At 38.5% G+C, this 72,089-nt stretch overlaps 2 protein-coding genes and 3 long non-coding RNA genes across 6 annotated transcripts; 3 read left to right on the forward strand and 2 right to left on the reverse strand.

The window, feature by feature from the left end:
* The first annotated feature begins 12,628 nt into the window (after nucleotides 1-12,628).
* LOC114824143 (uncharacterized) lies at nucleotides 12,629-14,781 on the forward strand. Its single transcript, XR_011573982.1, has 4 exons — nucleotides 12,629-12,851; nucleotides 12,955-13,020; nucleotides 13,751-13,814; nucleotides 14,579-14,781. It is a non-coding gene; the product is annotated as an uncharacterized lncRNA (long non-coding RNA).
* A 1,868-nt stretch (nucleotides 14,782-16,649) lies between these two features.
* LOC139190012 (uncharacterized) lies at nucleotides 16,650-19,066 on the forward strand. The gene is made up of 5 exons (XM_070809597.1): nucleotides 16,650-16,779; nucleotides 17,105-17,522; nucleotides 17,731-17,941; nucleotides 18,219-18,711; nucleotides 18,975-19,066. The coding sequence occupies exons 1-5, from the start codon at nucleotides 16,652-16,654 to the stop codon at nucleotides 19,045-19,047; spliced, it is 1,323 nt and encodes a 440-aa protein (XP_070665698.1). The 5' UTR covers nucleotides 16,650-16,651; the 3' UTR covers nucleotides 19,048-19,066.
* Nucleotides 19,067-24,340: 5,274 nt separating this feature from the next.
* Nucleotides 24,341-33,847, reverse strand: LOC139190008 (disease resistance protein RUN1-like). 2 transcript variants are annotated; one of them, XM_070809589.1, is made up of 5 exons: nucleotides 33,163-33,847; nucleotides 26,276-27,380; nucleotides 25,703-26,014; nucleotides 24,690-25,603; nucleotides 24,341-24,611 (listed from the first exon to the last, which is right to left on the reverse strand). In XM_070809589.1, the coding sequence occupies exons 1-5, from the start codon at nucleotides 33,642-33,644 to the stop codon at nucleotides 24,605-24,607; spliced, it is 2,820 nt and encodes a 939-aa protein (XP_070665690.1). In that variant the 5' UTR covers nucleotides 33,645-33,847; the 3' UTR covers nucleotides 24,341-24,604. The 2 variants fall into 2 exon arrangements, with proteins under 2 accessions (XP_070665690.1, XP_070665688.1); XM_070809587.1 differs by having other exon boundaries at nucleotides 24,519-25,603.
* On the forward strand, nucleotides 27,667-33,704 carry LOC139190019 (uncharacterized). The gene is made up of 2 exons (XR_011573985.1): nucleotides 27,667-27,849; nucleotides 33,048-33,704. It is a non-coding gene; the product is annotated as an uncharacterized lncRNA (long non-coding RNA).
* Nucleotides 33,848-68,805: 34,958 nt separating the features above from the next.
* Nucleotides 68,806-71,167, reverse strand: LOC139193938 (uncharacterized). Its single transcript, XR_011578496.1, has 5 exons — nucleotides 70,936-71,167; nucleotides 70,693-70,852; nucleotides 70,519-70,587; nucleotides 69,743-69,801; nucleotides 68,806-68,871 (listed from the first exon to the last, which is right to left on the reverse strand). It is a non-coding gene; the product is annotated as an uncharacterized lncRNA (long non-coding RNA).
* Nucleotides 71,168-72,089: the final 922 nt, after the last annotated feature.

The raw sequence follows: 72,089 nt of genomic DNA on the forward strand, positions 1-72,089 counted from the left end.
TTGCTTCCAAATGTCGCTGCCTCGTCTCTTCCAAACGTCGACCTCGCTGCCTCATCTCTTTCCGCTGCCTCATCTCTTCCAAATGTCGCTGCCTCATCTCTTCCTGCTGCCTCATCTCTTCCAAATGTCGCTGCCTCATCTCTTCCACATAGCTTGACTCCTCAGGAACAGTCAAAATTTCAGCATCAACGAAGGTGTTGATTGAATTCTGAACTAGAGCTTTGTAGAGATGGCCGATGAAGGTCCTGCTAGTGTCTTCGCCTCAAAAATTCAAGAAGACATCATATTTCCAATCAGGAACAGATGAAGAAGAAGAAGCCATCAACAAGCACAAGATCGACAGCGTAATGTGAGTCTCGTGTAGCCCCTTAACAAACTCAAGACTGCAGGTCAACGACCCCCTTCATTGGTTCTCACTAGAAAAATGGGATGCATCTTCAATGGGGGAGCTTTGAAGTTGCCGGAAAGAATGGTCGTTTGGCTAAAGTCCAATAACAAATACAAATGAAAGAAAGTAACATTCATATTTTATTAAGCCTTTTTATTTAAAATAGTCTGATTGTCATAACTCTTCACTTTGGTTCATGAGATTTAAAATCGACAAAAGTGGTCTTTGAGATTGTCCACCGTCAATTATTTTTATCATTATGTGAAAAAACTTGGTTAAAATTAAGGGCATTTTTGTCAAATGAACCCCTCCCTTAACTGATGGTTTCTTCAATTTGATGGAGATTTTTCACAAATTATGATGCATATTGGGGTAGTCCAAAGCTCCTTTATGTGTGTAGCTTCTGCTTATGTCATGATCTTTCCACTTCTACCAATTATCGTTTCAAATGATTTTGTTTTTACTATTTATTTTATTGTCACGCCCCGATCTCGATCTACATCCAGGATTGCCACTGACGTCACCAAGTAACCATATACTCAACAGATCCCGCCCCCGGGATAAGTACGAAGCATAACTCAAGAATCGAATCGCATAATAATTTTTCGTATACTTTATGGCTGCATCTAACCTCCTCGTTAGACTGCCTACGTACCCTCAATAGGGATCAAGCCATTCGTAGTTCACCATTCGTCAAACTCTAATCTTTTTGTAAAATACTTCTAGCAGAAATCATAAAGTACCACACGACACATCAGCCACACTGTCACGCCCCAGACTTGGGGTCAGTGAAAAAAATAACCCCGCACCCGTTGCGCGAGTAAAAGTAAAATAAATAAATAAAAGAAAATTGACACGGGTTGGAAAAATAAACTCCTCTTATTAAAATAACTCCAAAATCCTTACAAGATGTACAAAAATAATAAATTAAAATCCTTAAACTTCTCAATCACAACCTCAGCTCTTCTAACACATGTCTTGCCAAATGACATCTGTAAAATAATAAGTGAGGGGTGAGCAACAACCACAGTCGCTCAGTGAGTAGAATAAGTAATATGTCAGTCAAGCAATGCCTTTTTACACACACACACTAGAAAATAGGATAATAATATCAAAGCTTTAACCACGTAATTTCATATCACATCATCCCTTTACGTGTTCATTACATCCTTCATAAATTGTAACTCACCACGTGATCCCTACTGGCCTTTCCGCCCTAATGTCCTCATGTGCAGTTTACATTTATCCCTCGGATTAAGGCAACACTAAAGTTCTCATGCTCCATGAACATATCCAAACAATCCACATATTACCATATTAATGATTCCAAAGGTATTTCAACAAATCCAACATGCTTGACTTAAAATAGATAGAGATTATAAATAGATAAAACTCATGATAGTTCATGGTTTTCATTTATCAGAAAATAAGAATATTTTGAAACACATTACATAAACCACTCATCTCGAAAATCCAAGATTTGGCAAAACAACCCAACTAACATCTCCGCACACCTCAAACTAGCTTTCCCTTTTTCTTTTCTTTCTAAGCTCTCACTCTAACGTATATATGAATATATACGCACAACACACACACACACACACACATATATATATATACACACACACTTAATGCATGCTCTACATGTTTCCTTCTTTTTATGCTCCAAAAACAATGGAGCAAAGCTCCTATTTATAGTGAAATAGAACGGCTCCAAGACTTGAGGTCCAAGGAATATATACAATAAAATATATGAAGTCCCTATTTATAGTACCGAACGGCTCCAAAACTTTGTGACTCATAAAGGCACGTGTCAATTGGCATGGAATCATAACATGAGGAGATGACACCTAACTAGGTGATTAAGCTAATGATTAAATGGTGGCAATAAGATGTGTCAACTGGATGCAAGACTTGAATTGTGGAGCTACACGTCCAACCCAGCATGGTGCTCACAAGCACCTTAAAAAGGATAGGAGATAAGGCCGCATGGTAAGCTTCACACGTCCACCTTATAAACTTATGACTAAGCATAAGCATGGTTCTAGGGCTTAACTAAGAAAAATATTCCAAAACTTAACTTCAAGTCTAATAAAATAAATAATAACTTAAACATAGGGCTTTCACCAATATAAAATATGGGTTCTCACACATACACCGAACAATAATTATCACCTTTTCATGCACGCAGGTATGCCAATCCCACGCATATGCTTTCCAATTCATCCATCATATAAATCACTATGATTCACATAATACCGCAATTCATAGTATGCTACATCTCGAAGAACAGTCAATGAAGCACAATGTTATTCTATAGTCACATAAATCAACGAGTCTATCATAATAATAACAATCATATCCAATGTTGTTCCACAACCACTCCAATTAATCCATCCCATGAATCACAGATGCACAATATTAACATTTAACTATGTTAATCAATCATCAAGATCACATATCAATTCACAAAATTTAATAAAGGATTTCAACATAATTCCTTGCATGGATTCCAAGTAATACAAGGTAAATCCAATTTATAAACACAATGTCTATTGTGAGCAATTTCCTACTCACTCGAATCTAGGGTCGAACTAACCTTATGGAAATGAGCAAGAGTAGGGATTTCGGACCACTCAACGGAATCCAGCCCAAAATATAATTGCCAATCGGAATGTACCAAGTATAATCCTCCTCACTTCTAGAATGCATATGGTCTCCCAACGCGGATATACCAAGCAGGACCATCCATGTACCACTGCTACATGGTGCAGTTAGATCAACATACAAACCACTTACCCTTATCTCATACGCTATGATTTACATCGTAATCACCTGCATTATCAACTTCTCATGACCACTAACTATCTTATCATACAAGCATAAAAGTTCTACATAATACTTCTCATAAGATTCTGAGTTCATATCATCATAACATTTATCATACTTATCATTCACATTATTAAGAAGATAAATAAGCACATATATATCACAATATGACGTTCCATACACGTAAACCGATGTATATATTATCTGGGATAACTCACTAACCAATATAGGCCCACTAAGCCCTACATAGACTCTAGTAATACTGAATTTAATAGTTTAGATCAATTCATAGCATATTGACCAAAAGTAAGCAGTAATTAGATTAATACATATAAGGTTTCCCAAAACCCCTACCTGGAATTCGATTAATTTTGTTCCTTTGAAGAACCTAATAGGAACATAAAATTACCATCAAAAGTATAAATACGAGTAACACACCTTAATAACCAAACTAAGTGTTTAAACACAAAATTAATATTATCTAAAGAAAGTACACTGATTCTGGAATCTACCACTCAAATAGTAGTAAAGAAGATTAGAAAGGAATCTGGAAAAGAAAAGAGGTGTGGCAAAAACAGTTACTCTGCTTCTCCACAAAATCTGCAGAAAACAGCACAATTGGACCAAGTTTAGACTCCCTTTGGAACATTCAAAACTAAACCAAATCGTGTAATATTATATGGGTTTTGAAGCTTGTGTTTTGTACTTTAAAAGCATACAAAGTTTGTAGAAAACGGAACTCTAAATTGGAAGTTATGCCAAAAAGAAAAATGAAGTCTTGAAACTGGAAACCCAATTTTCTACTACTGTTTGGCAGCTTGCGACCCAAGTTTAAATGAGGTTTTGATCAACCAAAACTCAATGGAACTGAGTGAAAACAATTGGGTTACGATCATGAACAAATGTACTTTCAACACACTAAAATATTTCTTCAAAGGAGCACATAAAGACCTAGAAATTAAAAGTCGAAGAAGACTACTTGAAACTTGAGTTTTCTTTGCCAAGAAATCAATTTTCTGCAACTTACGTAACAGCCTATCTCCAATTCATATAACAAATCCCAAAATAATTCCAGGTAGTCCAGAAGTCTTGTATACAACATCCAAAACTAACATGACTCAAAATTAACAAGAAATTGACCTTTTGAACCAAACCCTTGATCAAGAAATTTGATCTACACACCCAATCCGAATTACCCAACTCTAATTTACTCTTCAAATCTCTGAATTCTTCCTTCACAATCACGTTCTCCAACTCCTCTCTCTTTGATTTTTGTCTGAAGAAAGAAGGATTCTTCCAAAAGCTATGGAAGAGCCACCTCCTCCCCGTTTCTTTTTCTTCCCTCGCAAAGCTAGGAAGAACGTGAAAGAACGTTCTCCCCCCCCCTTTTTTTCTCTTCCGCCCCTCTCTTTTCCTTCCTTTCCCTGCTGCCCTCTAGTCCCTTCCCTTTTGTCTGATTGGTCCACACTAAATCTTACATGATTGGGCCTCTTTCCCACAAAGTGGGAATTTATTTAATTAAAAACTATAGTTTAGTAAATGATTTCAAATGTCCATAACTATACCGTTATAATCCGGACCCGCAAACAATTTTCGCCTATGCGTTCGTGATCTCGGAATCTATTCAACAATATAAATTGTGACCTCGAAAGGTCCACGTGTCACATTCCGTCCCGAAATTTTATTTATCGTTGATGTGAAATGACAAAATTGTCCCTAAAGATTTCTAAGGTGTGTGTGACTTATACATTCGATTGATATTGTCCTTCCTAAGTTTGTGGAAAATTTAATTTGGAACTTAGGTTATGTTTTCAATTGTGTGGTCAGGGTTTAATGTGGACCACTCACACAACCTTTCCTCTCTCTCTCTCTCTCTTCCCTCTCAGTTCTCTCTCTCTTTCGAATGGTACGGACAAAGGACCAAGTCCCTCAATTTTTCACAGATCGAAGGTTCTAAGGTAAAAATCGAACTCATCTTGGGCCCCTGAGTTTAAATATACTATTTTTGGAACTGGAAACCTTCGAAATCACGTAGAAACCCTAACCCCGAAAATGTGCACTGTTCATGCACACGTAAAATTAGGGGTGGTTCGGTATGGGATCCCATACCGAAACCCTTGTCCCGATTCCCAAACCAAAAATTTCGGGAATCCCAATTTCAATACCGATCCCAAACCAAATTTTCGGGAATCCCGAAATAGTTTCGGGATTTCGGGACAAATCGGGAATCCCGAAATGATTTTGGGCTTTTGGGCTTTTGGACTAAAATATTATGTTTTTGGGCTAAAATTGAACCTTTTAACACTTTTGGGTTGCAATATGCTAAGAAGCCCGTTGCAATATGTGCCAATTGCAAGTTATGTCAATTTAAATGTAGATGCTACAATTGCAAGACTTTGCCAATCTGGATTCAAATGTAGATGCTACAATTGCAAGACTCTGTCGATTTAAATCATTCATACAGAAATATGTGCAACTATTGAAGCCTTCATTTTCTATGGACTCTATTGATCTAAATATATATTTAAAAATTAAATAATATATATTTTTTTTTCGGTTCGGTTTGGGAATACCGAAATCCCAAAAACTTGAGACCGATTCCCGTACCGAAATTTCAGGATCGGTTCGGTATTGGGTACCGAAATTTTCGGGAATTTCGGTTTGGTTTCGGGAATTTTTCGGTTTGGTTTGGGATTTTTGGGATTTTTTTCCAGCCCTACGTAAAATATTGCATTTCAGGGAATTTCAAGCTCATAGTGAGCTTAAGGAGGTTCTCACAAGCTTGGGGGTACTTCGTTGGTGGAAATTGGACGTTAGAGGACTGAGAACGAAGCTTTTCAAATTTGGCCGGATTATCGAGTTTCCTCAGGTAAAATCTAGGGGATTTTAGACCTTGAAACTTGTGTATCATGATTCTACATGTTTAGGGCTTCATTTTGGTATAAATTGCGTGAAAATTGGTTGAGAAACGAAGGAGAACAAGAAGTTTAAAATTTTGCCCAGTTTTCGGCACCGGTGATGATCGCCGGAGTTGGAGGAAGGAGACGAGAGAATATTCCGTCAAGTCTGACAGAATATTCTCACGCCGTTAGTCAGTTTTAATGGAATCCGTTAGGATTTAACGGAATATTCCGAAGAATATTCCTAATGGCGTCACAGTCTCAGCCCTGTGTGCCAGGCACGTGCCGCGCGTGGGTGGCACGTCTGGCCGTGCCTTGGCCGGCACGTGAGGGCGCGTGGGAAGTCCAAAATTAATTCTAAAAATATGGGGATGTTCGTGGAGTTGTGTAGATCACTGTGGTATATTCAGATACCCAAATTAAACATCGTATGAGAAGTTATTTCGAATTGTTGGTTATGTGCTTTAAAATAACGTTTTTATAGTTGTTTCGCATATAGGTGAGACCTATCCCGAGGACGAGCGCATTCAAGGGCGTCACGGGGGTTACGACCCGTCGACATATCAGTGAGTGGGCAGTTATTTTCTGTATTTACCTATATACTATTGATTTTCCCAGAAATTGAATATAAATGAAAGTATGTTTTAAATGCCATGCATGCATATTATGAAATATTTGAGTTAGTAATTGATGCATATATATATGTGAAATTGTGTTGTGGACGCACATGTGAGTTTTATGTTATTCATGTGAATTATTGATGATGTGAATTGTCTTGAGAGCTCATAACATGCACCCCTGGTGTTAGTGCTTATATTATTCACCCCGCACCACACGCTCACCTTGGATCCAAGTAGGTGCATGTCGTACAGATCACAGTGGTGATTCCGACATGTCGTACAGACCATTAGAGGTGGTTCCGACCTGTAGGTGACTTTAGATTGTTATACAGCTGTTGATGAGAGAAGCACTAGAGCGTATTCTTACACCATTCTTGTCGTACAAACTACTTCAGGTAGTTTCGACTTATGTGCAGAGTAGTACCGTACAGGTCACAATTAGTGATTTCGGCTGGATTGGATATTGAGCTATCGAATTAACCGTACAGGACAAACTGCAGGGTCTCCGATTGATTCCTTATTTCACCTGTTATATTGTTGCATCTTTATGTTGTTGTGAAGCATAGCATGGCATATACATAGTGGCATGTTGATAGCATAACTTGAGATATGTTTTAAAATGAATATATATGTTTATATATGCTATTTTTCTGGGAATGTATACAGGTTTTACAGCGAGGGGTTAGAAATGTTATTAAATGAAATGTTTTCGAAAAACTTTGTTTTACTGACCCACTCAATCTTGTTTTGCGCCCCTCCAGGTTCTAGTTAGCAGCGTTGGTGGTTCACAAGGATTCCCACGACATTCTGACAGACTACTCAAATGTAGGACTCATCTGCGGGTGTTGTAATTTAGTAATGGTCCTACTTGACTGCACCTAGTACTTATGTTCTGAATATGCGTGTTTCACACTTAAACTCACTCTAGCATGTTAGTTGGATTATTATGGCTAGTACTTGGTTTTTATTCCTTCGTATATCTTTTATCCTTTATGCTTCTGCGTCGCACTTATGGTTACGTCACACTCACGTGACGGCCAGCACGCCCTGATTCTAGGTTCGGGGTGTGTCAGTTTGGTATCAGAGCCTAGGTTGCAGTCCTGTATAAATTGTGAATGCTCTAATGATCTTTTGATGTTTTCTGTCAGAACTATGCTGCCTCGTAGGGAACCACGTCGTGCTTCTGAGCCTAATTTCCCTGACATAACTCAATTAGGAGAAGCGATGGCCTATGCCTTTCAGAATGCAATTCGTCTTCCTCAGAGAACGCCCTGGAGACTATGTATAATATGAAGTTAGACCGATTCATGGGTAATGGGTCATGAAGGGGCAGAAAAGTGGTTAGACCATATATTGAGAAGACTTTTCAGGTGATGCAGAGTCAAGGAAATCTTTCTTCTAATAGATGGGTCAAGACCACTACTTGGTTTTTAGGACGAGAGCCTGTAGCTTGGTGGGTAAATCAAACTCAGTTTATATCACCTGAAGCGGCAACAGATTGGGAAGTATTCAAAGAGAATTTTAAGAAAATATTTGTTCCCCCAGAGTACATTGATCGTAAGAAGCAGGAGTTCACTTAATTGAAGCAAAAGAATATGTCGGCGCATGAGTATTATCGGAAGTTTACGGACTTATCCCGCTATGATCCTGATACAGCTGGTAACCAGGTAGAGATGCTTCGCCGTTTTAAGCTGGGAACTAAGAAGAAATGGCGGACTTTTGCTAGTGCAATTGCTTGCACCAATTACCATGAGTTTTCTGAGATTCTGATTCGGATGGAGGATTCCGAAAACCTTCCTAGTAACAGTGATGAAGATGAAGATAAGAAGGATAAGCAGAAGACAGATGACAGAGGTAAAGGTATCTCCACTCAGGGACCCCGTAAGACTCAGAGTTTCAAGAAAAGTGGAGTGAGCTCGAGTTCTTCCAGTGGAGGATTTAGTGTCACAGACCCGAGGAGGGGTGGAAGATTTACTGGTGGACCCAGGTTTCAGAGACAGAGAGACTTTGGTGGTACCAGTGGTTCAGGTGCTCCGTTGTGCCGCCGTTGTAATTTCAGACATCATGGAGAGTGTAGGAGAAGTGGCGGTGGTTGCTTCACTTGTGGATAGTTTGGACATAGAGCTTCACAGTGTCCCTAGAGTCAGCAGAGGCCTCAGCAGTCTACTATGCCACCTCCAGCGCCGATTCAGCAGAACTTTGGACCAGGTAGTTATGGTCAGACGGGTCGTGGTGGTGCTTACCATTATCAGGGTGATGCTGCTCCCTATGCTTCTAGGCAGTATCAGTATTCCCAGGATTCTTATTCTCAGATTGGGTAATCCCAAGATCCTGGAGGTTATACTTCATATCCTACTATTCCCAAGATCCTTATTCTCAGACTGGGTATTTCCAAAATGATGGGGGGGGTGCCTATTTGTGACCAAAACTAGACCCGGCAGTTTTTGACACGACACGAAAATAATGGGTTTCAGGTCAACATGATAACTTATCGGGTGACGGGTTCTTAACGGGTATACGTGCAGGTAACACGTCGGTAACCCGTTTCGACCCGTTAAGAAAAAAATTATTTTGATAATTTTAAAGTTTAATTACTAAAAGATTTATTATAAAATACAATAGCCATATTAATAAATACAATATATTCTAAGGAAAACTAATGAAAAGAACTTGAAAACTTTGAGTTTTAAAGATAAGGACAAAATAAAAGGTAAAATGAATAGTACCAGAATTGACTTTTTAGTGTAAAAATGTGATTTTTCGTTAAAATAAACAGTACTGGGAGCTTTTTCATTCGCAATACGAGAGCAAACTACATGTTAGGAATAATACAGTCAGCCCCGCATAGGGAGGGTTTTGCCATACAAATATTGAAACCCGGTACAACAGACAAAACTCATTAGAGCCGACAGCAAATTAGCAATAGGATCTGCTTCACATTAAACACTAGTGTCGCAGCAACACTCAACAAAGATGCACCTCAAAAGGGAAATGGCAATTCCGCTCAATTTTCCCCCACCGCCCCGTTGGAGGGCCAAAGTACTTGCTCGTCATCAAGGACGCCATGAATTTGCTGATCCACTAGTGAAATATCGGCCACTCCTCTTTATATATCGATACAAACTCAGAACTTTATTTCTCCACCAGCTAAAGGAAAGATCCACACACCAGATCCAAAATAGATCTTCTGCCTTCGCCCAAAGCAAAAAAGAACGCTTGCATTGGATGTCTTGGAAGAAAGATCCAGCTATAAAACTGGAGAGCAGTCCTGAACAAGCCAGGGGATGATCAAAACCCTGCAAAAACGCAAGGACAAACAATTCTCCACATGGATCGAAGGGGCAAGGCCGAGTTTATTTTTCCAAATTGATTCTAGAGGAAACATGGAGAAAACCCCCTGAAATCAGAATAGGAAGGTGGCTGTTTGGTGTTCTACGGTGGTTGGTTTTTATCCTAAATAGTTTAGAGTTATCTTTCTAACGTCTCTCCGAAAAACTGAGAGTTAAGTGGATAAAACTCCAAACTAGCGGGTTGGTCTTAGAAGAGCCTACACACAGACACAGAGTCATGGAATACTTACAAATTCACTGCGACACTGAATGTCAATCTGTAAATGCTTACGCAGCAAAAAAACATGATCGGATTCGGATTCATCATATTGGAGAGATAATTATGGGAGTCAACAAAATATTGGGAGACAGCTTCTACATTCTAGGGGTTGCAAACAAACTTCAGTTGCAGGGTTTTTTGTGCCAAGCAGCCTGCCCTGAATTATTGGTTTAACTTAATGTAAATGTTGGAGCAGAACTTGAGTCAATATCTACAATTTTAGATGAAAGAATTGCTTAAATCAACCAAATTTCTCACATCTGCAACACGGTAAAGCAAATGCATTTCTGCTATCTATAATCCTAGTTCAGATCTTATTGGGCAATACTATTTTCATTGACATCATCAAGATTCAAACTAAGAAGTTACATCAATATGAAGAGATATTTGATCTTGCAATAACAAAAATCACGCGTCCGCATAAACAAAAAGGGTCAGAACTAAACCTGCAAGAAAGCATGAGGTAAACCTCAGACATTCTTTAACTTCTTCATCTTTGATGGAGGACATCTGCCTTTCTTTCTCAGTTTTCGCTTGCAAACAAGTCGCTTCCTGCGAAGCCTTATTTTCTTCGCCAGTTGCATCTTCTTCTTCTGCTCTAGCCGCTCTTGCAGCTTTGACTCCAAAGGAAGCTTGTCAACAGGTACCACCGCCTTTTCCTTGCTATCTGGAAGGGGCTCACTGCCCTTATTTGCAGCAGCAGTTTCATCAATGTCAGAGGAGGCCTTAACAACTACTGAAGCTGACCTTTTCACAACGGGCATATGAAGTCGAACTCCGCTGAAAGATTTCGGATGCAGATTATTGGGTTTCATGTGCATCCATGAAACTGAAAGCCAGAGACACAAAATAAAATTATCATACGAATATGAGCCGAAAAATATACGAAATAAAGCTGATATACAAACCAAATTAACTATAAAAACTAAAATAGTTGCTCTACAAGTTTTCAGTTTTCAAAAAAGCAAAAACAAAACCTGGAAGACTGAAAACGAAATGGAATAACTCGAGAATTAATTTACTGCAGCCGAATGTAGTACTTATTGCATCACTTTGTGTAAACTAGCATATCAGATTGTATACTTAGTAGCAGTAGGATTCTGCAATTGGCCTACACATCAATCAAACTTTAGTCACCATGTACTTTGACCTGGTCCTGGTAACTTATATGTACAAGGATGCTTTATCGTGACCAGTAAACCTGGAATTAACCACCAGATTCTGAACACAGCATTCAAGATAGATGTGTAAACAAAATGGAATCAGATTCCTGTAAGAATAACTTTGCAAGGATAAAGATTCAATCAATTGAATCACAATTCTCAAAAGACCAAGATAAGAAAACTGTAAATTTATAAGCATGAAACTGACCTGCAGAGCTTGCTCCAGATGATGATGCCATTGCAGCAATATGAACTCGAAACCTTCTACCCTTTAACAAGACTCAATAGCTCTCTCAATCAATAGGACTTGAAATCTCAATGAACCGTCTTCTTGTAAGGGCAGTGGCTCAAGACTTATATAGTACTCCCTTTACCATTCCGTATCAGAATAGGTTTAGGATTCAGACTTAACCACTAATACCGAAACACCAGTCCCAAACTAATTCTGGTACTGAGTTCCAATCCCACAAGGTTTATGCAGAACCTCAATGTACTTTTCCTGCATAAATACCAATAAATAATAGCTTACAGATTAGGACTTGTCTATATCAATCTTAAACACCATAGTTAGTTCCATATTCATACTCATAATCTTACAATCCCCCGATCCCGACCCTAAGAAAGTGTGTCAAAATGTGTCTCCCGATCTTGACCCAAAAAAATAGATGCAGACCTGGTTAGGAAGCAAAAATAACCATCTTTCTTGTTCTTTAATTTCCGAACTGTCCAGCCATGTCTGATGCATGTGCAACCAAGTTAAAGCAGCTGGCACCTCAGCCTGGTAAAGCCATAACAAATCATGAGTAATATAACTACCAGATTAAAATCTCTCCCAAGTTATTACATTCTAGGCCAACAGGGGACATGAACTTAAAGGGTTATACCTTCGACCTCATCAAAACTGTAGTCAGACAGCATTGCCGCCCGTTCTCTACACCAATAAATCCAACAATCTGTCATCGATAACAATCCATTTCTATCAGAAATGTTACAACCACACCCACTTTCTACTTATTAAAATGATTTCTTTAGTCTTTAATTAGTGAGTCGTGGGACCCGCCTTATTTTTATACTTCTATCATGGTTCCGGTCTCTCTTTCCCCTCTAATATCTGAATCAACTATCTCTCTCTAACTCTCAGGAACTCACACTCTCTCTAAGCTCCGAGAGCTTCTCTCTAGCTTTCACCTCACTTCCCTCACAAATCAAACCCCAAAAATCATATATTTGGAGTCCTTGAGACCTAGCGAACTCAATGGTACCCTTGCATGCGCCATCTGAGCACTGTGGGTTTTTCTGCCATTGAAGCCGAGAGCTTCAAAGCTCTAAAACTCGAACCCAGGTGAGGATTGTGTTCCTTCTTCAAATTTCTGGGTTATGCATGTTGGTTTTATGACAAAACTCAAGGGTTTTGATCTCAGTTTTTCTCTGTGTCAATAATCTAGCTCCGACGACGAACTCCGACGAGTTCGAGGTCCATCTCTTCCCAAAACCTGCTGCAGTGCGTCCAGGTGAGTTCTTAGGTATATTTGTGAAGTTTTAGAACCCCTTATTCAAGCCCTAACTCTTACCATCCCTTGTGCATGCATGTCCGGTTCCGACGACGAACTCCGGCGAGTTCGTGAGTGTCTGTTTGTGCAGTGTGTACGTTGTGCAAGTGTGTGTGCGTGAACCGTGTGTGTGTGTGTGTGTGTGTGTGTAAGTATGCTTGCTGTGCGTGCGTGTGTGTTTATATATGTATATATATATATATATATGATGCTGCTGTGCATGTGTGTGATTATATATATATATATATATATGCATGATGCTGTGCATGTGTGTGATTATATATATATATATATATATATATATATGCATGATGCTGTGTGTGTGTGATTATATATATATATATATATATGCATGATGCTGTGCGTGTGTGATTATATATATATATATATATATATATATGCATATGTGTGTGTGTGTGTCCGTGCATATGTACATGTGTGTATGGATATGTTGTGCAAGTGTGTGTATGTGTGCATGCGTGGGAGTGTGTGTGTGTTTATATATGTGTGTATATATATATATATGTGTGTGTGAATGTGTGGTGTGTGTACCGTGTGTGTATAAGTTTGGGTTTAGGCTTAAGCCCAAAACTCCCTCTTGTTCCTAACCTACCCAAACCCAAAACCCATTTCCATTTCCTAAAATTCTATCTTTTGGGTAGTTTATTAAATTGTACATTTTCGTGCTTAGGTGAAGTTGCTAGTGGAGACTTCCTTAATCTTTTTCCACACAATTCTGCTGCTTCGGAGTATCTGTGAGTGGACCACCTTCGAAAATTTGCATGTTTTATTGATAGAATTGCATAAGTCAATAGCATACATTGCAGAATTATTGATTTGAGAAATACCTTACAGAAGCATGATGATTTAATTATGATTGATATATAAATATTTTAAACTATTTTCACTATATCATATTTTCTATATAACCCTCATTCTGGTAGACTATTTGATCGATGACGATAGGATGCTAAGAATGTGTTTCAAATGACTTTCGAACACCTCTTTGTAGTATAGAGGATCGATGAATTTATGCTACGAAGTTGTATTTTAGAGATGAATTATGTTTTGTGCGTACCTAGTGAACACTATGCCGCCTGGGGCGAGGATCTGGTGTTGGCATTGAGGCCGGGAGAAATAATCCCTAGCGAAAGGCTGAGGGACACGGAGACAGGCATTGGGCCGGGAGGGAGATATCTCTGGCTACGGGCACAGAGACTGAGGTGCAGGCATTGGGCCGGGAGTATTATTATTCAGTGCACTCACTAGCAGCACAACTTGTATTATGCTTTCTGATATTGATTGATGAGATAATTTTTGATATGATTTTCTGAGATTGATTTGCAGAAAGATATATGAATTGTTTTTATGGCATGCTAGAGGTTTTGAGAAACCTATCACTTATTATTCTAGTAGTTTTCATTATTAAACTGTGGGGGTTAGTATGTTCATAACTGTTTTCGTACTATGTATGTATACAAGCTTGGTCCACTCACCCTTGTTTTGCGCCCCCATTCAGGTCTTAGGAACGAGGACTACGAGGCATCATACGAGGCATTCCCCTACCAGTAGCAGTCTATCTTCCACTTGTGTAATATTTGTAATGATCTTTCCTTTCGTGATCTTGACTTCGAACGTGTTTTGCGCACTCTAGCCATTTCCCTAAACTTTGTTTGTAACTCCCTTTGGATTCAGATGTTTAATCGTGCGTGTTTCTCCTAATCATTTCTCTTGTATTTCAATAAATGGCTTTCGTCACCTCAGGTGTCGGCCAGCACGTGCCTATCCTGATATTCAGGGAATATCGGGGTCGGGGCGTGTCAAGAAAACTAAATCATCAAGTTCGGCACGATAATTAGCACTCACAAAAAACAGTCTGCATGATGACTTTTCTGGAGTGCCAATAGCAGCTTCCTAAATTTTTCCACTTACATTTTACATAACCCTTTCAGCTTTAATGTCCATACTTGGAGAGTCTCAGATATTTAACTAACGACTAGCTACCAGTTTTGATATAAATGTTAGATATTCTACCAGATTAACTCAACGAAGATATTCTTCAATTCTTTTTCTATTCTCATATAAATGCTAGAAAGGAAGTCTCATCTCACCTTCAACATGCAGATTGATAGGAGTGTTGCCTCTGTTGATACTACGAAAACTTACTTCATTGGTATGTAATGTATCTATTTCAACGCAACCTTTAACTGTGTTTGATGCACACCAACATAAATTGTTTGATTTCTAGTGTTCATCTCACTCTTTCCGCATTTCATTCCTGTTATATCTTCAAATCAAGCTGTTAAGTGACTTTTTATGATGGCACAACAATTCTTGTATATCTTTCTTGTGGATTTTATCTTATTAAGAAAGGAGTTTACGCACGAGTTGGGGTGTTCTCTAGTGATTTAATTTATATATACGGATAAAATGGTTGAAGTAGCAAAATGAAGGGGTGCAGTTGGTAAAAAAAAACCCTGCAATTGGGGTTATTCTGCAGAGATAATGTCTGCATAGGGTGTTTGAGATGTCAATATTAGGATTTTGTACTTACTGTGCAATTTTTCCTAAACATTTGTCTAGAATCCTGCCTTGGTGTCACCAAAAACAACACATTACCTCTTTTTGTTGCATTTGTATCTTTCTACAAACTAAACAGGAAGTATCACTTTGAATCTGGAGGCAGCAAGAACATATCCTCTTATGAGATTGGTTCTTCTTTATTCAATTAACAAGCCTTCAGATTGTTCTCCTTTTGCCCCATTCTTTTTTGCCTTGGAGGGAGTAAGACTTTCGGTAAAGAGAAAAATATTGAACACACAGATGATATGACAATGGAGTGAGGATGTGTTCTGATTTGTGCAGGTAGTGTATTGAGTGGTGGTGGCAGTGCACCACTTCCAGAAGCTAGTGCTGAAGACTGGGTTAACATGATTAACGGATTTCAGAAGGGAGCTCTATCTAGTCGTTTGGGCATTCCTATGATCTATCGCATTGATGCTGTTCATGGACACAATAATGTCTACAATGCTACAATATTTCCGCATAATGTTGGGCTTGGATCTACCAGGCAGGTAAAAGTTTCAGATTCTATTTGCTTCATTTCAAAACATGATAGGGCATTGTTCTATTTTTACACAAAGGATGAGATCTGTCACCATCATTTAAAAGCAGCACTCTGTAACTGTATAACTACAACAAGGTCCCATTAGGGCCAAATCCTTACAAGTAAATCTGTATTATACTTCTACAAGTATTAAAATAACCGACCATGCATTAATCCTTTTAGATGTTTTCCGTTTTATAGTTCATTGAATGTGTCTTCTTTCTATTAAATATTTCCAGTACACAGGGACCCTGAACTGGTACGAAGAATTGGTTCTGCAACTGCTCTTGAAGTCCGAGCTATGGGGATTCCTTATGCATTTGCTCCTTGCATTGCGGTAAATAATACATTGCAAAGGATTTATTCGTTCAGCATTTTCTTCTTTTACATGGATAACAATGTCCATTGAGTGCATTCATATTTTCTCCATCTGATGACTTCTGTGCATTGCCTGGAACATCCTATATGGCTATGTAGAGATCCAAGATGGGGCAGGTGTTACGAAAGCTACAGCGAAGATCACAAATTGTGCAAGAAATGACGAAGATTATTCCAGGTTTACAGGGAGATATCCCTACAAATTCTCAGAAAGGAGTGCCATATGTTGGGGGAAAGTACGAATTTTATGAAAATAAGCATACTATACTTCTATCTTTTTTTTTTAATTTTTCTCTGTTCATTCCATTTTCATTTTTCCTTCTTTTGATTTAAAAGATACAATCTTTTGTATTGGAACTATTGTTCATGATCTTAATTTACTTGATCTTGTGACTTTAGGGAAGATAATTTGGATAACACGTTTCGTGTTTTTCTAGTTATGGATTCAATTAATAAATCAAATGAATTTAGTGGTTCTTTTTATTTTTTATTTCCTTTACTTCTGTTAAAATACTCAAGCTTTCAGTGATTCCTGATATATCTTTATTTATTATATTTTTGTAAAAAGGTTGCAGCTTGTGCAAAGCACTTCGTTGGTCATGGTGGCACAAGCAAGGGCATTAATGAGTACAACACTGTGGTTGACCAACAGGAATTGCTTAGCATCCACATGCCAGCCTATTCTGACTCCATCATCAAGGGTGTCTCAACCGTGATGATTTCCTACTCCAGTTGGAATGGGAAAAAGATGCATGCATACCGTGATCTAATTACGGACTTCCTCAAGGGCACCCTTAAATTTATGGTCCGTATCAACTATAAAGAATTCATTAATCTCATTAACCTGGTCCAGAATAACGTTGTCCCAATGGATCGTATTGATGATGCTGCGGTCAGGATTCTGCTTGTCAAGTTCACCATGGGTCTTTTTGAGAACCCTTTGGCTGATTTCAGCCTAGTCAATGAGCTTGGAAGCCAGGTCAGTTTATCCGAGATAATCAAATATCAGGATTTGAAACCCTCTTATTGGTCATTTGATTGATGTATATAGTTCGATAAAATTAGAGTGGACATTCCTTTGAAATTGGTTTTACATTCAATGGCCAAAAGACTGCTTAGTAAGTTTTGTATTTATTGATTTACTGACATGAATCAATCATTTTTGTATTTTAATTTAACATTACCAGGATCATAGAGATTTGGCAAGGGAGGCTGTCAGAAAATCCGTCGTGCTTTTGAAGAATGGGAAAAGCGGGAACATTACAGATCCAGTCATACCTCTTCCCAAGAAGGTGTCTAAAATTCTAGTCACCGGCTGTCATGCTGATAATCTGGGCTACCAATGTGGTGGATGGACAATTGCATGGCAAGGATTCAGTGGCAACAAATATACATCCGGTATAGTCTGCCTTCATCGCTATATTAAATGCATAATATTCTGTCTATATTCACTACTATTGTGCTCTACAATAAAATGAGAGAATTGAATATTCACAACATAGAACATTAAGCACTTAATACGAAGATTACACAGGTGCTGGTTAGGTATAACAAGAAAATCGTCTTCACAGTTATTGGAATGTATGGAAATAGATACCCGTGCGTATAGGATGTTCGTACATAAATGTATCTAATCTTGGCTGTATTTTTCATAAAACTTCCTTTTCATGATTAGGGACTACGATCCTTGGTGCTATAAAATCAGCAGTCGACTCAAGCACAGAAGTTATATACAGTGAGAATCCTGATGGTAATTTTGTAAAGTCCAACAACTTTGCATATGCCATTGTTGTGGTTGGCGAGCATCCTTATGCTGAGACCGCGGGAGACAGCCCAAACCTAATGATGGCGGAACCTGGCCCAAGTGTCTTCAGCAATGTGTGTGAAAGTGTCAAGTGCATTGTTATCTTAATAACTGGCAGACCTATCGTAATCGAACCATATATTTCCTCGATTGATGCTCTGGTGGCAGCATGGTTGCCAGGCTCTGAAGGCCAAGGCATTACTGATGTCCTTTTTGGGGATCATGGATTCAGTGGAAAGCTTCCAAGAACATGGTTCAGAACTGTCGATCAACTCCCAATGAATGTTGGTGATTCAAACCATGATCCACTTTTCCCGTTTGGGTTCGGACTGGAAACTGAGTCAGTAAAGGAGCTTGTAACAAGGTAACTCTTCATACATGTATATCTATTGGGACCAGCTTCGTAGCAGGTATCCTGGTTTCCTGCATGCTTGTTCATATAACAAAGCTTGATGGGAAAAGGAATGAAATGAAATTTACAAGGGAGTTGGGACCGGTGGTGGCTTCTAGGTTTCAATCTATCACTACTACATATTGTTTTAAAGCATTCATGTGTTCCGGTGTAATATAAACCGAAGAACTTGGTTACTTGTATCGATACTGACTACAGCTTCGTGATGCCTGCAGGTCGACCTCAGCTGGTGTTGTTGCAAGGCCATGCATGCTTATCGTCATGGTTGTTCTGATTCTCAGCTTATAGTTTAGAGGTATAGTTTTGGGTCTAGGATTATTGGGTTCTCAGCTTTTCCTAATTACGTAAGTTTCTGCTTACACATTGCCTTTTTCCTTTAAAAATTTCAGGAAGCTTTTACTAATGGTAGATTTTTGTTTTGAAATTCTTGAGTGAAAAAAAGAATGTTAGGAGGATCATCATCAATGGGCCCTTCTATTGGTCTATTATTATTTGTTTTTTTTTTTATGGTTTTTTTGCTTCAATACCACCTAGTAATGAATGATACGGAAAATGCATGTTTGAGATTGTTTGAATTTTTATCACAAATGGTCATTGAAAGTAACGTTGTTCGTCACTTTGTCTTTGAAGTTGAAAATTAATTAACATCGTCCCTAAAATTTACTAGAAACATCAAGGAGCTGATTATCACAACTTTTTTTTGGGTATCACACCCCTTAGTCCCTTCTAATTGCGCAGATCACCACCCATTGCAGCCCCATGACGTTGAACAAGAGGACGCAAGCTGAGAGAGAATACAAGAAGAAACTGTAACAAACTTCACATGCATCACACACTTCTCACTCTCAGCTACTATGACAGCTAGCACAATCCTAGCTTATGAGCTAGTTTAATCTCAGCCATCCATTTCCAATTCAAACAAATAACAACAAGAATAAGTACGGAACTTGAACTCTTAAGAAATCAGCTTCAAGGCTTAATCACTAACAACACATACGATCAAAGAGAAAGAAAAAACAACTTTACAATACGTACGGATAAGTAAATACTGTCCACGTACCAACTGCAGGTGAAGCAAGAAATACGCAAAAAAGCAAAAAACTAAATAAAAGAGCTCTTAGAAGCAGAAACCAACTCAAAACACGAAGGAGTCACAAAATCACCATTTCTTCCCTCTCCCAGGTCCCTTAGTCTTACTACTATATCAGTGATGATGCGCCAAATACCTCAATCCCCATTACCCCGTGACCCACAGATACAACCCCATATCCTCCCACCTCTCCTTGAGGCTGCCACCGCCTTCTCCTTCTCTTCCTCATGTCTTGACTGCTTGAGATCACTCAAAATTGCCTTAACAGCCACGCCTCCTTTTCCCCGTAGCTTGAGTCCACTATATCACTCAAAGGTGCAGTGCTCTGACACTGATCCAAATACCCCTAAGTTCTGAGAAATTATCGTTTTTAAAGAGAGAGATGCTACAGTTCCCTCTACCTCAAGGAACTCCAAACGTCGCTGCCTGAATTCTCCCAGATGTCGCTGCATCATCTCTTCCCCATAGCTTGACTCCTCAGGATCAGTGAAAATGTGATGAGAAATTTGTTGGCAGTCCCACATTGGTGGGGGAAATGAAAACAAATGAGTTTAAATAGGATTACCCTTTATAACAATTACCGAGGTTTTTTAGGGTAAACTCGCAAAGGTCACTGCCGCATCTCTACCAAATGTCGCTGCCACATCTCTTCCATCTCTTCCAAATGTCGCCGTTGCATCTCTTCCATCTCTTCCAAATGTGGCCGCATCTTTTCCAGCATCTCTTCCAAATCTCGCCGCGCGCATCAAATGTCGCCGCGCGCATCAAATGTCGCCGCATCTCTTCCACATGTCGCCCCATCTCTTCTCTCTCTTCCAAATGTCGCCGCTGCATCTCTTCCACTTCCAAATAATGTTGCCGCCGCATCTCACCCTCTTCCAAATGTCGGGGTGGCCACGGCATCTCTTCTGGTTCTTCCAAATGTCGCCGCCGCATCTCTTCCAAATAGCTTGACTCCTCAATATCAGTCCATACACGTTCACACCACCAGCGGTGGAGGGATTCCACGTCCTCAGGATCAGTCAAATTTTCTGAATCACCCCTCCAGGGAAGGCGGGATTCAACATCAGCCACCGCCTCATTTTGCTCATTGTTTGGGACCATGGCATTAATCACGTCAACCGGTTTCCACGGAGCCAAATCCCTCAAAGTGATGAATTGCTGTTTTGGGCGGCAACCACGTATACCAGTTTCCACTATGTCAAGGCGCTTCAAATACCATAAGTCTTCAGGCAACTTCGAAAGTTTTGAGCACCCACGGAGAGTGAGCCATTCGAGACTCAACAAATTGCAGATACTGTCCGGAAGATAGAACAGGCTTTTGCAGTTTTTCAGATTTAACGACACTAGCCCCTGAAGCCGTTCAATTGATGTAGGAAGCTCTCTGATAGATGTTCTATCCAAATCAAGGCTTGCTAATCTTTCCATATTTTCTAATCTTTCCAGACAGTTTTGCAGATACTGTCTGGAAACACCTCAAGATTTGTACAACCAGAAAGAGAGAGATAATTTAGGGACTTGAGTTGACAAATGCTGCTTGTAAGACTCTTAAAGTGTTTGCTATACCGTAGCGTCAAAGTAGCAAGTCCCGTAAGACTATAAACTATGGATGGCAATTCTTTAATTGCAATCCCTCTAACCTGAGCAAATTTTTGGCGAGAGGCTTGCTTTATAAGAGATTGGTATGCTGATGGGACTTCTGCAAACATAGTCCAATCTAAATGAAGCTCTGTTAGGTTCTCCGTAACTTTTAGAAACTCTGGAAAATTCTTCAGATTTGAGCAGCCAGAAACATTCAGGGCTTGAAGAGATCTCATACGAATGCTGCTTGGAAGAATCTCTAATCTTCTGCAATCCTTCAGGCTCAGGATAACGAGTCCCGTAAAATTTTTTATGGACGAGGGCAGTTCTGAAATTGCAGTCTCATCTAAATTAAGCTCTAATAGGTTCATAACTTCAGGAATTTCTGGAAAAGTATCCAGATTTGAGCAGCCGGAAAGATTAAGGGTTTGAAGAGATCTCATATGAATGCTACTTGGAAGGCTACGAAGTTTCTTGCATCGCTCTAGACTCAAAATCTCAAGGTTTCCAAGAGATGAAATTGTGAGCGAACCATTCGGCGTTGATAATGAATACGAAGATGTGCGATTTCACGTGGATTAACCCCCCCCCCCCTCACCCCCCCCAAAATCCATTTTTGTTGGTTCACATTCTAAATATTGACGGTTTACCTTGTTCTCCTTAATTTCCTATAATCGGTAGTATAGGGGCGACATCTTGACATTTGTTGCAGTGTCGTATCCATCTGTACCCCCCTCCACTACCTTGCTTGTCTCCTTTAGTTTATCTGTTGCTTGCCTCCCTTAACGAGCAGAAACCAAACAAGAACACCCAATTTTAACACACTCAAACATCATCAGCGTCCAAGAAGGCTAGGCGCCATATCACAGAGATCCGTCTTGGCCTAGGTCCCTCTCCAGTTTCTTGCTAATCAAAATTCAAACCCAATTTTTGATTCGGAAATAAATTTCAAAATTTAGGAAATTTTATTATCTGAAAAAGAAATAATTTTCAAGGGTTTTGGGTACACTGTGACTGTGCTGATAAACACATGGATACCAAGCTCTGTTGTGATTGCTTCCCTTTACGTTTTTTCGCCAATCTTTGTGCACCATTTAGACATTGATAGTGATGCCAGTTTTAGCTGTATCCTCACATAAAAATTGCCAAATATACACAGATGTCAAAGATCTTGAAGTTTGGTACACATGCTTTGTCAGGGAAGATCAATGTATGCGATTGGGTTGTCTGAAATTAGCAGTGTAAAAGGAGGATTGATGAATCTGAGAAAGAGGATTGAAAGCAAAAGAGATGAGAAGCTGAATGGAAAACGTCGCTCCAGCTTCCTCTTTGATTCAATCTCGCCCACTGAATAAAAATGAGAGAGACAACGCAAGAAGGAACCGTTACAAACTTCACATGCATTACACACCTCTCATACTCGCAAACCTCTATCCAGTCTAGTAAGGGCTTTGAAGCAGCTTCTAAAACGGACTAAGGGCTCGTTTAAGCATAATAAAAAATTGGGTTTACACCCCCCTTGTGTACCTGGTAAGCCCCTCTTCACATTGGATCTAAGCATATATTCTTAGCTTTTGAAGCATCCGACAAATAAGGAGGATAGGTTTTTTTAGAAGTTTCTGACTCTTCTTCAAATAAATCCATTTTATCGGGATTAAAAATAGGAATTGGTAAAAATCTCAAAGACAACACAAGAAGGAACTGTTGCAAACTTCACATGCATCACACACCTCTCATACTCACATGTCTTGCATGTGTATATCTAAGACAAAGTCCGCTACTATGACAGCTGGCACAATCCGAACCTATGAGCTAGTCTAATCTCAGCCATCTAATTTCAATTCAAACAAATAAGGACAAGACTATGGAACTTGAATTCTAAGAAATCAGCTTCAAGGCTTAATCACTAACAATACATACCTGATCAAAAAAGAAAGAAAAAACACAACTTTACAATACATACGGATAAGTAAATACTGTCCACGTACTAACCGCAGGTGAAGAAAGAAATACGCGAAAAAGCAAAAAACTAAATAAAAGAGCTCTCAGAATAAAGAAACCAACTCAAAACACAAAAGAGTGATAAACTCTACCACACAAAATCACCATTTATTCCACCTCCCATGTCCCAAGTCTTACTACATATCAGTGATGATGCGCCAAATACCTCAATCCCCATTACCCCGTGATCCACAGATGCAACCCCATATTCTCCCACCTCTCCTTGATGCTGCCACCGCCTTCTCCTCCTTCTCTTCCTCATGGCTCGACTGCTTGAGATAACTCAAAATTGCCTCAACAGCCACCGCCTCCTTTTCCTCGCAGCTTGAGTCCACCGTCGCAGTCAACGGTGCGGTGCTCTGATTCAAATACCCCGAAGTGCTGAAACTTTGTCGTTTTGGGTGGGAACCCTTTGATCCATGATTGCTGTCCTGATGTATACTAGTTCCCTCTAGTGTACTCTCTGCCTCAAGGAACTCCAAATCTCGCAGCCTCATCTCTTCCCCATAACTAGACTCCTCATGATCTGTCAAAATTTCTGAACCATCGCTCCAGGGGAGGAGGGATTCCCCATCAGCCACCGCTTCATTTTGCTCCTTGTTTGGGACCATGGCAATGATGGCATTAATCATAGGTGCAGTGCTTCGAAACTGAGCCAAATCCGCCAAAGTGATGAATTGTTGTTTAGGGCGGTAACCACGTATACCAGTTCCCCCTATGTGAAGGTTCTTCAAATACCGTAAGTCTTCAGGCAACTTCGAAAGTTCTGAGCACCCATGGAGATTGAGCCATTCGAGACTCAACAAATTGCAGATACTGTCCGGAATATAGACCAGGCTTTTGCACTTTTTCAGATTTAACGACACTAGCCCCTGAAGCCGTTCAATTGATGCAGGAAGCTCTCTGATAGATGTTCTATCCAAATCAAGGCTGGCTAACCTTTCCATATTTTCTAATATGTCTGGAAACACCTCAAACTTTGTACAACCAGAAAGAGAGAGATAATTTAGGGACTTGAGTTGACAAATGTTGCTTGTAAGACTCTTAAAGTCTTTGCTATACCGTAGCGTCAAAGTAGCAAGTCCCGTAAGACTATAAATTATGGATGGCAATTCTTCAATTGCAATCCCTGAAAACTCAACAATTTTTCGGCGGCGAGAAGCTTGCTCATGTTCAAGCTCTGTAAGATTTTTGAATGTTGATGAGTCTTCTGTAAATATAGTCCAATCGAAATTAAGCTCTGTTAGGTTCTCCATACCTTCTAGAAACTCTGGAAAATTCTTCAGATTTGAGCAGCCAGAAACATTCAGGACTTGAAGAGATCTCATATGAATGCTGCCTGGAAAAATCTTTAATCTTCTGCAATCCTTCAGGCTCAGGATAACGAGTCCCGTAAAATTTTTTTATGGACGAGGGCAGTTCTGAAATTGCAGTCTCATCTAAATTAAGCTCTAATAGGTTCATAACTTCAGGAATTTCTGAAAAATTATCCAGATTTGAGCAGCCGGAAAGATTAAGGGTTCGAAGAGATCTCATGTGAATGCTGCTTGGAAGGCTATGAAGTTTCTTGCACTGCTTTAGACTCAAACTCTCAACGTTTTCAAGAGACGAAATTGATGGGCAAAGGTCTTCAACAGATGTCTCATCCAAGCGAAGCTCTCTTAATCCTTCCATATTTCCACCATTTTCTGGAAAGGCCTTGAGCTTTGAACAACCAGAAAGATTAAGAAATTGCAGGGACTTGAGTTGAACAATGCTGTTTGGAAGAATCTCAAGTTCTCTGCAATATTCAAGATTCAAAGTAACAAGCCCCGTAAGATTGTTAATTGATCGAGGCAGTTCTTTTATTGCAGTCCCTTGCAAATAAAGTTTTGAAAGCTTCTCCATAACTTCTGAAATCTCTGGAAACTTCTCAAGTATTGAGCAAAAAGAGAGATCAAGGGTTTCAAGAGATTTCATACGAATGGTGCTTGAAAAGGTCTTGAGTTTGCCGCACCAACTTAGATCCAAGAGGACAAGCTTTTCAAGGGCAGAAATGGATGGGTGAACCTCATATAAATTTGTGCATCCACCAAGAATTAGGTTCTCAAGATTCTTTGCCTCAGTGAAATCTGGTGTTTCCTTAAGACGATAAGAGCCTTTTAAGTTGATAATTTTCAACTTTTCCAGAGGCTGTCAATATACAAGAAGGAAAATATGTGTTACCTACATAATAAGGCATTTAAAAACTAAACAATTTAAAAGCAGTATTTAGGCAAATGATGAACGTACCTGAGTTCCTTTCCAAAGGTGTTCAACACAACTATATTGCATGTCAATCTCAACAAGATTCTCTGGGTTAAAATTGGACGATAAAGACTTTAGGGGACATTTGTGCCAGAACAGATAACTTAATTTTTCAGAGAGAAATTTTAGATCCTTGTATTTCCATTCATCATCGGATTCCCTGCTCGGTGGTCGTAAATAGTGGGTATGGACTCTGAGTAGTCTTAGTTTTGTCATTTTAAAAAAAGCGGTGTCTAATTCCACCACATTGTTTGAGTATGGCCAACGCACAATTATGCTTTCAACTGCTTCTGTAGCCTGGATAACCAAAATTGCAAATTGAATGAGTGCAAAACTTAAGATTATAACGCCTAAATGCACATGTTTCTCATGAATTGGATTTTGATCAAAGTTGAAGCTTTATACTTTTTATTAATATTAATAATAATATTATTATTATTAATATTATTATTATGATTATTATTATTATTATTACTATTATTAAATTTACTAATATTAATGTGAGAGAGAAGATTCAAAGCAATTACATTAATAGAAGGGAGGGAGTGCGTTTCTCACCGTTTCTCGACGTAACACATGATGAACATCTTCATAGCTCCACAACCTACTGCGCCTCCCAGGCTCTTTTATAGATTCTTGGCGTACGATTTCGCGACCCATTTCCTCTAGTAAATCATGCATCTCGAGTACACCATCAGATGAGACAGTGACAAGAGCTCTACCAACTAGAACGTCTAATCCGGTATGGGGATGGAAGTCACAACCTTCCATAATCCTTGTCGCAAAGTCTTTCTTCATTTGTTTAAAGAAACATGCAATATCAAGAAATATTTCCTTCTGCAAACCATCTAGTCCATCAAAGCTTGTTCTAAGGACTGTCTGGATTCCCAGGTGCGGATTTCTCGCTATTTTCTTTAACTCATCTTTCCACACAAGTACACTTTTATTATCGAGGAATGCTCCCAAGACTTTGAGTGCTAAAGGCAAACCTTGAGCATATTTTATGAAATGGCCTGACAGATCAACGTATTCTTCTGTGGGTTGCTTTGTACTGAAAGCATACTGCATAAACAGCTCGAGAGCATCATCGTCATTTAACAACTCGGGCTCATATATCTGATCACCAAGTCTACTTAGTGACTGTTTCTCTCTAGTTGTTATAATGATTCGACTTCCGCCACCAAATGAAGGTTGCTTTCCAATTAAGGCTTCAATTTGGGATGAACTCTCCACATTATCAAGAACAAGTAAAACTTTTTTCTTACCAACTCTTTCCATCATCTTCTGAAAACCATTTCTCAAAATCTCTGAACGGGGAACCTTCATATTTGTGATACTAGATAGAATTTCTGCCTGCATATCTAGTGGTGCTTCACCTGCATCAGTTGCCGGAAATCGTCCCTTGACATTTTCAAGAAAGCAACGACCTTCGAAGTGATGATTGATTTTGTCATACATAGCTCTAGCGATGGTGGTTTTGCCTATACCGCCCATACCCCATATTCCAACAAAGCGAACGTTATCGACCTCGGGACATAATAGTGAATCCATTTTCTGTAAGCGGGAATCCATTCCAACCAAGCCATTCTTTTCACTTGATAAGATGTTGATAAGTTTCTTAAAAATATCATCGACAATCAACTCAATAAGCTTGGCATCATCCCTGCCAAATTTGAAAAACAGTACTGTGAAGTCCTGCGATTGCTAGTCATCATATAACACTCATCACACTGTCATTGAAATTGAAAACACAAAGTAACGACCCAACAATTCTCAATTTATTCTTCTTTCATTTACTCAATGCACTTTTCTAAGTTCAATCAACATATAAGAGAACTAGTCATCTATATCCTCTCAAGATGTTTTCTAAGTTCAATCAACATATAAGAGAACTAGTCATCTATATCCTCTCAAGATGTTTTATAGACCTTTTAATCGTGGCCATATATATTGATCTTGCGGTGAAGAATTAATTTAACTTGTTCTTTTTTTACTTATTCATGTTGGACGACGTCTTTTCTACATTATTTCTCTTTTTTATATTAATTTCCTCTTCCCTTCTCATGGCAAAGATCTAGGTGTGGCAGTGGAAAGTTTTGCAGAGAGTTGGTGAGTATTCAATTTTGTAGAGGGTTGGGAAGGAAGTCTTGGTTCTAGTTGTATTTGTTGGAAATTCAAATCAAAACAGGTTGTAAATGGCAGCTGCTAGCTGTTAGTTTCTTTACAGGTTGTATTCACACTTGCTGCAACTGCAAAGACTAAAGTTTTCTCCATGTGCCAGCTGAAAGTGTGTTGAAAGACAGCAGCTGTGTGCTGCCATGCTGTGTGCTAGCCGAAAGGTTGTGTTTGCAAACTGGAAGGATGCAATGTATGTGTGTGCCAACTATCCAAAGTTGCTGCATGTGTTTGAAAGAGTGGAAAGATGGTAAACACCATCATTCATTGTATGTGTTGTTGTATTGTTTATCAATTTCTGTTTTGTATAAATAGGCCTTCTTGCTAGGCTTTAGAATCATCCATTCCAATCCCATTCTCATTTTCAGCTTGTAAGCTTTAAGAGTTGTAAACTCTTCTAATATTTCAAAGTGTTTGTTATCACCAAGCTTGCTACTTCTTTCCTTTTGTTTGTCCAATTTTATTGAGAGTGCAAAGTGAGAGGTGTGATAGAGTTTGTAAACTTATCACCCACATATTTTGGTGTTGAGTTAGTAAACTTTTCAATTCCAACAATTGGTATCAGAGCCAGAATACCATTCTGGCAGGTGCAGCAGTTATGGCATCCAACTTAGTGCAGCTCCAAGTTCCCACATTGAAGAAAGAAAATTATGATGGTGCATCCAATTCAAAGCATTGTTTGGATCACAAGAGCTATGGGAAGTTGTCAGTAATGGGTATGTTGTACCCACTACCGAGCAAGAAGCCACATATACTGCAGATCAAAGGAACACTCTCAAGGATTTACGAAAGAAGGACCAGAAGGCGTTGTATCTTCTCTATCAAGGATTAGAAGATTCAACGTTCGAGAAGGTTGCAGAAGCAACAACGAGCAAGCAAGTATGGGACACACTCAGTACAATCTACAAAGGAGTAGATCGAGTCAAGAAAGTGAGGTTACAGTCACTTCGAGCAGATTTTGAAACTGCTCACATGAATGAAGGGGAGAGCATCTCCGACTATCACTCAAGGCTCATTGTGATAGTAAATCAGATGAGGAGAAATGGCGAGAGACTCGATGAAGTACGAGTTGTGGAGAAGATACTTCGGTCACTCACATCTAAGTTTGAGCATGTGGTGACTGCCATTGAGGAATCCAAGGATTTGGAGGCGATGAGCGCAGAGGAGCTACTAGGATCCCTCCTAGTTCACGAGCAACGCATTCAGAAGAATGCAAGCACCCACAACACTAGAGCAAGCTTTGGAGTCAAAATTGAAAATTGACAAACCAAATAAAGGTCGTGGGCAGTGGAACTCACGTCGTGGGAGTTCATCCAACCGTAGCCGAGGATGAGCCCGAGGAAGAGGTCGAGGCTATGAACAAAACCGAGGTCAATCTCAAGAGTGGAGATCTACCCGAGGAAAGGCGCATATCCAATGTCACACTTGCAAGCAATATGGACATTATGCAAATGAATGTTCATATAAAAATGGTGAGCATGTCAACATGGCAGAATCAAATGGAAATGCTGGTGAGGAATTAACAGTCTTACTAGCACACCATGATAACAGTAGCCAACAAGATGTTTGGTATTTAGACTCTGGTGCAAGCAACCACATGTGTGGAAAGAAAGAGTTTTTTTCTGAACTCAAAGATGGGCCTTATGGATCTGTGAGTCTTGGTGACTCCTCAAAGCTGCCAGTTGAAGGCAAAGGGAAGATCAAGATCATCCAAAAGGATGGTAGAGAAGAATACATATCCGATACTTACTACATACCAGGTATGAAGAGCAACATTCTGAGCATTGGTCAACTGCTCCAGAAAGGGTATATTATACATATGGAGGATTCTCACTCTCAGGAATGCAAGGAGAAAACTTATTGCACGTGTTCAAATGTCAAAGAACCGAATGTTCCCATTGAAGTTGAACACAAAGATTGGGAGTTGCAACATCTGTGTAATGGAAGATGAGTCATGGAAATGGCATCTCCGATTTGGCCATCTTCATTTCAATGGCCTAAAGTTGCTGTCAAGTGGAGGAATGGTTCGTGGTCTACCCCAGATTGAAGTCACACGCCAAGTATGTTAAGGTTGTGTGCTTGGCAAGCAAGCACGACTATCATTCCCTGTTGGTGATACATGGAGAGCAAAGGCACCACTGCAGATGGTACACACGGATATATGTGGTCCATTGGATCCTATGTCTTATGGAGGTAATAGGTATTTTATTACTTTCATTGATGATTTTAGTAGGAAGACTTGGGTTTATTTTCTCAAGGAAAAGTCGGCTGCCCTAAAAATCTTCAAGGAGTTCAAGGCACTCACAGAGGCTGAAAGCAACCACAAGCTTGTGGCTGTGAGATCAGATAGAGGTGGAGAGTACACCTCCAATGCTTTCCAAGTATACTGCAAGGAGCAATGAATTAGGCATCAACTGACTGCTGCCTATACCCCACAGCAAAATGGGATAGCCGAAAGAAAGAATCGAACCATCCTTGACATGACAAGGTCCATGCTTAAGGAGAAGAATTTGCCAAAAGAATTGTGGGGAGAAGTTGTAGCTTGTTCGATTTATTTGTTGAATCGATGTCCAACAAAGAATGTCAAGAGGATGACACCACAAGAAGCTTGGAGTGGATACAAGCCGAGTGTTGCACACCTAAGAGTTTTTGGGTGTGTTGCATATGCTCAAGTTCCAGAAGCCAAGAGAAGGAAGCTTGATGATCGAGGTGAAAAGTGTGTGTTTGTGGGCTATAGTGAAGAGTCCAAGGCATACAAGCTCTACAACCCACTAACTGGCAAACTAGTGGTTAGTAGAGATGTCATCTTCAGTGAGGAAGAGGCATGGAAGTGGAATAACAAAGAAGTCAGTAAAGAGAAGATCGTCTCCACTGATTTTGAAGAACCGGAAGTTGTACCACCTGTTGAGCAACAACCTGCTCAAACAACCACAACAACTCCATTGCACAGAACTGCAAGGAGTGGTCCTACATCTAGTGAAGAAAGCAGCTCCTCAACTCCAGTGAGGCTAAGAAGTCTCACCGAAATATATGGACAAGAAGAAGAAGAAGAAACCAACTTTTTCTGCTTGTATGCAGACCACGAGCCTCTCTCATTCAATGAAGCTGTGGAAGAAGATCGTTGGAGAATAGCCATGGAGGAAGAAATCCATGCCATCGAGAAGAATGACACTTGGGAGTTGACAAAGCTCCCACCAAATCAGAAGGCAATTGGTGTCAAGTGGGTGTACAAGATCAAACGCACTGCAGATGGGAGTGTGGATCGGTACAAATCAAGGCTTGTAGCAAAGGGCTACAAACAGAAGTATGGAGTGGACTATGATGAAGTCTATGCTCCAGTTGCAAGACTTGACACGGTAAGATTACTAATCTCTCTTGCCGCTCATCATAAATGGAAAATTTATCAACTAGATGTCAAGTCAGCCTTCCTTAATGGAGTTCTTGAGGAAGAAGTGTACGTGGAACAACCGGAAGGCTTCCAAGTACAAGGAGAAGAAAAAAAGGTGTATCGTTTGAAGAAGGCTTTGTATGGCCTCAAGCAAGCACCGCGAGCTTGGAACTCAAGGATTGATAACTACCTTCACCAAAATGGATTTCAGAAATGTCCATACGAGCATTCAGTTTACATGAAGAATGGTGCAAAAGGGGAGTTCTTAATTATTTGTCTCTATGTAGATGACTTGCTGTTTACAGGAAATAATGAAGCAATGTTCTATGAGTTCAAGCAATCCATGTTCAGTGAATTCGAGATGACTGACAATGGATTAATGTCATACTTTCTTGGCATAGAGGTGAAGCAAGAAAGTGACGGTATCTACATCTCTCAACAAAAATACATGAGAGATATATTGGAGAAATTCAATATGGATAAGTGCAATATTGTCAACACTCCAGTCGTAACTGGATTGAAGCTGTCCAAGGAAGGAGAATGTGAGTTTGTAAACTCAACCGTGTACAAAAGCTTGGTTGGAAGTCTAAGGTACCTTACAATCACAAGACCTGATATAGTTTATGGTGTTGGACTCGTGAGTCGGTACATGGAAACACCAAGGGAGTCTCATTGGCTGGCTGCCAAGAGAATCTTGAGGTACATAAGAGGTACTCTAAACTATGGTCTGTTTTATAATTTTGGTGAAGATGCAAAATTATTTGGTTATTCAGATAGTGATTGGGGAGGTGACCAAGATGAAAGGAAAAGCACAACTGGCTATGTGTTTTTTCTAGGATCAACAGCTTTCTCATGGACTTCAAAGAAGCAATCAATTGTTGCTTTGTCATCATGTGAAGCCGAGTATGTTGTTGTAGCCTCAACAGTGTGTGAGGCAATTTGGTTAAGAAATCTGTTGAAGTCAGTGTGTCATCCACAAGTGGAATCGACTGTGATTCATGTGGATAACATGTCTGCAATCAAGCTTGCAAAGAATCCTGTTCAACATGGAAGGAGCAAGCACATTGATACCAGGTTCCATTTTCTAAGGGATCATGTAAAGCAAAAGACAATCGAACTTGTCTATTGTCACACGAAGGAACAAGTGGCAGACATCTTCACTAAGCCACTACCAGTTGAATCATTTCGGCTGCTACGTGAAATGCTAGGAATGAAGGCGTTTTGATTTGAGGAGGTGTGTTGGAAATTCAAATCAAAACAGGTTGTAAATGGCAGCTGCTAGCTGTTAGTTTCTTTACAGGTTGTATTCACACTTGCTGCAACTGCAAAGACTAAAGTTTTCTCCATGTGCCAGCTGAAAGTGTGTTGAAAGACAGCAGCTGTGTGCTAGCCGAAAGGTTGTGTTTGCAAACTGGAAGGATGCAATGTATGTGTGTGCCAACTATCCAAAGTTGCTGCATGTGTTTGAAAGAGTGGAAAGATGGTAAACACCATCATTCATTGTATGTGTTGTTGTATTGTTTATCAATTTCTGTTTTGTATAAATAGGCCTTCTTGCTAGGCTTTAGAATCATCCATTCCAATCCCATTCTCATTTTCAGCTTGTAAGCTTTAAGAGTTGTAAACTCTTCTAATATTTCAAAGTGTTTGTTATCACCAAGCTTGCTACTTCTTTCCTTTTGTTTGTCCAATTTTATTGAGAGTGCAAAGTGAGAGGTGTGATAGAGTTTGTAAACTTATCACCCACATATTTTGGTGTTGAGTTAGTAAACTTTTCAATTCCAACAGTATTAACATCAATTATAAACTAAAAAGACCAAAACAGGAAATTAGCTAAACTTGTAAACTAGTAAGTAAATAAGATTATGAAGGAATGAGTTACTGGCAATTTTGTGAATCCCAGCCACATAAATCGGGGGCTCTTTGTAAAGCGGACCTCCACCGCTGCACTTCTTCCATGTCGGCGTTAGGATCATGTTCGTGTTTAGAAAAAGCTTCCTCAAAACTTCCCTTGATTTTACGAACATGAGATGGGTCTACTTGGTAGAAAATGGGAATCACAATCTGCTTCTTCTGATCCATGCATTGCAGGATTTGGACGAGTTCTTTCAAGCACCATGTGGAAGAAGCGTAGTTTTGAGAAATAACTACAACTGAAAGCCTCGAGTCGCTTATAGCTGTCAGTAGCTGCGAAAGGCCGTTGCCTTTTCTGAGCTCTTCAGCGTCAATGAAGGTGTTGATTGAGTTCTGAACTAGAGCTTTGTAGAGATGGGCGATGAAGGTCTTGCGAGTGTCTTCGCCTCGAAAATTCAAGAAGACATCATATTTCCAATCAGGAACAGATGAAGAAGAAGAAGAAGCCATCAACAAGCACAAGATCGACAGCCTAATGTGAGTCTCGTGTAGCCCCTTAACAAACTCAAGGTCAACGACCCCCTTCACTGGTTTTCACTAGAAAAATGGGATGCATCTTCAAGAGGGGATCTTGGAAGTTGCCAGGAAAGAAACGGTCGCTTTGGCTAAAGTAAGAAACGGTCGCTTAGGCTAAAAAGTCCACTAACAAAAACAAATGAAAGAAAGCAACATTCATATTTTAGTAACTTGAGAGGATCCACTTGTGGCCCAATAAAATTAAGGAAAAATTTGAAATAGATATAATTTTATAGACCTACTTTTGACATAGATTCAATTTTTAGTGATTTTTAACTTTTGAAATACCAATTTTTAGTTACTTTGAACTCATATCAAAATACCAACGTTTCCAACTTTCCATTATTTAAACTAGCAACCAAACACCCCGTTGTTTAAGTAAGTCACGCATCCAAACTTCCCGTATATTCCATTCGTTTCCAACCATCATGGCTGCCAGTGCTCTCATCATCATCACCCCATTTCAAACATATGAACAAACAAAAACAATTATCTAGCAATAATTTACCCATTTGAAAACCCTTTTTTTTCAAATCTGGACAATCCTTCTCCGGCGACCGACCACCAATCCTTCACCCCTCTGGCCATTATCTCCAATCCCTCTCTTCTACAGCAAGATCGACTCGTCGTGGCGTTTGCTAAAGATGGCCTCCTGTGACGGGCGTCGTCGTTCCGGAGAGTCTCGTACCAAGTTGATGATGGTGGAGTCGACGAGTTAGCCGTGGTTGGACCTCCTATGGTTGTGGAGGACGAAAGATTGAGTGGACAAAGATTGCAAGTATTGGAGGTTTATAGGTGTTTATAGGTGTTTTAAGCGAGAATTTCTGTTTGGTTACAAAGATTGCAAGTATTGGAGGTTTATAGGTGTTTTAAGCGAGAATTTCTGTTTGGTTACAAAGATTGCAAGTATTGGAAGTTTATAGGTGTTTTAAAATGATTAGTCCACATAATTTGGTGAGTAAATTTGGTCTTTACTAGTGAGAGGGCCCAAGTATTGTCCTTTTATTAAGTTTTTTTTATTTAAAATGATTTATAAGATTGACATAACTTTTAACTTTAATATATGAAATTTAAAATTGATAGATTGGTCATTCAGATTGTCCACCGTCAATTATTTTAGTTATTTTGTGAAATTTTTTTGTTAAACTGATGATATTTTTGTCAAAATCAACCTATCCCTTTGAATTGTTTCTTCAATTTAACAGAGATTTTTCAAAGATCATATTGCATATTACTGTTATTCCAATGTTCCTTTATGTGTGCAGCTTCTGATTAATACATGATCTTTTTGCTTCTACTAATTATCGTTTCAAATAATTTTGTTTCACTATATGTTTCACTTTGTCTAACGGAAGACGTGACACATAATCACTTAGTGAGAAAATGTTTTTTTGTTGTTGTTGTATATGTTTTACTTTGTACATAGGGTGGATTTTAGGTTCCCCTTCTGTCTTACTTGCTCTGTTATTTCCTCAATGAGGTTTGGTTTTGTGTCCCCTTTGTTCGTAAATTTCCTCTTTTAATTTAGTATGATAATGGGATGATCGAAGCATTATTACCCCATGCTTTTCATGCATGCACACAAAAAAAAAAATTAGAGAGTTTCTAGTCACAACTAATATTTATTAAAATACTCCGAAAGTTGACAGAGTTTCTAATCACAACTATCATTTATAAAAGTTTCGTCATCGAAATATGCAGTACCTCCCCATATAGTCAAAATACTTAAAGTACAGAAAAGAAATATAAAAAATATATCAAGTTGGAACAGTTACATATAGAGAATTTCATTTCGTCACCATGGATTGCAGTGATTTCTCTATCATGTCTCTAAACCCACCTCCAAACACCAAAGTGAAATTTAAAATGTCCAAAATGCCCAACAAACCAATTTTCTCAAGGTTGTAAAATATATAAATAAAACTCAAATACACCTAGAAATTCAAACACAAAAATAAATAGTAAATTTCGAAACAGGATATTACAAATATAGACGAACGACTTTTAAATGAGATCAATCTTTCTAGAAAAGACTCGATGAAAAAAAGAAAATTTTATTTAAACCCAATGAATTTTACCTCTTGCCCCGCATAAACTTCATATTCCAGTTATACCCTACAACAAATGTGGGTGTACAAATAAATTATTCAATTATAAAAATAGATAAATGGGTTGGTGTGGCGTCAAGGGAGCCGCCATTGATGACTAGCCATAAGCCTGCTGTCCCCCTTGTTTTGTGTCTCCGTTGTGTTTTTTTTTGCAATATTTATCCCGTGTTATGATTTAATTAAGAGATAACTCGGTTAACTTTTTTTATTTGACATTTAAAAATAAATAAAAAAACTCCAAATAAAATGAAATACGTGTATTGTTAAATCTGGCGCATCTTCCCCTCATAATCTCCAATAAAAGCATCATTGATCTCATATATTTTTGTCTTTTTGTTTTTATAAAAAAATAATATAAAATGTAGAAGTAATTTAATCACAATAAAAAAAAATAAATAAATAAAGATTAGAAGGAAAGAGCATCCTTCTCATTCTCAAAGCCTATTTTATCTTCACTTTTTCTTCTACCCACATAAAATGATTGAAAAAGAAACTCTCTTCTGCTACCTGCCCCCAAACACCAACCTACTACTTGTTTTTTTTTATGGTTTTTAATCACTTTTCTTTATTTATGATTTTACATTACTTTCTAAGAGGGTGATCTTCTGCTACCTGCCCCCAAACACCAACCCACTACTTGTTTTTTATGTTTTTTAATCACTTTTCTTTATTTATGATTTTAAATTACTTTCTAAGCGGAATCACCTAATTAGACTTGTAAGACCCATATCTCCGCCAAATTAGGACAATAAAAAAAATTTGGCAAAATTATAACGGAAGGAGACCTTGGTTGGTTTTCACCTTCAAGACCAACACTCTCTTTTTTGGATGAAAAGGAGAATTTTCTTCATTCGTCATACGGGAGCAAACATGTTAGGAATAATACAATCAATCCAGCATAGGGAGGGTTTTGCGATACAAAAATTGAAGCGTGGTATGACAGACAAAACTCATCAGAGCCGACAACAAATTAGCAATAGAATCTGTTTCACATTAAACACTAGTGTTGCAGCAACACCCAACAGAGGGCAACACTTGCACCGTCTCAACAAAGATGCACCTCAAAATGGAAATGACAATTCCGCTGAATTCTCCCCACCACCCCGTTGGAGGGCCAAAGTAGTTGCTCGTCATCAAAGGTAAAAAGGCGCCGTGAATTTGCAGATCTACTAGTGAAATCGTCTGCTCCTCTTATAAATCGATCCAAAACTCAAAACTTTATTTCTCCACCAGCTAAAGAAAAGATCCACACCAGATCCGAAATAGATCTTCAGCCTTCGCCCAAAGCAAAAAAAGCTGATACACAAACCAAATTAACTATAAAAACGCTCCTCGAATATGAAAAAAATTAAACATATTTATGTATTGACACTAGAAATGATATGATTAAGAATGAGGATGTAAAGTAGGAGTAGCCGAAATTGAAAGAAAGATGAAAGAAAATTGGTTAAGGTGGTTTGGACATTTGAAACGACGGCCTACAGACGCTCCGGTTAGAAAATGCGATTACGAGACACATGTCCAAAGCCGAAGAGGTAGATGAAGACTTAGGAAGACTTGGAAAGAGATTCTAAGAGAAGACTTGGAAAGAGATTCTAAGAAAAGACTTGGAGTACTTGGATCTAACGGAAAATGTGGCATATAACCGAACATAATGATGTTTTAGGATTCATACAGCCGACCTCACTTAGTGCGATAAAACTTTGTTGTTGTTGTTGGTTCTGGTGGGAAAATGGGGAAAACCCCCTAAAATCAGAATAGGGAGGCCGCTGTTTGGTGTTCTACGGTAGTTGATTTCTAACGTCTCCCCTAAAAACTGAGAGTTAAGTGGATAAAACTCCAAACTAGAGGGTTGATCTTAGAAGAGCCTACACACAGAGACAGAGTCATGGAATACTTAAATTCGCCGCGACACTGAATGTCAATCTCTACATGCTTACGCGGCAAAAAACATGATCGGATTCGGATTCATCATATTGAAGAGATAATTATGCGAGTAAAAAAAATATTGGGAGACAACTTCTACATTCTAGGGGTTGCAAACAAACTTCAGTTACAGGGTTTTTTGTGCCAAGCAGCCTACCCTGCATTATTGGTTTAACTTACTGTAACTGTTGGAGCAGAACTTGAGCCAATTTCTACAATTTTAGATGAAAGAATTGCTAAATCAACCAAATTTCTCACATCTGCGATAGGGAAAAAGCAAATGCATTTCTGCCATCTATAATCCTAGTTCAGATCATGTTGGGCAATACTATTTTCATTGACATCATCAAGATTCAAACTAAGAAATTACATCAATATAAAGAGACATTTGATCTGGCAATAACAAAAATCAAGCGTCCGCATAAACAAAAAGGGTCAGAACTAAACCTGCAAGAAAGCATGAGGTAAACCTCAGACATTCTTTAACTTCTTCATCTTTGATGGAGGCCATCTGCCTTTTTTTCTCAGTTTTTGCTTGCGAACAAGTCGTTCCTGCGAAGCCTTATTTTCTTCGCCAGTTGCATCTTCTTCTTCTGCTCTAGCTGCTCTTGCAGCTTTGACTCCAAAGGAAGCTTGTCGACAGGTACCACCGCCTCTTCCTTGCTATCTGGAAGGGGCTCACTGCCCTCATTTGCAGCAGCAGTTCCATCAATGTGAGAGGAGGCCTTAACAACTATTGACGCTGACCTTTTCACAACGGGCATATGAAGTCGAACTCCGCTGAAAGATTTCGGATGCAGATTATTGGGTTTCATGTGCATCCATGAAACTAAAAGCCAGAGACACAAAATAAAATTATCATACGAATATGAGGCGAAAAATATACGGAAAAAGCTGATATACAAACCAAATTAACTATTATTACTTTAGTCTAAAGAAGCTTTTCAATTGCACTGTACAAATGAATAGTCTTTGGAGCCGAATTTCACTTTATTTACGAGGTTGCCACTGACTCTTTCTGCCGCTGATCTTCATGCCGTGTGTTGATGATCGTGGAAAGGCAAGGGTGCAATGGTCAGTTTGGTCTGTAGGGTTTCGAACGGGTTGGGTGGGTTAGAGACTTTCATTTCCTTTCTTTCTAAGCTGTAGTGGGACTCGGTGAGAGCATACCGTCGGGAGAGAGAGACCGAGCGAGCAGAGAGAGAAGAGAAACACTGAGGGAGAGAGATAGGGATTTGGTGAGAGGAATGAATGCGACTTGTAGGCAGACAAAGTCACTGGGGGTGTACGATTCGAAGGAGAGAAAGAAAAGGGATTGAGTGGTGATGCTTGATTTGGGAAGAGAAAGAGAGAGAGAGAGAGAGAGAGAGAGGGAGAGCACGATTTTGGGGTTAGGCGACGGCGGGAGAGAAGGCGAGGGTTGTTGCATCTGTGTCACTCAAAGTGGGTTGCGAGAGAGTGAGAGTGCTGCGTTCTAGGGTTTGAGAGTTGGTTTCGAGAAAGTGAGGAGGCCAGAGTTGGGGTAAGGCTTGGGCTGGGTTTATGGAATGGGGGAGGAGGGTGTGGAATGTCATGGAGAGGAAGGGAGAGGGAGGTCTGCCAAAAAACGTGGGTTGCAGAGCTACAACGAGGGAGATGGGCGTGGATTGGCAGGGAGGGGAAGGGAGAGGGAGGAGTGAGGCTTGCCAAAAAGAGTGTTGGATTGATTTTTCCTCCTTAAATCAAGTGTTGGTGTCGGGATTGAGGAGTGGGTCCAAAATGGGTATGGTTGTGACGGAAAGAGGGATGGCAGAGACAGAGGTGATGGAGTTGGGCGTGGGAATTCCACAAATCAAGGGCTGCTGTAAATGGGTGTTAATATCAGCAATGAGCATGATTCGGATATGAGTTCTCTCAACCTTTTAATTAATTTTTTTTATAAAAGATCTGTAAATGTTTCATTTCCATTTGAAAACTTGGGAATTCTAGGTACCGTATATTGTTTATGGAAGAATCTCAGTCTCAAACCCCTCAAACGATCTCTCGATCTCTTAATTTTAGGTACCATATATTGTTTATGGAAGAATCTCAGTCTCAAACCCCTCAAACGATCTCTCGATCTCTTCTCCCCGCCTATGGTGAACTCCCTCCTCCCGACCCTGAGAGGTACCTCCGTTGCCTTTACCTTCTGTAATTTTTGGGGTTCGTGAAATTATTGAGTTGAATGTAGGTTTTTTTGTTTGTTTGAAAATTTGTATTTTAATTGTTGCTCACTCTTTTTTTTTTCTTGCAGTAAAAAGACTTTGCATGAGCCACAAGGTTAGTGAAATTATAGAGTTGAAATTGTTAGTGTTTTTCTTTTGTTTTTTGTGAATTATAAGCTTTGTGAAATTATTAAGTTGAATGTAGGTTTTTTTTGTTTGAAAATTTGTGCGTTAATTATGCTCACTCTTTGTTTTTTCTTTGCGGTAAAAGACTTCGAATGAACCACAAGGTTACTGAAATGATAAAGTTGAAATTGTTAGTGTTTTTTATTTTTATTTTTTGTGAATTATAAGCTTTGTGAAGTTATTGATTTGAAGAATGTTGTATTGGAACTTGGAATGAAAATTTTGATTTGAATTATTAGATAAGCATGGAGTATGTAGGAATTCAACCCACGGCTAGCCAAAAACCACCTCGCCGGGCTGAGTCTGGTGCACCGGGAAGTGGTTCTGAATGACCTTCTGATGACCTTGCCCTCACAAGTATTATTTGTTCTAATTGAAATTTCTAATAAGCAAAAGTAGGGAAGTTATAGCTTATTGCTTTGTGGAAGTTAAGTCTATTTGGGCATTCTATATTGCCACTGTAACATGCTTAAGCTATTTTGTTGGTTGTAATATCATGTGTATCATGAAGATTCTAAGGAAACGCAGATGGGAGGAGCTCAAAACGCTTTGGTTGTTGGTCTATTTGCACCAAGGGCACCGTGCGTGGTTTCTTGCTTACAAGTGTATTAATGGTTGTTTTCGCATTTATTTAATATACCTATGTTGCACATGTTTCAACTTATGCCTCTTCCCATGTATATTTGTGCCTATTGATTCGGTGACTCGAGCATTGCAGTTCGCAAGGATGATGAGTCTACACGCAGCCCCGAAGGCCGAGTCAACTCACCAATGACTGTACGAGTTCGCAAATCTGTGAAGGTACATATTAAATTTACCTAATTTTTGGATTTTGATTTAGTTCAAAGTTGCAGTGGGATTGAAAATTGGGACTTTGTGGTACTCTCTCCCTCTCTCTCTCTCTCTCTCTCTCTCCTATGTGTATGAATTGAGTTCTGAAGTGCCTGTGCAGATGGGCGTGTTTACTAACTAAGCTTTCAAGGGGAGCCCATCAACGGTTTGCTTGCTGGGGGAATATGGAAATTACCAGTGTATGATTTGGTTATCTTTTATTTTTTATTTAAAATTATCCATATATAATGTGGGTATATTTATAATAAAGAATTGTGATAAGCTAGTATGCCATATGACTTTGAAAGCATTGATTTTGTGTTTAGTTTGGATTTTTGCATTGTGAATGTTGAATTTGTGTTTATTTTGGATTTTTGTGTTTGAATTTGTAGCATGATCTTTCACTGCATCATCCAAATTTTGCATTTGTAAATTGTGAAAGACAAACGAAGTATGAGGAAATTATAGGAGATTGTGTTGGCTTTGGCCATTAAGGGTATTAGCAGGTTGTTCCCCCATACAGGTGAATAGTCGTTTTTCAGTGTCTGTTCTATTTGGATGAGAAAGTGATTGAAAAAAGAGGATTTTTTTTTTTATTTGTTGGTTGATTTGTGTGTGGACTTTTTTTTTTTTTTTTTTTTGAGTATAGATGTGAAACCAGCAATGCAAGAGCAGGATCTGATTAGTCATGCCTGAAAAGGGGTTTGTTTCTTAAATCACATTCATTAGATTATTAATATGCTTTGAAGGTTCTTCAATATGCTTTTCTAATTTCTCCTTTCCAGCGTTCTCTTTTTGGTTTTTGGAGTATGTTTGTGATTTATATTTGATTATATAAATGCAGCAATTAATTTGCATCCTTGTGACAACGCATATGTGAAAGTGCATTCGATTCCAATATGGGTATGTGTGACACGATGTGCCTGCTGTTGCTGGTAGGCTTGCTGTTGTTTCTCGCACTGTTAACTTTTTGTGTGTGTTGATTTGATTAACAATTCAAGCATATCTTTTGTGTTATTTATTTTTTTTTTTTTTGTGTTTAATTTTATTTGAATTTCTTAATTTGTTCAAAGGATGCTTGGTTAGCAGCCAGTTTTACTTATTGGTTTTTTTATTTGGATTTATAGCACTGAGGGTATAGGTGAACGGTGAAGCGGTTTGTATGGGCTCATGCATCTTAAACATGTAGTGAGAAGTGAGGATTTTGTTTAAGTGTTTTACATAATCTAAAGGAATATGTAGATACTATGATTTGGACTTGCGTTCTTAAGTCATGATAAAGCAGTCCAAGTAATTTTAACATAGATATCATTTTTTATCTAATGCATGAGTATATGAAATGCTAGACGATAATAAATTGGGCAACACCATGTGATTTAAAATTCAAAGAGATACAATGAACTGTGTTTGATATTTTGTTTGTCTTGGTTCATTTAAATTTGGCCTTTTCAGTTGGATTCATGGGTTTTGTGTAAGATATCATGTTTCCGTAAGACCGCCAGCGGACAGAGACAGAGCGACAGAGAGAGAGGGAAAGGGAAGAGTGGGGATCTCACAGCCATGGATTACGTCGCCAGTAAATTTGTAATTTTCGTTATTGTTATTTGTTAATTAATCCATTTTTTTTTTGTTTGAAGGTCAATTAATTTATCAGTTAATAGTGTTGCTGTTAATGATTTAGTTTAATTAATCAGTTAATAATACTGCTGCTAATGATTTAGTTTTAGTATAATGATGCTGTTAATGATTTGGTTTTGAGTTTAAATCTGATTAGCAAAAATCGGAGGGTTTAAGGTTATGCACTTGTTTTGCATGTGACTGCCAGAGAAATTCAAGCTTCTGCCAAGGTAATTATCGATAATTGGATTGTTTAATGCGATCAAACGTGGTAGTGAAATGTTGAATTTTATGGCTACAAGTTTCTAATTGGAATGCTAATGCTGCAATTCATGATGATCAATATTTTCTGACTTGAACATTTACTGCAAATGTATTGTTGCTTTGTGATGAATGAGTTATCTTTTGCATATAAGTCTTTTTATTTCTCGATACTAAGTCTAAATAGAGATTTCAGAGCAAAATTGAGTTCAACATAGCTTTGATGGATGGATAGATGTATGCTTAGTTTGTAAGAAAAGAGAAAACGAAAACCATACCAAACAACTCGCATTTAAAGCTCTTTTTCTTTTTCTCTTTTTACATAAATCTTTCTTTGTTAGATTGCTAGGGGGCTGCACTATGTGAGGGATTACTATAGATACTAGCCTTACGTGACTGCCTTGATTTATGCATGATGGAACTAAATTACTTTAGAATAGATAATTTTTTTGGTCTTCTTTCTTTTGTTGGAATGTTGTCACTGTAATCCGTTAATTTTGGATTGTTTAGTGTCATGGGTTCTGTAGAATTAGACTCCAGTTGTGTCATGGGTTGTGTCATCCCACAAACAATTATGCCATGTGTGGGATGCTGGATGATTGCTAAAACATCAGACTTATCAAAATGCAAATAGGAAATAACACCTATGTAAGTATACTCTGGTTTTGGCCCTGCATTCTTAGTTGTGTGAGATATGCATGGTTGATATCAACTAATAATGCATATTGCAATTATATTCCCTTAATTGATGGGGTCTTCATAACCTTTATGAATTGAGTATAGGATTTAGATGCATAGTGTTGCGATGGGAACATGAAGACTGCATTTGGGAGTGTGCATTAAGTGTATTTGATGCATCAATATTTTTTTAACTTAAAATAACCCCAAAGGTTTGGCCTTTCTGTATTCTCATATAGCATTCAACCAACAACATGCCATAAGGTCTCCATTCTCTTTTCTCATTTTTGTCAGGTCTTTTGAAACAAAAGCGTTCAAACATACAACGTGAAATTGCATGATTAGAAGAAAACAAAGATACCCAAAAAAAAAAAACTACACAAACTAAACCAAATATTAAGTCTTCCAGACACCCAAATTCAAAACCAATAAGTAATGATAACTACATTATTTTCTTTCCCAATACACAACAAATTAGCACAAAAACTCTATATATATGTATATATAACGCTTCCATATGCTTATTTCTCTTTCTTAGACGAAATTATCCATATGTCAAACCATAGTGGATAATTTCACTTTAATAACACTTCCGTATGCTGATTTCACCTCATTATTTTTTGCATTCCAATTGGTCTTTGTTTCGTTCTCAGACAGTTATCGGCATAGATGAAGTAAAATTCCGTTCTTGGCTCTCTTTTTCTTTGCTGTAGCATCTTTTGTTTGTTGATGTAAATTTGGGTTATGTTGGATTTTTCAATTTGATTTTCCAATATATGTTTTTGGTGACCAACTGTAGTAAAATGCTGCTTAAATATTCATCACGTTAAGGTTTTCATGGTTATTCGAGAATATCATATTTAAGTCACTAGAATTCTTTATACAGGACTGACTAGGCTCCTATTTTAAATGACAGGTCAATCCCAATTTTATGCATTTAAGTGGATCACCCTCCTCTTAACCCAGGAGTTCAATTTCGCTGACAGCCTTCACACTTGGGATACACTTTCAAGTGATCTGAGGGTCCTCAGGTAGTATTATATCCTTTTGGACTGTATAGACTGAAGAGTCTGTTTTCAATGCATGAAATGAAAAAATTTGGCTTTTGGTTTTCGCCTCCTGAATTATCTGAGCTATTGATTACATTAATGTATGTAGTACATGGTATTTTTAAGCCCGAGGAGGACTAAATTAGTAATTTATACAAATTTTCTTATGAGAAGACTTTCTACATCTTTTCTTAGTCTTCTTAGTGTATGATTGAACTTTATACTCCTTTCATTCATTAATTTATGAATTGGGTTGTTTTTCTTTTGGGATTTCAGTATTTAGGTCTTTAGTGACTGCACAATTTCATGGTTTTTTACTATTTCAGAAGTAATTGATAGAGTTAGATGTGATTCTACTAAAGTTGGAAATCGTTGTGTCCTTAGAGCAAGCAAGTCTGCAGATATCCATTTTGTTTTGATTCGGGCACCTTCAACCAGACTGTATAGGACATAAAAAATGATTTGATTGCGCTGTTATTTATTTCTTTTTTTTTGAATTTTTATGGAGGTATCATTTTCTCAACAAAATAGAAATCACATAAATAAATAAACCACTCAAGCAATTAATCTTCAATAAGAACTTAATATCTTCTCAGGTTGGACAAACCAGCAGGTGTACTTCTTCACAAAATTTACTTGCCCATCTCTTAGATGGATATAAAGAACATCAATTGTGTGTCTCTTACATTTTTTGGTTTAGCTTTAAGTTATGATTTCTGATACCGTAATGAGTTTTTTCTCATAATGCATATGAAGACCTTTGATTATGTTGGTTCTATGTTTGAACTTTGAAGCCAGAAAAACTCATATGTTGCTTTTGCAGTTTGATTAGTAGTTGTTAATTAGAATTGGCTAATTCTTTTACTAAGAATTTGTTTTTACTCACTCTGTTGGTTCTTCATATAAGTACATAAAAAGTGCATCAAAGACTAATTAAAATTAGTTAGCTTATGGGTGTGTTAACATGTTTAAGTAGTAGTACTTAAACTCAAAAGATGCTGGAGTGTTTCTTTCATTAATAATTTGTATTGAACTCAGCATTTCATAAGAGTCGAACCTGAGAGCTTTGTGGAAAGGAATAAAACTAGATCGTACCATTTTATGTATGTTTGATTACATTGCTTACAATTAGTAATAATTACATTTTATGGACATTGTAGCTTTCATGGAGTCCTCTGCTCAAACATGTGTGAAGTTGAATGACAATAGACTACATATATCAAATAATGTGGCTCACAGAATTAAGTAGGAGATTTAGGATGGTCAGTTAGTTGTTACATCCATTTTAATTTTCAAATTAATTTAGTAATTGTTTGTGAAAACTCACATTTCTGATTTTTTTAATTCATTGGACTATTAAACTGTGTCTTTTCACTTTGCTTTGTTTTACATATGTATTCAACTGACAATGCAATAACTTTTTTACAGTATCACTAACAACTCCCTTTCATGAAACCAAGGATGTAAATAGAATTAGTATTTATGATGTAATATGTATATTTTTAGGAGTATTACTTAATTGAATTTGGCACTGCAAAAAAGCAATGTTGCTGCAATTGTTATTTACATCCATGCCATTGGTTTATAAGAATGGGCTTTGTGTGTTTGGGCTCCTTGAGTTTGTTTGGTTGCTATGAATTGTTTGTGGCGGATGAATTTACCATTTTGATATGATCCTTTATATATAAAAATTTATGAAATTGCTTTGTGTTTAGTTTTTTATTATCTATTTTTGGTTGCTATCAATTTACTTGAGTCACGGACAGAGAGCAGGGTTGACCTGCTGAGATGGCATAGAGAAGACCATGGTTGACCTGCACGGATGGCAGAGAGAAGAGGAGAGAGGGAAGAGTCGTGTGGTTTGGAAACAAGGGGTGGGATGAGCAAATCAAGGGTTAGGGGTGCCTGAAAGCTTGATTGTGTTTTTGTCGGAAACGGGTGCACAGAGAGATGGCTAGGCAGGGAGGGAGGGCGAGGGTAGGGTTGTTTTCAGTAATTTTGTTCCAGCTGGAAGTCATTTCCACAAGAATTGATGAAGGTCATTTCCACAACAATTGATGAGGTGTTCTCCCCAGTTGGCAGTTTCATTTGGTTCAAAAGATAAGTCTCAGTTTCGAACCAATTTTTTCTTCTTTGGCTGCTTATGGTTTGATCCTAATTGAACATGCATTTTTTTCCTTTTGGTTTGTTCATTGTTCAGTTGTGGTTCAGTTCTCCACCTTTTGGTTGGAGTACAAAAAATGCTTTTAAATTATTAAATTAGGAGAGCTAAGAAGATATTTTGTGCTAATTGCTATTTGATAACTTTGGTTTTCTCTTTTGGCACCACCTTGCTCTCCATTTCCCGTTTTCCTCTTGCTCTGCTGGTTTTTCAGTGTTACAACCTCTTTGCAAAAACCACACTGTATGTGTTTTGCATGTTTTTGTTCATGCTTCTATTGTTTGTTGTTGTGGTGGTGACCATGTGAATGGAATTCTTAGTTATCTATTCCTCTAGAATACGTGATGCATTTGATTTTTGTTCATTGACAGATGATGCCACATGCCTGACATTTTTATGCCATCACTCTTGGTTCTTTTGTGATTGTTATTGTTTGTTTTAAAATGTGTATGATGTGTGTGATGCACACATTAGAGCAGATGTTTCTACATGTGGTTTTAAATTGAGCAGAGGCCATAATTTTTTTTATGGCGATCTAACGGAGGACATGACACAGGACAGAACACAATGGCGTTCTAAGATTCATATAGCCGATCCCACTCAGTGACTTGGATTTTCCAAGTCTCCAACCGAGAAGTTGTCCTCGCTCGGGAAATTAAGGGAACACTACCTCAACCTACATGCTCCACTCACAAAGCTCCAACATACAAGCTTCAACAAAAGAAAATTCAAAGAACTTAGTGAAGAAGGCTTTGGTGATTTAACACAATACGTTGAAATTAAGGAAAACTTATTTATTGATATCCCCGATAAATTACAAATATGTACATATACTTGAGTCAAAATAAACAAACAAGAGGGAGCCTTCACAAAGGTTGCTTAGGAGAAGTCTCGGCAGTCGGTAGAGCCCCAGAAAAAGAAGGCACCGGATGGGGATCATTCGGAGCCTCAGTATTGGACAGAACCCTAGAAGGAGGAGGCATCAGAGGTTGATCATTTGGAGCTTCATTACGCGGTACAGCCCCAGAAGACGAAGGCAATAAATGCCTTTGGAACAAACCCACAAATCTCTGATGATCAAGTAAAACCTGACCATCAAATTCCTTCATCTGGTCAAGCTTCCTCTTCATGTTTGTAGCATAGTCATGTGCGAGCCGGTGCAACTGTTTATTCTCATGCTTGAGCCCTCTAATCTCCTGTTTGAGACTCATCACTTCAGCCGCCAATGATTCAACTTGGCGGGTTCGAGCAAATAGGCGTTGGGCCATATTAGACACAGAACCTGCACACTGAACACTAAGAGCCAGAGAATCCTTAACAGCCAACTCATCAGACCGTTTGGAAAGTAGTCTGTTATCTTTGGGAGTGAGAAGGTTCCTGGCCACTACCGCAGCGGTCATATCATTCTTCATCACGGAATCCCCAACGGTAAGAGGACCAGTAGGGGAGACGAAGGATGGGCGCCATATGTTGTCTGGAGAAGGCGGGGCTGCCTCTTCAACAAGGTTCAAGTCAAAACGACGGTCGGAGGGGCCAGACATTTTCAAAGGTGTAGAAGAGAGAAGAGGTCGGACAAATCAAGATCTTAGAAGTGCAAGAATGGAGCTTCTACTGGTGGATATTCAAGTGTGCTTTGGAACTTAATGTCAGCCTCTATAAAAATCTGCACTCGACGAAGCTTCAGAAATCGAAGAGGCGTTTGCTTTCTCAAAAGCTGGGCTGCTCAGAGACCACGAGGGTCGATCTCAGAAATCGAAGAGGCGTTTGCTTTCTCAAAAGCTGGGCTGCTCAAAGACCACGAAGGTCGATCTCAGAAATCGAAGAGGTTTGCTTTCTCAAAAGCTGGGCTGCTCAGAGACCACGAGGGCCGATCTCAAAAATCGAAGAGGTTTGCTTTCTCAAAAGCTGGGCTGCTCAGAGACCACGAGGGCCGATCTCAGAAATCGAAGAGGCACCTACTTTTCCAACCTTGTCAGCACCTGTCACACGCACACTCAGCTTTGCGGAAATTATGGGCATTTTGTCGAAGATTTCTGGCGAAGTAGAAAGCACATGAATCGTACTGTTCAATCACCCACTTCCCACACGCAACAGTAGCTCATGGGTACCACATATAACTTTGCCAAAGTTCTCTGACAAAGTTGAGACTACTTTTCCAGCCTTGTCAGCACCTGTCACACGCACACTCAGCTTTGCGGAAATTATGGGCATTCTGTCGAAGATTTCTGGCGAAGTAGAAAGCACATGAATCGTACTGTTCAATCACCCACTTCCCACACGCAACAGTAGCTCATGGGTACCACATATAACTTTGCCAAAGTTCTCTGACAAAGTCGAGACACGTGAAGCTTGCAACTCTCACTACATCGCTCTGACCAAGAAGGGTAAAAGAATAGCAAAGAAACAACACTAACAAAGTTTAGACACATAAATTTTGAAGGCCTAGCTACCATATTATTACCCACAAGGGTAAAGGAACAGTACCACTGCTGGATAATTGGAAAGTCCCGGTGTGTCAACCTCTGTGCTTCATGGCAAGGTAGACTAGCAAACATGCCCAACCTTTACTCACATTCGAGAAAACACTCCCAACAAGATTGCTTGCCCCAAAATCGAAGAGGCATCGCCCTCCGAATGTCGAGAGCCAGACTCCCAACATGATTACTTTCTCAAAAATCGAAGAGAGGGTAAAGGAACAGTACCACTGTTGGATAATTTGAAAGTCCCTGTGTGTCAACCTCTGTGCTTCGTGGCAAGGTAGACTAGCAAACATGCCCAACCTTTACTCACATTCGAGAAAACACCCCCAACAAGATTGCTTGCTCCAAAATCGAAGAGGCACCGCCCTCCGAATCTCGAGAGCCAGACTCCTAACATGATTACTTTCTCAAAAATCGAAGAGAGGGTAAAGGAACAGTACCACTGCTGGATAATTGGAAAGTCCCTGTGTGTCAACCTTTGTGCTTCGTGGCAAGGTAGACTAGCAAACATGCCCAACCTTTACTCATATTCGAGAAAACACTCCCAACAAGATTGCTTGCTCCAAAATCGAAGAGGCACCGCCCTCCGAATCTCGAGAGCCAGACTCCCAACATGATTACTTTCTCAAAAATCGAAGACACCGCTCTCCGAATCTCGAGAGCCAGACCCCCAGCATGATTGCTTTCTCAAAAATCGAAGAGGCATCGTTCTCCGAATCTCGAGAGGCAGATCCCCAACAGGATTGCTTGTTCGAAAACCGAAGAGGCACCACTTTCCCAACTTCAAGAGCCGGATCTCCTTGGATAAAGCTTGTCTGTAATCTTCACACGCAACATCAGCTTTCCAGATACCACAGACCACTTTTTCAAAGTGCTCTGACAGAGTTAAAACTTGTGAAGCTGGCAGCTCCCACTACCGTGCTATGACCAAGCAGGGTAAAGGAATAGCATTATTACTTGATGTTAGGGAGACTCCTATATATGTCGACCTCCATCCCCAACGGACAGGCAGACCTGCAAAAATGCTCAACCCTTCCTCTTATCTGAGAGGGCACTCCCAACGAAGCCTTTCGAAATATTCAGCTTTCTTTCCCCCCGATAATACCTCTGTAAACAAGCTATACTAGAGCAAGAATATCTCATATCATCAGGGTTAAAAGCAAGAGTATCCCATATCATGCTTTTTCCCTGTCTTTTCCTTTGGCCTTGTTCTTACCTGCAAGACAAGGAGAAAGAGAGCAATCAGTCAGCACTTGTTATCAAGCTTCCAGCCAGGAACTGACTGCCTGGAACCCCTTACCCTGGCATTGCTCTCGAGTACTCATCTTCAACATCTTATGCTTCCAGGGAAGATACCGCATCTGCCTGAGGAACAGATAGGGCAAGTGAGAAGGATACAAGGAAGCATGTGGAGACAAGCGTAACAGCACACGTGCCGATACATCCACTACTCTGTCAAAAGAAAAAGTATCCCATATCAGCAGGGTCGAACGTACTCTAGATTTGATGGACTTGTTTTGACCCTCAAATTCTTCAGTCGGCCTTATACTTTGGAGGAAACCAGAAAACCCTCCAGCCCAGTTCAAGAATACGCCTGTGGAAAGTTACTTCTTCAAAAGCAAAAGTATCCCATATCATCTCTTCTCATTTTTCTTCTCTTTATCCTTCATGCTGCTTGCAAGATAGGGAGAATGTGAACAATCAGCCAGAGCTCTGATTGCTTACCTTGTCTGTTACCTCTTTCAGCAGATCCCCTAGCTCGGCGACTTGGGGGACTCCTACTACATGGTTTGTATCGTGCTTGACCAAGCCTGAAACTACAAGTAAGCTTCAAGTGACATTGATACATTACCTTGTGCATCTCCACCAGTTACAGATACCACCCCTGGATGGAGGAAGAGTACTTCCAGAGAAGATTCCACATCTACCTATGAGACAGATAAGGAAAGTCAAGACAATACCACACTCCGGTACTTAGAAGTTTCGTGGTTACGAGATCATTCTCTCACAATATTTCCTAATGTCATTTGTACTAAATCATTCACTTGTACTCCCTAAAGGAGAGCTTGAACCTATGTACTTGTGTAAACCCTTCACAATTAATGAGAACTCCTCTATTCCGTGGACGTAGCCAATCTGGGTGAACCACGTACATCTTGTGTTTTCTTTCCTATCTTTATCCATTTATATACTTATCCACACTAATGACCGGAGCAATCTAGCGAAGATCACAAAAAGTGACCGTTTTCGCTACCTAGGATCTATCTTGCAAGAGAACGGAGAATTAGATGGAGATCTCAACCATAGAATACAAGCTGGATGGATGAAGTGTAAGAGTGTATCCGGCGTGTTGTGTGATCGTCGTAGGCCACTGAAGCTCAAGGGAAAATTTTATAGGACGGCAATAAGGCCAACGATGTTGTATGGCACAAAATGTTGGGCGGTGAAGCATCAACACGTACACAAAATGGGTGTAGCGGAGATGAGGATGCTTCGTGGGATGTATGGGCACACGAGAAAGGATAAGATTGGGAATGAGGATATCCAAGGTAAAGTAGGAGTAGCCAAAATTGAAGGAAATATGAGAGAAAATCGGTTCCGGTGGTTTGGACATGTGCAAAGAAGGCCTACTGACGCTCCGGTTCGAAAATGTGACTACGGGACAGAAGTTCAGGGCCGAAGGGGTAGAGGAAGACCTAGGAAAACTTTGGAAGAGACCCTAAGAAAAGACTTGATTACTTGGATCTAACGGAGGACATGACACAAAACCGAGCGCAATGGCGTTCTAGGATTCATATAGCCGACCCCACTTAGTGGGAAAAGGCTTTGTTGTTGTTGTTGTTGTTGTAGATCGAACTATCATCACAACATCGTGATATACTCTTGCTGCTGCCTTTGATCTAGGGGTCCGCAGCGATTGCACTTGAATCAAGGCTCTGGTAGTGAACTTTCTCATTCTTCCCGAAGTGCTTTAATATGTGTTGTTGATAACTGCACTCTCTCAACGAACCAGAAATATTTTTAGACAAATTGCAACTTCCGTATTTTAGAAAATGAGTGGCTTTTTAACAATGCATGAATGCAGCTTACATGTTCAGCAAAATTCATGGATATTTACATTCAACCCGCAAGTATCATTAACTCATAAAATATTAAGTTTAATTCATGGATGTTTATATTGAACCCGCAAGAATCATTAACTCATAAAAAATTATGTTTTGTATTTTTTGTATCGACTATTGCTTCAAATTTTTATCTAAAACATTGTCTAAATGCTTATTGGTTGTGTTTTTTGCCGCTTTGTTCATTGATGATTGTGTTAAATTTATTCAGGTCCCGCCGCAACGCGCGGGCCTATTTTCTAGTCTATACTAAAGTAGGGGGAGAGCAGACACTATTTACGTTTGTTTTGATTTTGCTTTATTTACAACAATACCAGCCGAATGGGAGTGGGTTGGGAGGGTAATTCTCAAAATTTCAGAGGGTAATTTTGTCCATATGGCTTATCAGGGAGCCACTCGATTTCACGCAACAAAGCTGTCAGGTTTGGGCTGATATTGGGGCTGGGTTGGAAGGGCAATTTTGTCCTGTTTGTTTGAGACGGATTGGGGTGGGTTTACGTTTGCTGTCATTCAGTGAGGGTTTCGGGGATGGGAGGCCATGCCTCCGATAGAGAGGGAGAGAGAGAGACAGAGCGAGAGAGAGAGGGAGAGGGATCCTGGCATGGGTGAGTGGAAGGGAGACAGTGAGAGAAAGAGAGAGGGAGGGGTTGGATGGTGAACAGAGCTGAGTAAGGTCCCCTCAGTTCATGAATCACTCTGGATCGTCCTTTCCGTTTTGCATGTCGGATCAATGGCTGGATTTTGAAAGCTGAGTTCCATTTTTTATTCCATTCTTTGTTGTTAGCATAGATGTGAACTGTTGGGGTTAGGTTTTGGGGGTTCCTTTGTTTCATTTTCTCTCATTTTGGGGATGCATCTCTCTGTTCTGTGCATTGTCTTCTGTTTTAAGGTCAGTTTTCTTCTTCTTTTTTGTGGCTTTTTTTTGGGGGGGGGGGGTTCAGTTTGTTGATCTTTCACTTTGTATTTAGATTTTTCGTTCGTGAATGATTAAATGGGTATTGGGTTTTGGTGGTTGAAAATATGTTTTTTTTTTTCTGCTTAAGCTTCTTGCTCATTTTCCTGGGATTTTTGGTTTTCGGTTGCAAGGGTAAAGGGAACACTAAAATCTCAGGTTAAATGGGTATTGGGTTTTGGTGGTTTAAAATATGATTTTTTTTTGCTTAAGCTTCTTGCTCATTTTTCTAGGATTTTTGGTTTTCGGTTGCAAGGGTAAAGAGAATGCTAAAATCTTAGAAATTGGTATTGGCAATTGTATTAATGCATTTGCATTTTCGTTGGTTTGCATTATAGGTGCATTGAGACCTAAAAATATTTGCGTGAACTTCATAAATTTTTCTGAGGCTTTGATCCTTGAAGGGTATGTGTTTTTAAGCTAAGTTCAATTTTTAATTCGCTTCTCTACTGTTAGCATAGATTGTTATCATTTCTGCCCTTTTGTTATGAATTATTTCTGGATATTAAATAAACTGCATAAAATTTGGATATGATGAGAAAACTAATTAAACTGAATGTTGGTAATGATTTCGTTTTTGAGAAGCTGTCGAAAAACAAAGTTTAGATAGGAAAAACATCATCCTTACCAGTTAAGTCATTGATAGCATTTTGAGCATCCTGAAAAAGTAAATGAGAGTATGATGAGATTCAATTTAGTTACAAATTGACAAACTGTTAAAGGCAGAGGCTAGGCTTTAAACTATTGTTCAGTGTTTATCTGTACTGGTTTGTCTTACGGAAGTATTATTTCAAATTTGTTGTGTGCTTGAGGAGGTCTATCTTTTATTCTATCCTGAAATTGGTCTGTCTTTGGAATGGAAAGATAAAAATTTCGTAAATGTTTTGATATTTTTGACATGATTTATACTTGGGATTTATATTTTTCAAAGTTTGTAAAAGTACTTGACCTGTGATGAGTTCCTTTGTATACGTTATTAAATAAGTTACATATTTTTCGTGAATAATTGTGTGTTTGATCTGGTACTAGAACAAGAATGCTGTTTGAAATTTTGTTGGCGTACTAAGTGAAACTACCACTACTGAGGCTTTGGAGGAATGGTGTCGAAACCCATCAAATTTTCCCATACTGATTGCTTCATTTATTTTTTTAAGCTTTATTTGCCTCATTGTTCACCTGTGATGGTTTCATCAATATTGGTAACATAGGATAATTTCATGTTTTTTTCTTTCGGTTTTACGACATTTTTCCTCGCTTCAAAATCTTATAGGCTTCATAAATTTACTTACCTTTGTTGGGATTCTGATCTTTTTACTGAAATTGTTTTGGTCCCTGCTACTCAACTCTGATTTCTGCTATTAATTGCTGCTGAAATGTGACTTTTGCTATTAATTTATTTACCCTTCATATTTATGCTGCTTTTTTATTCCATTCGAATTAAATAATGTAGTTAATCTTGATATGAATTCTCTCTGCAACAATAATTAGCGATTTTAGTTTAAATTATTATTGATTTGTTCTTGATCTGCCATTGAATCTTTCTTAATTTAGACTACAGGTGGTTCTGACGCGGAGGAGAAGCTGTAAGAGGTAATGATCCTGCTGCACTTAAGTGCAGTTGTTCTTCAACTCATATAAACTTTCTGGTAGGGTTCAAACTGTTAAGGGTTTTATTATTTTGCAAAAGCTTTTTAGCAGCAGAAGTTTGGTCTTTTTGTGGTTGCATTATTACACTATACAACTTGAGTTAGAAGGGGTTTCTTGCTAACTGATGTGACTTAAGAATTCTAAAAGCAGTTGCATTTTACAATATACAACTTTAGTTTGTCTCAGTTTCTCAATGAGTGCCATATGAATTCTTAATTTAATTTCGGAAGGTGATGCGTTTAAAGTTTGTGTTATGTGATGAAGTTAGCATTTTGTATTTTTTTTTTATTATACACTGGTGGTGAACATTTTTAGCATATTGGTTGAGAAAGATTTATCATTTTCTCATTTTTGTATTTCTATAAATTTTGAGAGTCTTCGTTCTTCAAAAATCAGAAAGGTTACAATGTAGTAAGGGTGTAAGAGTTGCCCTGGATCAAGCAAAAGGAGTAATACATTCAGCATTTACGCACTGAAGTAGGCCAAAAGTGAAAACCGACGAGTAAAGATTATGGTAATTCACTAATTTAAACATAAACCAGCTTTGAGAGTGATACTCACCCATTGTCGGTTTTCCTTGCGAGCATATTTTCTACCCAAAGTTTCCCAAACTGTTCTCAAACTGCTGTATCGGCATATCTTTCCAACTTCTAATAGTCTCTGGTGCTAGAACATCTTCTAACTTCATTCTAAAAAAAATAGATTGATACGTAATGACATTTGAAACCAGGTAAGTAAACAGTTTAATGAGGACGAAATTCAGAAGTAGACCCAAATTGTCAGATATTCCTTGGGAGTAAGCATTGTTCGTTTTTAATCACAAATGGTAGCTAAAATTATCTTATTTATTACCACCATTGATTTGAATTTGTAATACACAATGTTTAAATCATTTGATCGTTAGTTAGTTAAATTTAATACTGGTAGTTTGGTTGTGATCGAATTTATCCAATCTCAAAAAGTGTGACATGTGAGGTGATAACAGACTAACAGAGGAGAATGAGTTGACACTTCTGTGTTTGATTTACAAATTTTGGCTAATTCTTGCCTTTTTTTTTGTTTCCTGGTGATATATATCTGTCTTCATAACCAAGTAGCGATAACTTTGAGTTTCTAGAAGTTTTAATGCATGGTTTATTGAATTGATTTTGATGTGTGGCTTATTCAATTTGAATTTGGATATGTGCTAATTTGAAGAACTTGACAAAATCTGAGGAACCTTATTCACTATTTGGCCATTAGATAAAACATCAATATAATTTCCCTTGCTTTCACTGATTCTCTGTGATTAAAGTCTAGAAAAATACAGTGAAAAAGATGAAACTTTTTTATGGGATTGACAATTTTCGGTTTAGTTTTGGATAAAAAAGAATCGGTGTGTTACTTATTAAGTTGAGTTAACAAATTTGCAACATGCAACAGAGCACATAGGAGAACTTTTCAAACGAGTTAAGAAGATCTAGCTGAAAAGAACTTACAAGATAGAGAACTGATATGCTGCTTTGTCTTTGTGTTGGATTTTGATGTTTATGTTTTGCTTCTAAGTAGACTTTATACTGTTTTAGATCAGTTTTGTAAATGTGCTTAAAGATTGGACATGTTATTGAATATTAGCCATGTAGTTTGAATTGGATATGTGATTGAATATTAGGTATTTAGTTTGAATTGATTTGAATATGTGGTTTATTGAATTGGAATTTGGATGTGTGCTAATTTGAATTGGATATGTTTGAGTTAGAGATGTGCTACTTTGAATTGGAGTGTGCTATATTAATATATAATGAACTAATGGATACAGAACACACACACACACATTCACCAGTCACCACATACTTTGGGTTATACCTGTATGGGTGAATCGCTCTAATACTGTGTATTGGCATGGTTAATTCTTTTAGGTGCAGGTTACCCTATAGATGTTACAATTTAGGTCTCGAATAATCTTTCTCACCTCCCTTCTAATACCATCAAGTCAAGTGGACCTTTCCTAAACAAACCTACCAATCTCTAAAATCTTCCAAATTTCCATACCTCTTCTATAGGTTTTCAGTGGATCAAGACTTTTTGTTGACATCTTAGTGTTTATGTTCAACACATAACTCAACAACGAGTTACAAGGAAATGAGATATTTATGCAAATCATTTGGAGTTTGATCTATTTGTATTAATGTACGAATGGAGAATTATTTTAATTGGTTTTTTTTATGTTTAACATCTTTTGTTATTCATATTTTTACCTCTTTTCCAATTTTGGGGAGCATTTTTTGCTTTTTAGTTGGCTTTAAAACGAAATTTTTTAAGCTGCCAAACTGCATTTGGTTTTGTTTGAAGCTACTAAACCGCATTTGGTTCTGTTTGATTGTTGTCTATTTAGAGTTTTTCCTGTTTTGGTTGGTGGGGTTGAATTTATTTGGGTTTATATTTGATTTAGTTGGTTAATTTTTTTTATTAGTTGCAGATGATATATTACTGTGGAACTTTCAATCTTTGTGGTCATTTCAGTGGTAGTTTTGCATATCTTGATATGTAATGATAAAAAAATTAATGACATTGGTCATAAAACAATTTTTTGGTTTGGTTTAGAAGAATGCGGTTGGTTCAGTGAGATTTTTATTCATTAACTGCATAACCAAATTTATGAATTGTATATGTTGTCTTGATATCTATGAATGTGTAATGGAGATGTAAACAGATAGTATGAATGAGAGGGTTGAAATGGAATCAACCCTGTGGTTGGGGACTGAACGAATGTAAAATGTTAGATCTAGTATAAATTGGATAGTTGAGCATCCCAGTGTGGTTCTCTGTTTTTCCAAGAGAATATGTATTGGGTAGGTTGGTCAGCTTCGATTTCAGCAATAGGAGAAATTTAAACTGTGATATATAAAGTTGGTTATTTGCTTCTCACGCCATTAAGCCACAAAAGTTATTCCTGCACTTAGTTCTTTATTATAAGATTGAACAAATTTAATTTGCTTTTACATCCGATTGTATTGAAGTAATTGTAGGTTCCATGACATTACTGTTCCATTATGGCCTTGGTACAGAGCCCTTGCAATTTACTCAACATTTCACGTAGGCCTTGAACTTGTGTACTCTTCACTGAACCAAATTAGTTGTGTTAGATTCAAAATATTCCTAAATTTTTTTTGTTTTGTTTTGTTTTGTTTTTTTGGTTTTTTGGTGTGTCTTTGCTCATTTAGCTAAATTTCATTAGATTTCGTCTTTGAATTTGAAAGTCTTAGGGTTGCTAATGGATTTACTTTTTGCAAATTTCAGAAATTTCGATCGTTGGAGGAAGAAGTTGGTTCCTTGATGTTTTGAGGTATATAATTATGTGCCATCATTTTTTTTTCAAAGCCTAATTAGTTATCTACCTTTTTTTATTTATATTCGTGAATCTTTCATGCTTGGATTTTAAATATATGTGTAAACACGGAAAATTCCTGAAACGAAAGAGACAAGAACAACGTGCACAAACAAATATTTGTATTTGATGATGTTTTTGGGTTACAATCTCTCTCTAATTTGATCATCTGATTCGATCTCCGTAAGACGTTGATTTGTGGATGTTTCGTTGATCCAAGGGCCGTCGGGGCTTGATCTTGGATGAACTGTTGGAAGTTTCTTTAAAGGGCCGTGGGCTTGATCTTTGAAGGTGGATTTGAGCGGATCTTCAAGGAGCCGTTTGAGGCTTGATCTTGAATAACGGTGATGAGCGGATCTTCAAGGGCTTTTGGGCTTGATCTTGAAGAAACAGTGATGAACAGATCTTCAAGGGCTTTTAGGCTTAATCTTGAAGAACGGTTGGATGTGTGTGTGGATTTGTCGACGTTGTTGATCCAAAGGGCCGTTGGGGCTTGATCTTAGGATGAGTAGTTGTGTGGATTTGTTGATGTTGTTGATCCAAAGGGCCGTTGGGGCTTGATCTTAAGATGAACGGATGATGAACGATGAAACTTTCTTCAAGGGCCGTCGGGGCTTGATCTTGAATTGGTGGATGATTGTTGATCCAAAGGGCCGTTGGGCTTGATCTTGGAAGAACGATGAACGAAGAACGAAGAACACTTTCTTGATTCTTCGGGAACCTGGATGCTTGAGAGCTTCGGAGTTTCAGAGCTTCAGAGCTTCAAGGTGTCATATGAATTCCTTCCTCCCCTTTGGAATGAAATAGCCTTCTATTTATAGAAATTTCCAAGGCCTAATTTTGAATATAATATTCCAGATGAAATAAGTCGTTTCTGCCAGGTGTTGACACGTGTCCTATTTGATGACTTTTCCAACTCATTTCAATTTTCGTTGAGTCACACGCTACGTGTAAAATTTTTGTAATACATGAACGTTGACACTTTGATTTATCGGTCAACATTTATTTACCGAAATTTCGATGTCTACAAATGCCCCCACTTCAAGGCACGTCGTATACATGTGCTTGTCAAGTGTAGGAGATGCGTTTTGAAGTCCCTTACTGTAGATGTCAATCCAAGGGCCGTCGAGGCTTGATCTTGAATTGGGCTGGAGATTTCTTCAAGGGCCATTGAGGCTTGATCTTAAATTGGGCTTGAGATTTCTTCAAGGGCCTTTGAGGCTTGTTCTTGAATTTTTGTTTGAAATTTCTTCAAGGGCCGTCGAGACTTGATCTTGAAGGTTGAAATTGGACCACAAGGAGCTTCATGTTGTAGATGATCTTTGGCTTTAGTAGTGGGTGAATCGGCACATATTTTGTTGCGCTTGTTGACTTTCCACAGCTTTGATCTTGAACTGGGTTGGAGGATTTTCTGGATTCCTCCAATTGTTGATTTTCCACAGCTTATTCTTGAACTAGGTTTTGATTCAAGGGTGGTAGACACTTAATCTTGAATCGGACTTGTGATTTCCTCAAGGGCCGTCGAGGCTTGATCTTGAATTTGGCTGGAAACTTCTTCAAGGGTCGTTGAGGCTTGATTCTTGAAGGTTGACTCGAACACATGGCAAGCGGGCACGAGGTGAAGGTGACGACTTGTTGCTTTGTTCAATCTTTCTAATTCACACCTGAGCAGTTTGGTCAACGGTATGATCTTCAAGATTGACGGGCTATTCTTCCAGATGGTGACTTGATCTTTAAGGATTTGATTCAAGGGTGGTGAATCGGCACGTGCAGCCCACAACGCCTAGTAAGTCGACCTAAGAATTTGAGGGTCAAAACGAGTTCACCGTCCAGAGTGATTGCACCCTGATGATATGAGATACTTTTGATTTTAACAAGTAGCGGATGAATTAGCACGTGCTTGGTTGCACTTGTCTCCACATGCTTCAAGGTATCATTTTCATTTCCTTTATCTGTTCCTCAGGCAGATGCGGCATCTTTTCGAGTTCTTCATCTCAGACTCTTTATGCTGAGTTGACTGTGTATGCTGCATTCTTCTCTGCTTGTTTCTTCAGGCAGATATGGCAGTTTCTCGAGTTCCTCAGTTCGGACTCCTTCTTCTGAGTTGACTGTGCAGACCGCATTCTTCTCTGCTTGTTCCTTCTGCACCTTGTCTCCACATGCTGCAAGGTATCATTTTTACTTGCCTTATCTGTTCTCCAGGCAGATGTGGCAGCTTCTTTGGAGGTACAGCAGCAGTGGGAAATGAGTACTCGAGAGCAGTGCTAGGTAGGCAATCAGGGAAGGGTTCCAAGCAGTCGGTTCCTTACCCGAGTTTGAGTGGAAGTTCCGGCATATTGTTTTCTTTATCCTTGTCTTTGTAGGTAGGAACAAGGACAAAGGAAAGGACAGGGAGAACACATGATATGAGATACTATTGCTTTCTACCCTGGTGATATGAGATACTTTTGCTTTGGAGTCATTGGCTTGCAGAGTTACCCCAAGGAATAAAGAACACTGAATGACTCGAGAGGTTTCGTTGGGAAAGCATTATTTTTTTTTTTTGGAGATGAAGAAAGGTTCTGTATGTATGCCTTGCTATGGAGGGTGAAGGTGGACAGTTATAAGAAGTTCCTTAATACCTGTAGAGGTACTCTTCTTTCACTCGTGTCAGTAACCAATGCGTGATTGATCAGTATGGCTTTATGTGCTTTCTTCTTTATCAGAAATCTTCGACGAATTGTCCGTAATTTCCGCCAAGCTGAGTGTGCATGTGACATGTGTTGACGCGGCTGAAAAAACTGGCGCCTCTTCGATAACTGGGATCGGCGCTTCGACAAATTACCCGTGATTTCCGCAAAGCTGAGTTTGCGTGTGATGGGTGCTGACGTGTCTGGAAAAGACTGGCGTCTCTTCGATATCTGGGATCGGCGCTTCGACAAATTACCCGTGATTTCCGCAAAGCTGAGTTTGCGTGTGATGAGTGTTGACGCGTCTGGAAAAAGCAAGATGCCTCTTCGATTTCTGAGCTTGCCTCTTCGATTTTTGAATTGGCCTCTTCGAATTCTGAGCTCGCCTCTTCGATCTTTGAAATCCTGTTAAGTGCTGATTTTTATAGAGGCACGCAGTTCGTTTCAAAGCACACTTGAATTTTCTCTTGTAGAAACTCCATTCTTGCACTTCTAAGATCTTGACTTGTCTGACCTCTTCTTTCTTCAACACCTTTGAAAATGTCTGGACCCTCCGACCGTTGTTTTGATTTGAACCTTGGTGAAGAGGCAGTCCCGCCTTCTCCTGACAACATATGACGCCCATCCTTCATATCCCCTACTAGTCTTCTTACCGTTGGGGATTCGGTGATGAAGAATGATATGACCGCTGCGGTGGTGGCCCGGAACCTTGTCACTCCTAAAGATAACAGACTACTTTCCAGGCGGTCTGATGAGTTGGCTGTTAAAGAGTCTCTGGCTCTTAGTGTGCAGTGTGCGGGTTCTGTGTCCAACATGGCCCAACGCCTATTTGCTCGAACCCGTCAAATTGAATCATTGGCGGCTGAAGTGATGAGTCTCAAACAGGAGATTAGAGGGCTTAAGCATGAGAATAAACAGTTGCACAAGCTCGCACACAACTATGCCACAAACATGAAGAGGAAAATTGACCAGATGCAGGAATCTGATGGTCAGATTTTACTTGATCATCGGAGGTTTGTGGGTTTGTTCCAACAACATTTGCCTTCGTCTTCTGGGGCTGTACCGCGTAGTGAAGCTCCGAATGATCAACCTCCGATACCTCTTCTTCTTGGAGTTCCACCAAGTGGTGTGACTTCAAACAGTCAACCTTCTATTTGCTTGGATGGTCGTGTTACTTGATGGAACTGCGGCTGTGCTCTTCAGCTGCTTGATTCTCTCTCTAAAATTACCCACTCATCGTTGAAGCTTCAATTTCCATTAAAAATTTTCACTGTTGAGGTAAACTCTCTGCTAAAAGCTTCTAATTCATCCTTTATTTCTTATTTCATCTGGGCAAATTTGTTGATTAGGGTTAGGTTGGGGTCTGTTTGGTTGCTGGAAAATTTGGGAAAGAAAATGGAGTCTTGGGATTAGGATTTAGGACCTTCATAACTTGATTGATTATGAATTTGTTTGTTTATCTCTTAATTAGTATTCAAATTTAGTGCATATAAGTCCCTTTCTTAAGAGGGATCTATTTTGATAAGAAACAAGACCTTACAACTGTTGCATTTTTCGTTTTCTTGATTGTAAAGTCTCTGTACCATGTCACGTATATTAATAGGATGCTTAGGTAATTGCAGGAGAAGTTATGCATGCATTCTTTTGGCAATCCTTTCCCAGAACCTGTATTGATCCTGATATGAGTCTAACTCTGCCTTGGTCATTGCTCAACATGGAAACGTAATGAAATATCTTCTTTATAAGCGTTTCTAGGCTCTAGCCTCTCTTTTTGAGCAAACTTATCTAATGTATAACAAAGCATGTTCTACTAGAGCTCAAATCAAACAAAGAGAGGGAAAATCAAAATACACCAGAAATAAAAAAAAATAAAAAATAAAAACTTAATTTATTAAGATGTATGGAGGAAAGATTTTAGTCATTTAAATTTGGGTTAAATTAATGATGTTATGTAGTGATTCTAATTTGATGCTTGCTTGCCCTGCAATCAACTCAGTGCTTAAGGATTATGTATGTTTCCCACTTCCCAGGTCTAATTTGATCGCATGCATGTAACAACAGTTAAATTGGGGGACTGGACAATTAACTAATCATGATCATGTATGAATATGGTCTCTGCAAGCTCATTACTGTTATGGGAAACCACCTAAATAATCAATTCCTTGCTTTCTACGTACAATGTTATCAAATTCTAATTTCAAATTTTCTGATTTTGGGGTGGAGGGAGTGCTAATATAGTAATTTTCAGGTATTTTGGTTCTTTGCGGGATTTTTTTTGGGTAACTTTGTGATTTGTAGTTGATTTTAGGAATTGTTTATGGGTTTGGTTTGAATGCACTGACAGAAGTTATTGTTTCTGTTAATGCATATGAAATAGGGTTTCTGCTTTCTAGGATGTTTCTGGTCTTTAGAAATTGCTTGATTTGGTATTGTCAAATGGTATATGAATTTCCACGTTCACTTTGACAGTATGTCGTAGTAGTTTAATTGGTGCGATAGAAGTTGAGGTGTTGACATGCAATGAGACACATGTAGTTTTCCTTGATTTCGCAGGATAAAGTTTTAGTTTGATTTAGGCTATAAATGATAACCAAATTAAGTTGAATGAGTTGTCACAATTAGAGACGGCTGATGGCATTTTGAACTGCTCAGATACAACTGAAGTGGAGAAGGATAGCTCAGTGGCTTCCTAAGGTGCAATGCTACTTCAGAATGCTTTAGTTCAGAAGCCGGCAGAATCGAATGACAATCTTGGACCAAGAAAGAAATCATTATGTGATATTGGGAACCTACTGGTATGCTTCATTATCCTTTTTGAACCCTGCTTTATTTTTCTTAAAGAACTAAAATATTTTTTAGTGAGGACTATGTTCTCCACTCTAATAATTTTCTTACCCTTATATGGGACTGTTTGCATTTCAGAACTGTGTTTTTAAGGTACTTATGACTTCTAATTGCCATTTTGCATTCAAAATATACTCTATTGCTTGCTGGGGTTTATCCCTTGGAGCATTTCATTACGTTTCTCCTTACTGTCTAACTGAAAATTTTTAAACCCTATATAGTTGAATGCAGACACTGCAAAACCTGGCTCTAAGAACTGTAGATGCTGAAGACAAAAAAGAACCAGAGGATGCTTTGCAAGCAGAAGGTTAAGATAAATTTTTCGTTATGAAAGAGAACATTGTTCTTCATTTGCATACGGTTTTTACTACAAATTTAATTTATATGCTTGAAACTTACGCTGTCATATCATAGTTCAAAACGAATATATTTGTGTTATTGGATAAGCATTGGCCAATTGGAAGGCTATTGACTTTTCTTATAAAGAAATCAGTCATCTTCTCATTTTCGATGTTGAAGAGTTGGTTGCGTTTTAATATTTATAGGCCAGGACGAAAGAAAAAAGATTAGGCTAATAGTTTATGAGCCCCTAAAATTTGTAGTGACCTATTGGAAATTATATAATATTTTAGATGTCTAAAGGTTAACGTGCCAAGTCATTATGCTGGTACTATTCCGTTTTAGTATTTGTTGGATTAGAATGTACTCATTGTTTTAAGTGAGTAATAATTTTGACTCCTAATAAATATTTAGATTGATAAATCAAAGGGTAGGGAGGGATAGTCGGTGAAGCTCTTGGTTTGGGTGCTTTAACATGCTGTTGTGTATTTTACTGTTTTATTAGATTTGGTGCTTCATATGCAAATAATGTATTTCTGAATCGGATTTCCTATTTTTAAGAGAATGGTACTCTCTCTGCTTCCTCCTTGCATATTGATAATTATATATTTGTGTGTGTATGTGTAACTATGTATACATCATTTTTTTGTTGTTGTACATGTTATACAAATGCAAATATGATGTTATATCCACCCGCCGCCCCCCGCGGAGGTGCTGAAACTCACATATCCTATAGGATGCATATGTTATTTTGTTTTATTGAACTGGACTAACAAAATTTGGAGTTTCTACTTATTTGATTTGGATATGGAGTAAATTTGCTCCTCTGTTAATGAGTTCATGTTCCCTTTCTTATTTCAGGTATTGAGTATATCCCTTTCTGCCTTGGGATCTTTGAAGTGGCTTCATAATAATAAGCCTAAGACGCAGGTTCTTATAATATACATGTGTAGGAATTGTTCAAACCATCCATCTATCATAAGGTCAGCTCCTTAGCTTCCATTTGTTCTACTGCTACTTGAAAAATTATGCGCTTTTAACATTGGTCCATTGCTATGACTATGACACATTGATTCTCTTTTGACTGGTTACCATATCGTGTTGTAATCAATTGACAGTCTCTGTGATTAAGTTGCAACTTGAATGTTTTCTTGCCTACTTCTAACTTTGGGTGTTTTATTCTGCAACACTGTTATTCGGATGACTATGATCATGTAAGCATCAATATTCACACTCTTTGTCTCTGTATGGCATAGAATGTTGGACGGTGAAGCATCAACACGTAGGTGTGGTGGAGATGAGGATGCTTCATCGGATGTGTGGGTACACGAGAAAGGATAAGATTAGGAATGAGGATATCCGAGGTAAAGTAGGAGTAGCTGAAATTGAAGGAAAGAGGAGAGAAAATCGGTTACGGTGGTTTGGACATGTGCAAAGAAGGTCTACTGACGCTCCGGTTCGAAGTGACCACGGGACAGAGGTTCAGGGCCGAAGGGGTAGAGGAAGACCTAGGAAAACTTTGGAAGAGACCCTAAGAAAAGACTTAGAGTACTTGGATCTAACGGAGGACATGACACAAAACCGAGCGCAATGGCGTTCTAGGATTCATATAGCCGACCCCACTTAATAGGAAAAGGCTTTGTTGTTGTTGTTGTATTAGGAGCTTCAGCTGGTAGGCTCACTGCAGGTGATGCTTGGGAGTGACGCTGTAATCCAGTAATTACATTTTGTAGGATTTATTATCAACTGATAGGTAGATGATATAGAATTTATTAAGGTATTTTAGTTCTATACACACAAGAGACAAAAAACAAAAAAACAAAAAAAAAAATGATTGTGAAAGTAACTTTCTTTTTCATTATTGAAAGTGCATTACAACTATATCAGAGTTATATTTTATTCAATTATTCTTATAGTTTTAGGTGGTGATTAAGTTTATGGTACGTAATATTCTTATTAGTTTTTTGTTGTTATATTTTATTCAAATAATATCTTTAGTCGTATTTTATTCAAACATTACCAGAACATTTTCGATTGCAGACTCGGATTTCTAAGAGCCCACTTTCCCAAACGGAGCTTAAGTTCAACCACAGTGCTATTTCTTTTCCTGTTCTATATCAAGTAGTTTTTATTTATGAACAAACAATATTTTTTACACTAAAGAAGAGAGGGTGAACTTAGCCTCATAATGGGCTAGCAATAATGATGTCCAAATTTGCCTTTGGCGATAATCGAATTTAAGATATCTCTTTTTCACAATTATTATTTACTAAAATGGTGAGGAAATCCTTCCATTATACTGTCTATATTCAGTTATAATACTTTCATTTGCATACAATTGATTCCAACCCAAATAGGATATTAGTTGACTTAGAAACGATTCTAATGATTCTCCTGTTTTATCTAATTATTGTCCTATGAATTGTATTCTTCTGTTAAATAATGATTAATTAGAATGTTTAGAAAAAAAAAAACTCAGGCATTGCAATGTTTGAAATGATAATATAAATCCAATTTGGCCATTTGCTAGTCAGAGAACCTAATTTGGGAAGTAAGTTTTAAAGTTTCAATAGTTTCGTTGTGTGTAATTTTTTGTGCTTTGCCTACCGGGAATCTAATAACCAAAGGTTTGCTTATGTTTCTCAAATGGTTTTTAACTATATGTTTTGTTTTTTTACTATTTTCAGATGATATAAATGATCAGTTCTATAATGTTGTTAAGAATAAAGGATCTAATATATTTGATTTGTTGTCTACAAAAAACCAAGTAACTTGATAGCACAAAGTTACTAAGTCAGTTACCTGCTTTGCGATGGCTTCTTTCTCCCTTCTTGATTGCCAGGTGCGGATCCATGCATTGTACTTACATTTTTGCAATTTAATTATCCTCTTTGAAATTTCTGTCAAGATATTCATTTTCCTGCATTTTAAAGTTGAAAAGTGTAGTTTTTAGAGTGAACATAATGGAACAATCGAATCAACTTTCCTTTTCCAAAGACCAGCCCCAACTTTGTTGATCAATTTCGTTCTCAATTTTAATTAGTTATCTACTTGAATCCATTTTTCTAATCTTAATTAGTTCATGCAATTAGCGATCTTTCATGTTTAAATATGCTAAATACTTTAGATTTGAAATTTTGTGTGTTGAATATCAAGATAGAACATTTCTCTAAAACACCATCTATCCATTTATGCATCTGTTTCCAACTTTCTATTATTCGTTTTATTGTTCCTCCTTTTTTCTAATATGTAGTTGTTTTCATTTATCTGTTATAAATTGGAAAAATTGAAGTTAATGTGAACAAATGACAATTGGATTTGTTAAAAGGATAGATTGCATTGAAATGTGGCTGTAATGATCATCGAATTCCCTCATTTGGGTAATATTGAATCGTATCGAGTTCTGCATGTGTTGGGCTTTCTGGCTATCCTCTGTTTGGATGCTCAGAAAGTTTGGTGGGAATTGGAAATTCAGTTTGGAAATGAGAATTTGGAGTTGTTTTCTATGTCGGTTATGGGATTGACAATTTTCGGCTTAGTTTTGGTTAAGAAAGAATTAGACTGTTACTTATTGAGTTAGGAGGATTGCGGTGTTGAAAATTAAGAAGGGTTAGTGCTATTGTAATTGCACTTGCATTTGTTTTGAACCTAATCAATATTTAGCCTTTTTCTGTACTGAGATCCGATGACTTGAGAGAAAAGGATCCATTTATTAAAATTAACAACGCAATGGTGGTGGGAATAAGCGTTCTCAGGTAACTATGGATGTGATATGAATTAGGTGGATGATGTTGAAGCATCAGTCAATAAAAAACAAATAGGATCTTAGATATTTCACATTAATCCATACATTAGTGCTTGAAAGATTAGCTGGTGAAACAAGACCAACATTTTTTTTGCTTTTTTGTTTAGCTGTTAAAACACGTGATTGGCCTGCATGACATATATTTTACCATCTTAACTTGAAGGGCAATATAAGTGTTAAATGCATGTTGCTTCTGTATCTTAGGAAACAGAGCATTTTTTTGCAACTGTATCTTTTGTAATCAGCTCGGTTGAATATATATAAAAGCCAAATTGCTCATCTTACCGACACTTTTCACTCATCTATCCCTTTTGTTCGTTCATGATTATGTTGAATTTTTTTTCAGATTAAATGTCTTATTCGTGTGGTTAAGGCTGGTGCATTCAAGTCCTGCAGCAACGCGCGAGCATTTTTGCTAGTAAAAACTAAAATAGTTGCTCTACAAGTTTTCAGTTTTCAAAAAAGCAAAAACAAAACCTGGAAGGCTGAAAACGAAATGGAATAACTTGAGAATTAATTTACTGCAGCCGAATGTAGTACTTATTGCATCACTTTGTGTAAACTAGCATATTTTTTTTCAGATTGTATACTTAGTAGCAGTAGGATTCTGCAATTGGCCTACACATCAATCAAACTTTAGTCACCATGTACTTTGACCTGGTCCTGGGAACTTATATGTACAAGGATGCTTTATCGTGACCAGTAATGTAGGGTCATCTCCAACCGATGGCTGGCCAGATAGCTCGTTTGACACACCCCGTCCCGAAGGAGGGCATGCTGGCCGTCACGTGAGAGTGACGTAACCATTTGCACAGTACGGAAGCTTTAAGATACAATTTATAAGTTGATACACCCGAAGGTGAGTCCTAATTTTGTCCAATCTGTCAGAACACCGTCGAATTCCTCGTAGTCACCACACCTTTGTGATTCCTGAACCTGGAGGGGCGCAAAACCAAAATTGAGTGGGTCAGTAAAACAATTCTTTTCCAAATCCAAACATTTCTCAAAACGTTGTAACCCCTCTCCGTAAAACCTGTATACTTTCCCAGAAATGTAAAATATAAATATACATATATATTCTCAATACTTTAATTCATTAACTCAACATTTTTTCTTTATCAATCATGCCATGCCATGTCTAATTCAACAGTTAAGTATGGATGCATCAACAATAATCATATCAGGTGCAAGAAAGTAATCAACCGGAGGCCCTCTAATAGCCCTGTACGGTTGAACCTAGAGCTCAAAATCTATCACTATCACTCTACCGGAGTCACCTCTGTGACCCGTCCGGCCTTCTGCACACAAGTTACGCTCTAGTGCTTTCTCATCAATCATCTGTGCACATAATCTAAGGTCACCCACCAGTCGAAATCTCACTAACACTCTTCGACTGGCCCGTCGCACCCACTCCGCGTGGACTGTACGACCAGCATCTACTTGGATCCAAGGCGAGCGTGCGATGCGGTGAATACTATAAGCACTAAACCATGGTGCAGGATTTGAGCTCAATATATATCAACATCATCATAACAGTAATTAAATACTCACCTGATACTCACCTGTGCGTCCGCCGCACCATTCATTCATATGCATCATATCTCAATTCATACTTTTCATATCATTTCATGCATGGCAATTCGATTCACATTTCTATATACTTTTCATATACTTTCATGCATGACATTTCAACTAATATATCTCATATACTTTTATACATTTTCATTAAAAGCATAATTTCATGCATTTTCAATTTCTAGGAAACGGCAAGTATATATGTATACGGAAAACAAAACTGCCCACTCACCTGGAGTTCGTCCAACAACTCCCTAGCACCACACATCAAGGCGTCACGACGATCGCCGCCTAGAATAGTAATCAAATCCAACCTCAGAATTCATATCGATAGAATATAACTTATATAAAATACGTCACTACGTAGATCGATCCGGAAGATCTGCCACTCAGATTTTAAATCCATAACTTCCAGAGGTCCACAATATATCTCTAGGATAACATCCTAAAATTTCATTACCATCCAACGGTCGGATCTCCGTCAATTTCCAAAACTAAGTGACGGTTAACATTCTATATTATGGACTTACAACTCCAATTTCGGAAGATCCGCAAATCGGATTCCCAATCTGTAAGTTCCTATAATCCTCAAATATTACGTATTACAACGTATCAAAGTTTGGTGATGATCCAACGGTCGGATCATCAATTCATATTTTCACTTAAATGCAAAAACTATAAAACGTTATTTGAACACCTAACCAACAATCCTTAATAACTTTCTCATACGGTGCTCAAATTGGGTATACGAATATACCACAGTGATCTACTCGACGTCACGGACGTCGACATATTTTTCAAATAATTTTTTACTGTAGCACGCGCCCCCACGCGCCAAGGAAGGCACGGACCTACGCGCCCCCACGCGCACCTTCTTCTTCCTTGGGTCGCCGGACTGGTTTTTCCGGCGGCCGTTTTTCAAATTGCCATAACTTTGTCATTTCTCAACGAAATCAAGTGATTCCAAAACGAAAGTTGTAGCCCTTGAAGATACAAAGAGAATGGTACCTTGCACAACACCTAGTTCGCCGTGGTTTGGCCGGAAACTGCCTCGAAAGCCTCGGAGGTCGCCGGAAACTGGGTATTTTTCAAATGAGTATAACTTCTTCAATACTCAACGAAATTGAGTGAAACAAAAAGGAAAGTTGTAGTACTTGACGAGACGAAGAGATGGATACCTACCTCGACTCCTAACTCGCCGGGGATTCGCCGGAAAAATCCTCGAAAGCTCCGGCCAAACTTTGAACTTGTCGATCTCCGTGTTCTTACGTCCAAAAACTTCCAACGAAGCACTCCGAGCTTCCTTGGGACCTCACTAAGCTCGCTGTGATCTTGTTTTAGCCTAAATCGTAACCATTTAAAAGATCATGAACAGTGCTCTTCCACGGGGAGTTTAGAATCTAGGTTTTCCGAAGTAAAACTTACCTGAAATTGGTGTCTACGTGATCGTTGAGGTTCCAGGAGTTCAATGGTGGTCTTAACTCCGTCGTTGGTATAGAAGTTTAGTGTGGTTTTGGAGCTTGTCCGTGTGAGTTCGAAGGAGAGGGAGAGAGAACTGAGAGTTGCGTGAGGGAGGAGAGAGAGAGGGACAAGGTACGGGAATTGGGGAAGGTTTTGAGGGATGTGGGGATCCCACGTGTCCAACTCAATCCAAATTGTTAAATTTTCACCCCTTAGTCCCGTTTAAGGGCATTTTCGTCTTTTCACGTCCTCGGAATTAAAATTCCGGGACGGGCTGTGACAATCTTCCCTCCTTATAGAATTTCGTCCCCGAAATTCCAGCAACCAACTAAATCAACCATACTCCAACAATAGCTTCGGGTAAATCTGTCTCATCCGATTCTCTTTCTCCCACATAATTTTCTACTGAATGATTCATTCACAAAGCTTTTACTACTTACTCTGTCTTAATTCTCAGGACCTTCTTTTTCCAATCCAAAGTCGTCATTGGTTCCTTATCAAGTCGAATCCAATTTAATTCTCAATAGTTGCACCAGAATCTCTTGTGACGAATCTGCCACCTAGTGACAACGTATCGAACCCAAAATACATTAAGTACCTTAGCCAACTCTGAAGACATCACCACTTGTATGCAACTTTATTGATTCCTTTAGTGATAAAAAAATGGTCTGATGTGTCTAAATCTTATTTTGTCTCCTTTCCAACCCGAATTATACTTTTCTATGGTGAACACTTCGAAAATATAAAACCATTTGTCTTATACACTCGATTAGTGGCATATCCCTCTGTTAATCTCTTTTGCCATTCCTGGTTACTTTCAAGTTAACTTAATCACCTGAATACTTTGAGGAGACTCATCCATAGTCTCAGGGCCTACAAAAACTCTTTCGTGATCAAATCTTTTTCTATTCAGAAGCATTTCATTCACACGACACGCTTCAGGGACCCTATGGCGTTATTTCGGAAACTGCGCACCCAACATACTTAAGAAACTCAGCAGTTCCGTAATCCAATTCTCTTTTCCATAAAACAAATAAGTACTGTTACTCAACACTGGAGTAAATGTACTAACTTGGTACATTGACCAATTATCACTTCAAATTCGATCATAACCATCC

This window comes from Malus domestica, chromosome 02, assembly GCF_042453785.1.
Source record: "Malus domestica chromosome 02, GDT2T_hap1".
In the NCBI taxonomy this organism is placed as follows: Eukaryota; Viridiplantae; Streptophyta; class Magnoliopsida; order Rosales; family Rosaceae; genus Malus; species Malus domestica.

What these genes read in the sequence shown, in the direction of transcription:
- LOC139190012 (XM_070809597.1), top strand. Translation starts at nt 16,652, where the DNA reads ATGGGGCAGGTGTTACGAAAGCTACAGCGAAGATCACAAATTGTGCAA. An exon ending in GTGCCATATGTTGGGGGAAA is followed by an intron (nt 16,780 to 17,104) that starts GTACGAATTTTA and finishes ATTATATTTTTG; the next exon opens with TAAAAAGGTTGCAGCTTGTG. An exon ending in GTAAAGGAGCTTGTAACAAG is followed by an intron (nt 18,712 to 18,974) that starts GTAACTCTTCAT and finishes TGATGCCTGCAG; the next exon opens with GTCGACCTCAGCTGGTGTTG.
- LOC139190008 (XM_070809587.1), bottom strand. Translation starts at nt 33,644, where the DNA reads ATGGCTTCTTCTTCTTCTTCATCTGTTCCTGATTGGAAATATGATGTC. An exon ending in TGGGATTCACAAAATTGCCA is followed by an intron (nt 27,381 to 33,162) that starts GTAACTCATTCC and finishes CAAATTTGGCAG; the next exon opens with GGATGATGCCAAGCTTATTG. An exon ending in ATGTGTTACGTCGAGAAACG is followed by an intron (nt 26,015 to 26,275) that starts GTGAGAAACGCA and finishes TTGGTTATCCAG; the next exon opens with GCTACAGAAGCAGTTGAAAG.